The 61,040-nt window shown below is 39.6% G+C and overlaps 2 long non-coding RNA genes across 3 annotated transcripts; both read right to left on the reverse strand.

The window, feature by feature from the left end:
* Positions 1-13,641: 13,641 nt before the first annotated feature.
* LOC130085134 (uncharacterized) lies at positions 13,642-32,858 on the reverse strand. 2 transcript variants are annotated; one of them, XR_008807114.1, is made up of 6 exons: positions 31,950-32,858; positions 30,874-30,928; positions 25,048-25,210; positions 21,795-21,917; positions 19,756-20,009; positions 13,642-13,762 (listed from the first exon to the last, which is right to left on the reverse strand). It is a non-coding gene; the product is annotated as an uncharacterized LOC130085134 (long non-coding RNA). The 2 variants fall into 2 exon arrangements; XR_008807113.1 differs by lacking the exon at positions 13,642-13,762 and having other exon boundaries at positions 19,330-20,009.
* Positions 32,859-35,736: 2,878 nt separating this feature from the next.
* Positions 35,737-43,671, reverse strand: LOC130085108 (uncharacterized). The gene is made up of 3 exons (XR_008807107.1): positions 43,603-43,671; positions 41,095-41,241; positions 35,737-36,554 (listed from the first exon to the last, which is right to left on the reverse strand). It is a non-coding gene; the product is annotated as an uncharacterized LOC130085108 (long non-coding RNA).
* Between the last annotated feature and the right edge of the window lie 17,369 nt (positions 43,672-61,040).

The raw sequence follows: 61,040 nt of genomic DNA on the forward strand, positions 1-61,040 counted from the left end.
GTAGCATAAGACATTTGGCATTTTCGGGACCCACAAATATTCCCCCATTGCATTATTATACATTATTCAACATTATATATAGTAGCTTAATGTAGTACTGACACTACTCTGAAAACGTGATTTTTTTTCTCACAGTAATTTTTATTTTGGGTGAATTATACACAATACATATTGTCACTATCCACCATACATACAGTAGTGTTGCATTTTTGTATTGAGATATATTGTGACACGATATATTGTTACACTCCTAGTATGAATACATTGCAGGAACTAACAACTCCAACTAATGCTCAAATCCAAAAACGTCATTCGATTTAACTTTTTACTAGAAGTAGGCTAAGAATAAATCACTATAAATATATGAAAAGATAAAGTTATATTTCCTGTCCTTTTTTTGTTTGTTTGTCGTTCTATGGTACAACTTTACTCAGAAAGGGAACGACACTCTGCAAGGCTACAGGCTGGGTTTTATCGAACTGAAGCTCTGGCGCTATTTTGTTGGTCAGTGAATCAGTCTAAACTATTTTAGTTCTGATCTGTGGTGCCTCATAATGAGGCAGATACCTTTTTTCCGGTTGTATTTGTCTCTTTTAGTTTGGGGCCAATAGGATGACATTGACTTGGAAACGGCCTCTGAAATGCCAGACATGGAGCCATTTTGGGTTCGGATCAATGGAGTAATCTGGTGCCTTGGAGACTGTGAACTTCCTCTTGCCTGTATGGGCCAAAGGGGAAGACAAACAGGCAAGCATTACATTTTACAACCTACATTTATTTACCCTCTATACATATTACATACACTTATGAGAGAGAACTTTCGTTGTGTGTAGACATCATAATTTCCAATTAAACTCAGTTCAAATTGAATGTCATTGTGGCAATGAGGAAGGAAAAGTATTTTATTTTATTTTATGTATTGGCTACTAGAAATGTTTTATGTGTTATGGTGAGAACTGGTTGCGTTGTTTTAAAGGTAGGTCTACAAGCAGGGCCGGTTATCGACATTTGGAGGCCCTAGGCAATATTCATGTTGGAGGCCCCCCACCCCCAATAAAAAACTCTTGAAACAAATATGATTCCTAACCTTTTAATTGATACAACATTTAATTTTAAATGTTTTTACTTACACGGTACATAAGTTTGGACACATTACTATTTTTAATGTTTTTGAAAGAAGTCTCTTATGCTCATCAAGCCTGGATTTATTTGATCAAAAATACAGAAAAATAATATATAGTGAAATATTATTCAAATTTAAAATAATGGGTTTCTTATTTTACTACTTTAAAATATATTTCTGTGATGCAAAGCTGAATTTAGTGTCATGTGATCCTTCAGAAAACTTTACAATATTCTGATTTATTATCAAATGTAAGAAATGGTGCTTAATATTTATTTTATAACCTGTGATACTTTTTTTCAGGATTCTTTTTTATTATTAAAAAGTTGTTTAAAAAAAGTCTTCACTATCACTTTTTATATATTTAACACATCCTTGCTGAATATTCCTGTTTTTTGTTGTTGTATTTTTTATCAAATAAATGCAGGCTTGTAGAGCATAATAAAAAACCTCTTTCAAAAACATTAAAAATAGTAATTGGTCCAGACTTTTTACCAGTAGGCTACTGTATGTACATATTAATCAAACTTCATCTAAGGTAATCTCTTTTTTGTTTAATGAAGATGTTATTGTTATTTTGCTGTTTTATTCAATTTATTCACAGTTCTAGAATACCACTTCAGTGATATATGCTTGTATCATTTTTTTCATAGCTGGTATGGGCAGGATTTTCCCCTCCCATTTAATCAATATTGACTGCAGATATTGTCATATTATTAATATAAGTAATATGATATTATGCATTGCATTGCTAGCTTAAATATGCTATACACAAATCAAGTGGAAGAGAAAGACACGATCGCTACTGATTAGAAAAAAATTTCTAAACTGATATTATTGGCGTAAGTAGGCTGATGTCAGGGTATAATCTAATCAGAATTTAGAAGATAGACCCGAGAACCTTTATTTGAAACATTTAAAAATGTTGTAGTGTGTTGGCTTTTTAACTTTGAATTCAAAAGTCTTGTCTTTTACTTTTGTAGCGTTTTTAGTCAGCTCCCGACGCGATGTTATTCATTGTGCGTGCAAATTCAAAGCGTCGCGTCTGGGCACGTTAATGACGCTCGCGCTCTTTTAAACTCGTAATAAAGCGGTGAATGATTTTTCCAGAAAGGACGCTGATCTACAGTACAAGTTTATATTTAGAATACATTGCAATCACTCCAAAATAGATGACGACAACGCACACACCTGCATTACGAGCTGTGCTTCTTTGTGTGCCTATTTAGGCTTTTGCTTCGCAGCACCTGATGGGCTGGCGTTAATGTGACGTAATGTAACAGTCTATGGTTAAGATAAACATCGTCACTATTTTTAGTTAATTAATAAATATTGAAATAAATTGTAGATAGGACATTTGTACATTTTTTTTTTTTGGTCCCTCTGTCTGGGCCCCATCCCGCCAATCGGGCCCTAGGCACGTGCCTAGTTTGCCTTTGCGTTAATCCGGCTCTGTCTACAAGACCTGATACTGGATAGATGTATTGGTATTTCTTCTCATAATGTGTTATAAAAGCAATAAGCAATAAAAGGTCATATTATATATTACACTTAACCATGGTAAAAAATAATTAATAATACTAACTTTATTGTTATACTTTATTAACTTTATTTAACTTTATTATATATTATTTATTCCACCCATATAGTGCTTTAGACAAACAATGTAGTTTTGGTAGCAACTTTATGCAAATAAAGGACTTGCTGTAAAAAGGGGGGGGGGATGATTCACAACTGAATTCTTTCAATAATAATTGATAAATTGGCAGAACAAAAAAAAAAATGTTTCTCTATCTTACACTTATACATGTAGTTGTATGACACTTATAGGCCTACATTACTTTGAGGCAAAGCTACACAAGGACTACATTGTTCAATATGAGAAATGTGTTTGTTCAGAAAAAATGTGTTTGACTATTTGGGACAACATTTGTTACAACAACATGCATTGTTAGTCTAGCATGCATTTTTTTTGTTGCTGTTGAAGATTTATAAGTAATTTACTATTTGTTTTTGTGTCTGTGACTGAAATGTTAGTCAGCTTGCATCTGCTAAATAAAGTTGTTCTTAACAGTGTAGTAGAAGACTATCAGTTTTATAATAATGTTTTATTTATAAAGATGTCATTTATTATATTATTAATTATTCGGATTATCATTTAACAGATGCTTTTTGACCAAAGGATCTTACTAACTGTGCACATGTTAAGCAACAGTCACCTCACGTATTTGTTTTAGAAGAAATACATCTGTAGAAACGGTCTTTAATTAAAATATTGTGTATTTAATCATGTTACATGAAATGCTGATGATCATCTATTGCTCAGCTGTGTTTATAGAAACATTCTGTGGGTGGAGACTAAAAGGGCTTTGAGTTTTAGCTTCACCTCTTTTTCTCTCAGGGCTTTAATTGGGATGTGTGCAGGCTGACACTCAAATGGTGCGTGGGTGATTTGAGGCAAAGAGTATGATATCACCTTCCCACAAACACACACTAAGACACGGAGCAAGAGAGTGTGTAGAAGGCTGCAGGCGCTCCAATGGACAGTGAGTCTCATAAATCCAGCTGTGTGTGATTTGTGCTAAAGCATTGTTATGAAACTCGGTTCGTGGAAATAGAGGACAGTGTAGAGAAAAAAGCGAGGGGAAAACCGACACAGAAATCAAAGATATCCATCAAATTAACACATCAATGGCTTGATTGTAATCTCCCCGGCACTGCACCGCAAACACTTGCTCTGCCACCGACGGGCACAGAGCTGTGATTTATCAATGCAAAGCTAATAGCATCAATATGAATCTAACTAAAAATCAATATTTCATTACTAAATTGTTGGAGGGAATGAAGAGGGATGAGAGGGGTGGGATGGTTCTCCTGGGTGAGAGCATCTGGAGTTCACTGTGACACGATGAGTGATGCCTGAATCTAAGGGCGCTGGGAGAGGACACACGGAGGACAGCAGGCCGGAGACGTACCACAGCCATGGTTCTACGTCTCAGACTCTTATCCTGTGCTAATATATCCGTCATGTCTTTTTGTCATCTATGCCTCTTTTCCCATGTATTTTTAAAACAGCCGTAAAAGCACACAATTCTTTTTTCCTGCATTGACCCACATGTAAAATAATGAAGTCATAATTTCTCATATATATATATACAGGTCCTTCTCAAAAAATTAGCATATTGTGATAAAGTTAATTATTTTCCATAATGTAATGATAAAAATTAAACTTTCATATATTTTAGATTCATTGCACACCGACTGAAATATTTCAGGTCTTTTATTGTTTTAATACTGATGATTTCGGCATACAGCTCATGAAAACCCAAAATTCCTGTCTCAAAAAATTAGCATATTTCATCCGACCAATAAAAGAAGTGTTTCTAATAATAAAAAAAAAAAGTCAACCTTCAAATAATTATGTTCAGTTGTGCACACAATAGTCAATACTTGGTCGGGAATCCTTTTGCAGAAATGACTGCTTCAATGCAGCGTGGCATGGAGGCAATCAGCCTGTGGCACTGCTGAGGTGTTATGGAGGCCCAGGATGCTTCGATAGCAGCCTTAAGCTCATCCAGAGTGTTGGGTCTTGCGTCTCTCAACTTTCTCTTCACAATATCCCACAGATTCTCTATGGGGTTCAGGTCAGGAGAGTTGGCAGGTCAATTGAGCACAGTAATACCATGGTCAGTAAACCATTTACCAGTGGTTTTGGCACTGTGAGCAGGTGCCAGGTCGTGCTGAAAAATGAAATCTTCATCTCCATAAATCTTTTCAGCAGATGGAAGCATGAAGTGCTCCAAAATCTCCTGATAGCTAGCTGCATTGACCCTGCCCTTGATAAAACACAGTGCACCAACACCAGCAGCTGACATGGCACCCCAGACCATCACTGACTGTGGGTACTTGACACTGGACTTCAGGCATTTTGGCATTTCCTTCTCCCCAGTCTTCCTCCAGACTCTGGCACCTTGATTTCCGAATGACATGCAAAACTGAGCAACAGTCCAGTGCTGCTTCTCTGTAGCCCAGGTCAGGCGCTTCTGCCGCTGTTTCTGGTTCAAAAGTGGCTTGACCTGGGGAATGCGGCACCTGTAGCCCATTTCCTGCACACGCCTGTGCACGGTGGCTCTGGATGTTTCTACTCCAGACTCAGTCCACTGCTTCCGCAGGTCCCCCAAGGTCTGGAATCGGTCCTTCTCCACAATCTTCCTCAGGGTCCGGTCACCTCTTCTCGTTGTGCAGCGTTTTTTGCCACACTTTTTCCTTCCCACAGACTTCCCACTGAGGTGCCTTGATACAGCACTCTGGGAACAGCCTATTTGTTCAGAAATTTCTTTCTGTCTTACCCTCTTGCTTGAGGGCGTCAATGATGGCCTTCTGAACAGCAGGTCGGCAGTCTTACCCATGATTTCGGTTTTGAGTAATGAAACAGGCTGGGAGTTTTTAAAAGCCTCAGGAATCTTTTGCAGGTGTTTAGAGTTAATTAGTTGATTCAGATGATTAGGTTAATAGCTCGTTTAGAGGCCCTTTTCATGATATGCTAATTTTTTGAGACAGGAATTTTGGGTTTTCATGAGCTGTATGCCAAAATCATCAGTATTAAAACAATAAAAGACCTGAAATATTTCAGTTGGTGTGCAATGAATCTAAAATATATGAAAGTTTAATTTTTATCTTTACATTATGGAAAGTAATGAACTTTATCACAATATGCTAATTTTTTGAGAAGGACCTGTATATCCATCGCCCATACCATCACTCATTTGTGCGTGTCTCGTCATAACCGGCTACTTTGATGTGTGTATGATATGGGAGTGGCATAAGATATTTGTTGTCACGACGAGCGAGAAAGTTTGACATGGAGCCTCTAAATCTCCAAACTCCGGAGAACAACCCATTTTTTATTTTAAAAAATAAAAAACGGCAAACAGAGGAGAGTCTGCTGGCAAAAAAGAGGATGTGACAGAGGTCGTAATAAAACGAGAATAAACATTGGCTTGGCTTTTCGGAGATGATGAGAACCGAGGGAGATAAAAATGTTGTAAAAGCGATGCGGAGATGGCCTTTTTATCACTCAACAATGATTTTATTGAACAGATGCCATATGTATCTCTCTAGCATTGTAATGCATTATCATTGTAATGCATTATATTGTGAAGGTTCATAGAGCATCAATATGAGCACAGAGCCGAAGCATTACCAAAACAATGTACTTCCTCTAAATGATTGCAGTTTTTTTTTTACCATTAGAGGGCCAAAAGTTACATAGCGTACCCTTTAACCATATTTGGGGACAAATTTGTACCCGGAATTTGCTAAACCTGACAAAAACTCCCAAAATATAAAAATTATATTTATTTTTTTATGCAGAAAGCTTTCTGTTAGGGTGTGGGTTATTAATAATTATATCTAGCTGCGTGTGTGTGTGCGTGTGTGTGTGTGTGTGTGTGTGTGTGTGTGTGTGTGTGTGTGTGTGTGTGTGTGTGTGTGTGTGTGTGTGTGTGTGTGTGTGTGTGTGTGTGTGTGTGTGTATGTGTGTAGTTCTGGTATACCCTACGTTATGAGGACAAAAGATCGCAATATCCAAAATCCTTGTCGGGACATTTTTTTTCCTCATGAGGAAAACAGCTTATAAATCATACAGAATGATGCTTTTTGAAAATGTAAAAATGCAGAAAGTTTTCTGTGATGGGTAGGTTTAGGGGTAGGGGATAGAATATACAGTTTGTACAGTACAATAATCATTTTGTCTATGGAATGTCCCCATACAACATGAAAACACAACGTGTGTGTGTGTATACTGCACAACTTAATTTTGCACTTGTTTACAGAAGTGTTGAGTTGTAAAAATACATTATAAATCAATATTTTTTTCCATTTTGCTTGTTTATAGAAGTTGTAAAAAGTTTCATAAATAAACAAAATAAATAAATATATATTATTTATTAATATTTTTCCTATGAATAAATTATATGCATTTATCAGTTAGATAAACATCACATTTATATGATGCTTATGTAAAACCTTTTTTTTGGGGGGTAAAATATAAAACCTCACTGGTATGAAACATCTGGTTCTAGCAAATGTGGATTTTTATATGTTTGGGTAGACACTGCCACACATCAACATATTCAGCATGATTTAAATTTTAAACCATTTTACTAACACTCTCATAAGAAAACATTCCTATTTTGACTTTTATCATGCAACAAAAACATCACTTTGGTGGATTCCACTTTAACCAAGGCTAAATGTTAAATTTGTTATTTTAATTGGAATAAAAAAAAAAAAAAATCTGCCTTTATCTGACAAAGTTTATTCATGATTTACCAATATGATTGGTCAAGTTGTACATACATTAAGGGTTAATATTTAAGATTCTGTCAATACTTTGAAATTCTTCATTTCAGTGTACAACAAACATCCTACATGATTTCACACATCCTTTTTCTTCTCTTTTTCGTTGTTGCTCAACAGCATGTTCTACACTCACTGATTGCACCTCAGGATTCTTTTTATTTCGATATTACAGCATTTGCAGCCAGAAAAGAAACACTGTTGACTCTTCTCTTTACTGTGTTTTGCTGCGTGCATTTTCTTGTCTGTACCTCTATAATGTGTCAATACAGAAAGATCTGAGACTGGAAGCCCGGCCTTAGAACTCCCCTTTCAATTCAACGCTAATGATCAGACGCTCCTATACACGCACGATTAGCCATAGCATATGAAACGGTAGGCAGAAGCCTCTTTGCCCCTCGTCTATGAACCATAGCAGCATCTATTTTGGCATTCCTCCACTCTTCAAACGCCAAACATTTAGACTATTTACCATTTAAATGATCGCCGTTTTTTATCTAGCAGCCTGTGAGAGTGCTTTCGACATGCACAGATTGACATGCCTATGTTTTTAATGCCTCGGGGCAAACCCTCTGGAGTTTAAAACTAACAGACTTTCTGCTAGTGCTGAGAAAACAGCATTTGATCTCTGAAGGAGCAGCAGCCACACTAATGATGATATGCAAGCGCTAGCTAACTTTTCGCAGGGAGGAAGAAGAGAGAGAGGGTGGAAGAAGAAGAAGAAAAAAAAAAAAGCAAAGTATGACAACTCCCAAAGGTGAGATCTGTGCCAATGATTTGTTTGCTCTTCCTTGAGGGCTTCAAGAATTCGTTTATTTTTCCTGATATATTTCCATCCTATTAATTCATCTCTTTTTAAGGTCAAGTTTGCACTAATATCTCCAAAATAAATGTCCCAAAAGAGGCGATGAATATTGCATTTAGAGAGTGCCGAGTTTTAAGAGACAGCAGTAGGAAGAGGCAGGGACATGATGTTGAGTTATCCCAGTCGAGATGTTAGCTAGCTAGAGCTGTGATCGGTATTGTATCACACGGGCTACACCAGAGACGAGCCAAACCCCATGCCGACTGCCGTAATTATTAGCTGCAAACGGACTCAGCTTGAGCACTATTAGAGCGGATTAACAAACGTTCCAGCCATAATTATCAAAGGTGCAAAAGCAGGTGTTTAGGAACTGAATTAACGGAGGAGGAACCGCGGCACTGCTGAGAGCACATCAGGAGAGAGCGGGACGCATCAAGATGGAGAAGAAGAAAAAAAAAAAACTTCATTAAAAAAAAAAACTGTAAATTTGTTCTCTGACTTTTTGTCTAATTTTCAGATTGCCGGGACTTGCTCTATTGTCGCCAGTTTTAACACGTGATTAAACAGCACATGGGATGAGGGGATCTGTTGGAAACAAATCATCAGGGGAACGCTTCCGTGTTTCACGGCAGATGTTTGTTCATAGGCGGACTGGAGAAGTGTGGCCGTTTCCCCAAGGACAGGCAGGAAGTGGTGAGGTTTTGGGTGTTAGAAAAAATAGAAAGAAAGCTGCTCTTACTGGTGTTCTGTAAACGGATTCATAATTTGCATTTATTATTCTCGTTCCCTCTCTATCTTTCCATTTCGTCCCTGAGGAAATAAGCAGAAAAACAGTTCTAATGACTACAATATGCAGGCTATTACACTTTCTTTTGTAAATTTACAAATCAAATTCCCATCATTGTCAGCAGCGAGGGTGGGGTAACAGACAGTGTTTGAAGTGCAAAAAATTAGGTGTTGTTGCCCCTTGTTTGCATATATTCACATAAGCACACTACCGTTCAAAAATTCAGGGTTGGTAATATTTTTGGATGACAGAAGCTGCATTTATTGGATCAAAAACATGATAACAACTTTAATATTGTGAAATATTATAACAATTTAAAATAACCATTTTCCATTTGAATATATTTTAAAATGTAATTTATTCCTGTGATGGCAAAGCTGAATTTTCAGCATCATTACTCCAGTCTTCAGTGTCACATGATCCTTCAGAAATCATTCTAATGTGCTGATTTGATGCTCAAGAAACATTTCTTATTATTATCAATGTGTATTATCAATGTTAATTTTTTTTTTTTTTTTTTTTTTGGAAACCATGATATATTTTAGAAATTTCAAAATAACATTTACACTCACCTAAAGGATTATTAGGAACACCTGTTCAATTTCTCATTAATGCAATTATCTAATCAACCAATCACATGGCAGTTGCTTCAATGCATTTAGGGGTGTGGTTCTGGTCAAGACAATCTCCTGAACTCCAAACAGAATGTCAGAATGGGAAAGAAAGGTGATTTAAGCAATTTTGAGCGTGGCATGGTTGTTGGTGCCAGACGGGCTGGTCTGAGTATTTCACAATCTGCTCAGTTACTGGGATTTTCACGCACAACCATTTCTAGAGTTTACAAAGAATGGTGTGAAAAGGGAAAAACATCCAGTATGCGGCAGTCCTGTGGGCGAAAATGCCTTGATGCTAGAGGTCAGAGGAGAATGGGCCGACTGATTCAAGCTGATAGAAGAGCAACTTTGACTGAAATAACCACTTGTTACAACCAAGGTATGCAGCAAAGCATTTGCGAAGCCACAACACGCACAACCTTGAGGCGGATGGGCTACAACAGCAGAAGACCCCACCGGGTACCACTCATCTCCACTACAAATAGGAAAAAGAGGCTACAATTTGCAAGAGCTCACTAAAATTGGACAGTTGAAGATCTCGATTTCTGTTGAGACATTCAGATGGTTGAGTCAGAATTTGGCGTAAACAGAATGAGAACATGGATCCATCATGCCTTGTTACCACTGTGCAGGCTGGTGGTGGTGGTGTAATGGTGTGGGGGATGTTTTCTTGGCACACTTTAGGCCCCTTAGTGCCAATTGGGCATCGTTTAAATGCCACGGCCTACCTGAGCATTGTTTCTGACCATGTCCATCCCTTTATGGCCACCATGTACCCATCCTCTGATGGCTACTTCCAGCAGGATAATGCACCATGTCACAAAGCTCGAATCATTTCAAATTGGTTTCTTGAACATGACAATGAGTTCACTGTACTACAATGGCCCCCACAGTCACCAGATCTCAACCCAATAGAGCATCTTTGGGATGTGGTGGAACGGGAGCTTCGTGCCCTGGATGTGCATCCCACAAATCTCCATCAACTGCAAGATGCTATCCTATCAATATGGGCCAACATTTCTAAAGAATGCTTTCAGCTCTTGTTGAATCAATGCCACGTAGAATTAAGGCAGTTCTGAAGGCGAAAGGGGGTCAAACACAGTATTAGTATGCTGTTCCTAATAATCCTTTAGGTGAGTGTATATGAAATATAATTAATTAATTATAAATGTCTGTCACTTTTGATCAATTTAAAGCATCCTTGCTGACTAAAAGTATTAATGTCTTTAAAATAAGTAGTATGTACAAAAACACATGTTGGGTTTTCATGTTTTATGGGGACTTTATACTGTACAAACTGTACATCCTATCCCCCTACACTAACCCTAACCCCTAAACCTACCCATCACAGAAAACCTTCTGCATTTTTACATTTTTTAAAAACATAATTTGGTCTGATTTATAAGCGGTTTTCCTCATGGGGACCAAAAAATGTCCGGTTGTCCGATTTTGGATATTGTCATCATTGTGGGGACATTTTGTCCTCATAGCGTAAGGTTTACCTGGACCACACACACACACACACAAATATTGTTGGCTATACGACAGTACCTATCCTGATACATACAAGATCCTCCTAGATAGTCAACACTGTGTGCCCCAAAATGAGCAAAATATTATTATACTGTTAATATCTCACATTTTGATAACTAATTGACAGAAAGATCAAAACTTATTAAGGCCCCAATAGCTCGATCTTAACATTTTTCACAACCCCCACCCACCAAATTTAGGGCCAAATTCTGAAAATATTTATACTCTGAAGAGACTCAAATTTGACTTTCAATATAAGATGTTTTATTTTTTGGGGCTTGGAAATAATGAATGAAAAATATTAAAATGTTAGACTCTGAAAAAAAGAGTCAGTCCAGCAGCATACTTCTTTAACTCTTACTCAGTGCCGATGCTTCACTGAAACCTCTTAACTTCGAGCGAAGACAGAGGAGAGACCGACAATTAATTAAGGCTGCCGGTGCACAAGACTCATTCCCGACTAGTATCAGTGCAATCAAATGCTAAAAATGACAATAGGCTGTGTAAATAATATAAAACAAATATGAAAACATACCTATAGTACTTTTAGAGAGCTAAACGAGGGACCTTGACCCCAGGGGCCATCAGGAACACCAGGTCAAAAGAGGCCTTCTGTGCTTAAAGTCCCCTCTCTGCCCTCCTTTGGCAGGTGAACAGACAAGGGCCTCACCCACAGACTGTAGGCTCTTTTACATTCACGCTAAGGGAACGGATGCCCTGATGGATGCCAGTTCACGCACCCTGCAATCATGGGCACACCTGCCTGGGCGTAAACACCAAAACGAGGGTCACCGCAGCGAGTCTGATGGGGGTAGGACCCTTGGCTTTACCAAGGCCACAGATCCCAATCTGGCGTATGTATGGACGGCTCTGTCAACAAATGGATCCCCTGTCTTAGCGCAAAAGGAGATGTCGGCTGCTGTCCTCTGCGACTTTAACTGACATGTAAGGAGCTAAAGGGCATTAAACACAGTAGACTGGTGCGGCACCCGCACAAGTATGTCCAAACGCCATAACACGCTGTTTCCAAACGGGTCCTGACCTCTAGCTCTGGGGCAAACAGGCTGGGTTGAAGTTATTCATGTCGAGTCTGTGTCTCCTCCACCATCTTCACTTACACATAAGGAGCGGTGGCTTGTTTACCGCTGCCCTGGCCTCGCCTGCCAGGGACCGTTCTAATCGCATTACCAATTTTACATTAGCAATTTTACCTCGTACGTCTCACATAATGGCTGACACGTATCGTAGATCTTGATTTCTGCAGGAAGCGTTTAGAGTGAAGCTTAGTCTCCTGAGATCTAACCATTTGTACCTGATCCTTTTGCAGGGCAACATGATGTATTTTTGTATGTTAAACAGCGGTTTTTGAAAGTCACATGTCGACATGCCTTGACTGACCCCTAGGGGCTGCCGTGAGCTGACGTTATATGTGCATTTGTACAGATTTAATGGCTTTATAAGCAATGACCAACTGCGAAAACAAACTTTTCAGATGAAGCTACAGATTTGGACCGCTCCCAACGAGAGGACAAACCGATCATTTTTCCTCTTCAGTGCCTTCCAACATCTCGTTCTTATTTTGGCATCGCACGTCCTCCTCTGTGCGGAGTAGAGGAAAGGAAAGGAGAGGAGAGGAGGTGAGAGAACGAACACAGGAGAGAAACCGACAGAGAGAGGGAGCGTCTCGAAGCACAATCGATCTTTGTTGAACAAACTCCTAGCAGATGGCGCTGTGTGTTGGTGACACATTGCCACCCACACTGCTGACTGACTCACTGTTTGCCACGTTTGTGATAAATCACTAAGCTCGAACGATACTGTACCGTAAACATCATTCGGCTCGACACAAACAAGCTCCGATCTGAACCTTCATTCAATCCGTTTGATGCCTAAGTAAATACATATCAATCAAAATCATCTTTCCATACCTGAAAATCTTGTAGGTAGGCCTACATGTATTTGTCTCACAGATAGGGCCATCGCTTGAATTCATGGGCCAAAAATTACAATTGTATGAGTGTAGTGGGTCGCTCTCGTCCTTTAAGAAATAAAAATAGAAACAAATGATTCAATTGTTGACATGCAGTAAATGTATAGAGCCATACACATTTTTATAAATGGCATAGCGCAGATCTTTCGTTCTGAATTTAACGAGAAATGTTTGAGTTCATATTGAAATTACTCACCTTTTAGTGAGAAGTCTTCACTAAGGCTTTTCTTTTACCAAATTACATTACAGAGATCTGTTCTGAATCTGAATTCTGAGAAGCAGAAAGGCACAATTTTCTCATTCTTGTATAGTATAAAGAGTTTAGATATTAAAGATATGGGCAGACACAAATATGATCAAGTTTATATATTATGTGAAAAACAAATGCACACAGATCACAGAGAAAACAAAAACTTTACTTACCATGTCATGTTCTTGCAGTTACAACAGTTCTGAAACTGATATGCAAGATTAATGGGGTCTTTTTCTTTGATGTAAACCATGAGAAGCAGAAAATCTCAATTTGGTCTCCATCTGATTTCATTCTTATCTAGGAGGGAAAAAAAGTGGCATTAAAGACACTTCATTTGTGATTTTATTTCTTATGAGCAGTCACAAAGACCATAACGTTCATGTTGTATGTCAATATCACAAAAAATATCACAAAAAATAATAATAACCTGGGTTACAGCGTTAGCTGTAAACTATACTAACCATGGCATGTTCCTTCAGTCCCAACTTTAATTGTCCTTTTGTGTAAAACTTGATTAAAAAAATGTTGTCACGACTATATGAAATACAGTACATGTTTAGGGAGGAGAATTTGGGCTGGAGCTGAATGAACAGACTATTCCACAGAGACAGGAAATCTTCAGCGGCTCTATCTCTGATGAGTATCAGCTATTAGCTGCTTTTGGCTGGATATTCTCCTGGGCTCTGCTTCTGCTGAGCGCTGGGCTGCACTGCTCTCTCCTTATCATGCCTGTCCACCTGTCACACTTGGCCCTTCTGTCCACTCCCTGCTGCGTTAACTGTTAAACACACACTCACACACACATTACTCACTCATCTAATCAATCACTTAAGAACGCAAGCCTTTTGCATGTATGAAAAAACGCACATGGTGGCACACACACATTCTACCCACCTAACTGTGCCATGTGCCCCCTTGAATTAGTGAGCAAAGTGGATCTTGACTTATGACTTATGTCTAATAAATGATATAAGTACTAATATATATACACTCACCGGCCACTTTATTAGGTACCCCATGCTAGTAACGGGTTGGACCCCCTTTTGCCTTCAGAACTGCTTCAATTCTTCGTGGCATAGATTCAACAAGGTGCTGGAAGCATTCCTCAGGGAGTTTGGTCCATATTGACATGATGGCATCACACAGTTGCCGCAGATTTGTCGGCTGCACATCCATGATGCGAATCTCCCGTTCCACCACATCCCAAAGATGCTCTATTGGGTTGAGATCTGGTGTCTGTGGAGGCCATTTTAGTACAGTGAACTCATTGTCATGTTCAAGAAACCAATTTGAAATGATTAGAGCTTTGTGACATGGTGGAAGTAGCCATCAGAGGATGGGTACATGGTGGCCATAAAGGGATGGACATGGTCAGAAACAATGCTCAGGTAGGCCGTGGCATTTAAACGATGCTCAATTGGCACTAAGGGGCCTAAAGTGTGCCAGGAAAACATCCCCCACACCATTACACCACCACCACCAGCCTGCACAGTGGTAACAAGGCATGATGGTTCCATGTTCTCATTCTGTTTACGCCAAATTCTGACTCTAACATCTGAATGTCTCAACATAAATCGAGACTCATCAGACCAAGCAACATTTTTCCAGTCTTCAACTGTTCAATTTTGGTGAGCTCTTGCAAATTGTAGCCTCTTTTTCCTATTTGTAGTGGAGATGAGTGGTACCCGGTGGAGTCTTCTGCTGTTGTAGCCCATCCGCCTCAAGGTTGTGCGTGTTGTGGCTTCACAAATGCTTTGCTGCATACCTCGGTTGTAACGAGTGGTTATTTCAGTCACTGTTGCCCTTCTATCAGCTCGAACCAGTCTGGCCATTCTCCTCTGACCTCTGGCATCAACAAGGCATTTCCGCCCACAGAACTGCCGCTCACTGGATGTTTTTTCTTTTTCGGACCATTCTCTGTAAACCCTAGAGATGGTTGTGCGTGAAAATCCCAGTAGATTAGCAGTTTCTGAAATACTCAGACCAGCCCTTCTGGCACCAACAATCATGCCACGTTCAAAGTCACTCAAATCAACTTTCTTCCCCATACTGATGCTCGGTTTGAACTGCAGGAGATTGTCTTGACCATGTCTACATGCCTAAATGCACTGAGTTGCCGCCATGTGATTGGCTGCTTAGAAATTAAGTGTTAACGAGCAGTTGGACAGGTGTACCTAATAAAGTGGCCGGTGAGTGTATATATATATAAATAATATTGAAATTCTATATAGTGTACATGAAATAAAAATAATAATATAATAGTCCTGTCACCTTACATAGATAATGCGGTTTGGAGAAGAGATGTATAATATAATATATTATAATATAATATTGTTTTAATTATTAAACATTATTAAATAATGTTCACATGACTTCATGGTGGAAATCTTTGTTTTAACCCTTGTTCACCGGTAAACTTAATTTTAAAACATTAACTTTTCAATTTTCAATAAATAAATAAATAAATGAATTAATTAACGTTAAAAAAAATAGGGTACCACAAGAATTTCTATTACAATTCAGTGAACCAAGACTGTCACTGGTGCTCCCTCAAAAAAAAGGTGCATGACGCCCAGCATAAAGGTCTTTGGCATCCTCAAGGAAGCAGAAAGAAAAAAAATAACAGTCAAAGACTTGTGCACATGCACTAATATGAATAATCACTCAAATGAATGCGTATAACACTTAAAAACTCAGTCCGACATTCACCAGCCAAAGGTCATCTCACAAAGGCCCAGTGGACACAGATTGTGTGCCAAGCTGACACGTTTATTCTTGCATTTCAAATGCTCTATCAAAAGGCAGAGCGAAGCAGCAAACCTCTAGACTCCTGCCTTGACAGAGTTAAAACTGCAGGTCGCCCTCATGCGATCGCAGAGACTAGAACTGCTGTGACAGGTTTTCTCCTCGCACTCTTTCTCTGTACTGTTCCATAAAAGCTCACGCGCTTTGACGCTAATGTTTTTCCGAAACCCTCCCTTAACGACGCTGAAATAAAGTCCTTCCCCTGAGGAGACACTGGCATTAGAGTCAAGCCAAGTCGCGATAGTGCCACCACCGCGGCACCGGTTTATTCGCGAGCGCTCGCTGCCGCTATTGACTCGGCGGATTAGCGCGCAGCACATGAGCCCCCCTCGGCCCCCACCGCCAGGATCCGCGAGAACAGAATGGGGTCAGAGGCGCGTTAGGACAGAACACACTTAGATGCACCAGATTAGATTATTTGAAGCCCTTTGCCGAGCTCTCGTCCTGACAACAAATATCCCCGGGCCCCTCGGAGATGGTCACTGGGCGACTGCTCGCGACGTGGCAAAAACAATGTGTTGATTTTGATCTAGCGTGGAGCCGCTCCCTCTGTCCATAGCGGTTATGTAAATAAACGTGTCATTCGGGAGGTTAAAGCTAATTTCAGACCCTCCGTTTTAGATTATGTCAAAGAAAGAGGAGCAGAAAAACACGTTCGTGACCTTTCAGCTAAGGCTGTCTGTGTGGCTAATTTACAAGTGCTGTGTTAAAGTCCGGGGTCAGGCGTTTTAAATGGCTGGGCATTCTTTCCATTGCCGGTTTCATTAAAAAAGCATTGTGGGCTTCAGGACTTGCAACTCTCCAGATCTGACCTCTACATCACGGAGGCATGCTCTGTTAAATTAGTCTGATGTGTTGCCCTGAGCGCATGTAGCATTTAGTCTATTGTCCACTTTCACCTCACAGCTCTCGCCTTTAACCCTTTGCATTTAATAACGTGTTCCTAATGGAAATCTACATCTCGGGAATGACGGACTGGGTTGCTGCGAGAGAGAGCAGCGTTTCGAATCCAGCGCCGGCCAAATGTGGGGTTTTGTCTTCCCTTTAATCTCCTCATCCATCCTTTCACTCCTTTTTCCCCCCTTCTTTGTTGTTCTCATCAGAAAGCGAGATTTGCATTGCTCTTCGGTGTCCTATCCTATCTCTTTTGTTCTCGCTCTCTCTCCTGATTTGACTGGATTGTGGAAGAGAGATGATTGTGTAGCCCCAGGTAAGATTTTGTAGCTTTACATATCAAAGTCACTAAATATCTTTTTCTCTCACACACGGGCGTAAAGGGAGGGGGCTTGTCGAGGGGGGAAAGTTCCAAGCCAAGTTTTTTTTTACGGGGGATTGTTTGCTTTAGCGTATGAGAAGAACAAATCCAGCGAAACAAAAGGGATTACGGAGCAGTGTCGCTGTTGTGTTATTTATCTATTCCGCTTCTTTTCTTTTTTCCAGGGCGATGCGTCAATGTCAGGAGAATCAACGTGCAGGCGTTCGGTAAACACGGGAAACTAAACAAGGTGTTTGCAAATGGCAGAAAATGGGGCTGATCTCTCAACTCTTCCTCTTTTGTGCGCTAACATCGCTGTCTTTCCTTCTAACTCCCGAGGAAAATACATAGCCGGCGTGATTTATCATCTATACATAATGTAATACTGCATGAGCTCCAACGGCTCAATCACTTACGTTATTTCAAGATTAAACTATTAAACACTCACATCTAATAAAATATCTATACGATTTGGGATTAATATTCCATATTGAGAATCAATCAACAAACAATGTTCTTTGAATGAATTTTTCAAGAGCCTTAGAGCTCAAGTGAAGAGTGAAAAGCGAGATGGATGTACAAATTTAAAAGATCGGATATAAAAGAGTAACGTTTTAGATTTTAGTACAGAACACAAATGGTTTCTGTATCTATCTTCCACAAAGAAATACACGCAACACTTCAAATGCTAAAAGCATTTCCTTTAAACAATTTTAGGCTGCTTTAATCCCAACTGCAGCTGTTTATTTTCAGACCCTGGGGACTTGTTTGTGATGTAAAGATTGTGAGGGCTACAAGACATAATGCTATTGATTTGCTTGCGAATCGTGTGGACAGCGACCATGCCGCAATCTGGGGCAACGTCACAGCATGTGTGCGTACCACATCAGAGCTCTGCAGAGAGGACATGACAACGTTTTGATACGGTCATCATGTTCTCATGCCTGATGAGATGCCCTGTAATTCCTCTCTGACAGAGCCGAGACATAATAGGATCCATATGGGGCTGCTGGAGACCGCTAGATCAGTACAGATAGACGAGACCAGGAAAGGTCCATCAGCACGACTCCATCAAACTAGTATCAGCGTCATGCCCGGGGCCCACCCCCCAGTCTATTCACTGACCGCCTGATGCATATTTCACACAAAAAAGCAAGCACTTTCTCAAACTGACAAGCTTTAATGTGATGGGCTGGAGTCAGCGTGCAAAAGTCTTCCGGAAAACAAAGTTCTGCTTACAAAGTACGGGGCTGCTAAGGTGAAAAAAAACCGTAAGTGTTAAATTTGTATAATAGTAGTAATAAATAAATGATAATCTATTCTAAATATTTTAACGTATACTAAAAATATTATATTATTCTTCTTGCAAATAAATGTCTATATATATATATATATTGCAATATAGTCATAATATAGTAAATACATAATAGTTTATGAAATTAAAGAGTATGAATAGTCAAAAGCCCATACACTGTTTTATATGTCACTTCGGATTGTGAAAATAGAACAGTTTAGAAGTATAATATTGAAATATGCCAGAAATAGTGATATAGTTAGTGAATTAATCACTATGGAGTTTGTCTTTGTACCTTTACAAATAATAACATAACATAACATAACATAAAACATAACATAACATAACATAACATAACATAAAACATAACATAACATAACATAACATAACATAATTACAGAGAACAAGCGGTTTGAAGAATATATGGCTGGATTATATGATACTATATTGTGTCCTGATTATTTTACTGCTTCCAATCGGAGTCAAATATGTTTGATATTTACAATTTGGGATCGGGGAGGCTCCGACAATTTTGTTTGGACAATAGACGGAAAATCATAAATAGTACCAGATAATCCAGACATATATACTTCAAACCGCTTGTTCTCGGTAATATAATCTTATTATATTTATTATGTTATATATTATATTATACTATACTATATTAATTACATTTTATTATTATTTTTAAAGGTACAAAGACAAACTATATAGTTCCAGAGATCGTAGTGTGTCCCAGGCCTTAGACATACCCCTATATCATATTTTTACTTTTAAGTTCATGTGCTTTTGAAAACTATTAATACTATCTAATTTCATAATCTCTGTCTATATTTAAGTGCCAAAAACTCCAACTGCAAATGCATCTGTATCTGTGGCCCATAAAAAGTCACTTGGATGTGCCTCTCAGCCCTAACAAATTAGCCTGAGACTTACGATGGAGAAAAGCATGGTAAGAAAAAGAAGAAAGAGGGAACGTCTGGTTGCTGTCTTGTTCATGTCACTCCGAGAATGTCAGTGCTCGGCATGCCGGGATGTGTAGTCCCCTGGGCCCGCGCGGGGCGCGTGTAGCTTCTAATTGGACCTGTTAGGGTCAGCAATTAGTGTACAGCCATCAAGAACTGCACGACAGCTTCTCCTTTCATGCTACTTCCAGTCCCTCAGTGAAGACTGAGACATATCCAGAAGGCCTAAAGAGAGAAAGAGTATATGAATCCAGAACAACACATGGAGTTTGGAAGAGTAGGACAGCTGCAGGGTTTTTGTGTGTGTGTGCGTGTGTGTTTGTGATAGAGGGACAGAACTTAATGGGACGTGTTTGTTGCCCAAGGCTCAAAGAGTTGAATCCATCTGTTATTTTTTTGGATGCTTGAACCGACTGCAGCTCCTCTAACAAAGGCCACTTTGTAGAACTGTCTTGTTGTTGAACTACAGCCGCTGCTGCAACAATGTGCTCCCTTTGTTAAACACACAATGATTAATCTAGTAAACGAAGGTGTTTGGCCCAGCCATCAGGTGGCAGTCAGGAGCAGTTAGAGGCATTCCTGGGCCCCGGTTGCCATGGTAACCCTCAGACAGACGCTAGCAGTGCTGAGGAAGCAACGGCCTCGAGTCACCACATTATGGACTTAAAATCAGCTGTACTGAGCTGTGCTACTGTTGCCATTACTGTGAGCTAGAAGTGTTTTCTTTAAGCTTCTAGCTGCTATTTCAGTCAAGAAAAGCTCTAACAACATTATTTATATATATATATATATATGTAGTTTGCTGAGGCCCCCTGGTTGAGGACCACTGTTTTAGATGTTACTGGTCAACACGAAAAGACATTTGCAACCCATTTTACATTCCGTTATGTGACATATTTAGGATGTGCAACACATAAAAGACCTGAATCCAAGCTTGCAGTGGATTGTGTCCATTCATACCCATTTTTAAAAAAGGTTTTTGATTGGGGACATAAAGGCTGGAGGTCAAGTTCACTATCGAGAGCATCTTATAGGTTCTGAAATTTTTCTATTTTAAGTGCATAACCTGAAAAAGTAGGGGGGGAGGGGGGCAGTTACATTACATTACTTATTAGTTACCTAATAGGCCTGCATGGCCTAAGTAAAATCATCTAAAAGGACATTTTGATGAAAGATTATAAGGACAAACGTTTTTAGTTTTTTATATAAATTTCACTATTTTTTAATTCCATGTTGACTGTTATTCACATTTTTAATTCAAATTTGTGCCCCTAAATGTGCACTTTAATTTTCATGTGGTGAGACAAACATTCCATGTAATTACATGGAATGTAATAGTTAATATAAGGTCATAAAAGCAACACTGTAAAAAAAAAAAGTATGATCCATAAGTTATGACAACATATGTTTAAGCAATTTTCAACTTTTTATAAACTATAAAACATTCAACATATTTTTTTTAAGTCAGTTTAATGTAATTTAAGTTAAAAGGATTTAAACATCCAAGTTGATTGTACTTAAAAATTTAAGACGGCAACTTTTTTTTTTTTACAGTGTACAAGCATCATTTTTTTCTGATCTGATGTTTTCGCTAAGGCCGCATATGCAAGATGAAAGGCGTTTTATAAATGTAATTATTTTCAAATAAAAGTACAGCGTCCTTGCATTTTAAGATGTGACACTGCTTTGGGCAAGGCTGAGCAAAATCAACCTGTTCCCCACAAGATGTCCCAACCCCCATCCAAACCTGACCTGAGAGCCAAAGAAATTTTGGGAAAAAATTGTTGTCATGGTAATGGAAACAATTCAATTTTTTTCCCTTTTTCTGTCCCATTTTTTACCACCCACAATCAATGCTTTGAATGCGCTGACTGATTTAGCTGTGCTCCACAGACAAATCAATATTTAGGGAGATGTGAACAGCGGGATCAGGCGAGGTTTCGATAATTAAAAGCAAAGCTGACGACGCCATATGAACCTCATGTGAACGAAATGGAAGTCATATATCACCGTGATAGTCCTTTTGTGATGGATTATTGCAAAGACTTCATGAAGGACTTGAAGGAAGAGTAGCCGGTTCAAACTGACTGCACTTGGACAAGAATCACTCTTTCATCACGTATTTTCTTCATCCTGGTGAAAAGACGACAGAAAAAGAACTTTCAGTTAGGAGCCTCAACTTGACGACAGTCCTCAGCTACTCCTGCGCGACTCATTTTGGACATTTCGCAAAACTGTTGCACATGGTTTTAAACAAAAGCTGAAATAACTTGTCACACACCCCCTCACTCCTACACTCCCAGCATGCAATGCAAAGGACTACCTGACCTCCTGCCGTTGCCTGGGAGCCGAGTCACCCACACAGCTGGTGTGTATGTGTGCGCGTTTGCGTGCACAAAATACTGGCAATGGCCCAGGATAAAGTTATCTGATACTGTACTGCCCCCACATCCATGAACAACAGTGAAGAACAAGAGAGAAGAGAGATGTGGCAGGCCTCCTCCGCAAGGGAAAGAGAGAAAAAGAGACTTGAGAGAGACACAGATGGAGACAGAGTGAGCTCTGTCATGAGTTTGAGTGCTGAGACTGTGGAAATGCTATAAATGTGTGAAGAGGATACAAAAGTTTTTGATTTGAAACGCATATGCATTGTTATGCTTGACTCCTGATGTACTGGCTCTCAAATAGTAATGGCAAACAAGTACTGTACACACTTAGACCACCCACACATACTTCAGGGGGAAAAAAATAATCAAAATAGTTTAAGTTTTACTGCTTGTGTCCACAGTTTTAAAAGAATAGCTTACACAAAAAAAAGAAAAGAAAATACTGCCATTATTTACACAACTTCATGCCATTCCAAACATGTATGAAGTGCGAGGAACAGACTGGAATAAAAGGTGTAAACGTCTCTCTAAACTCATTTGCACTTCTGAATATTTAAATGTAACTTTTTTTACACTCGCTCACAATATATATATATAACTTTTTGAGATATATTTATACATCTACACTATTGTTCAAAATCTTGGGGTCAGTTATGTTTTTGAAAGCTTTACTTTACTTTTCTTTACTTATTGCGCTTGTTACAATACATATTGTTTCAAAGTAGCTTTACAGTGATAACAGGAAATTAATGCCACAAAGATTGTTTTGGTTGTACAGCAGCTCTATAAGAAAATTGTCCAGTTTAAGTAAGTTCAGTGTTGATTCATTTCCATTGTAAAAAATCATTAGATATTAATTTAGTTCATATAGCAGCTCTGGAGAAAACAGTGATGTCATTGTCCAGCTCAGTTCAGTTCTCATATAATTGTGTCAAAGCAGGCAGATCAATAATATTGTTGAATATTAAGTGTCCCCAACTAGCAAGCCAGAATGTCTCTTATGCTCACAAAGGCAGCATTTATTTATCAGAAATAAGAGTAATAAATGTAATGTATTCCTGTGATGGCAAAGCTGAATTTTCAGCAGTCATTACACCAGTTTTTAGTGTCACATGATCCTTCAAAAATTATTCTAATATGCTGTAATAAATTATTCTAATATGATGAAGAATGGTGCTCAAGAAACATTTCTTATTATTATCAATGTTGAAAACCGTTATACTGCATAATACCTTTGTGGAAACCGTGATACAACATTTTTGAGGATTATTTGATTGATTGAAAGTACAAAAAAAAATGTTTTTTTATTCTTTCGTAACATTTTAATTGTCCTTACTGTCACTTTTAATCAATTTAATGCAACCTTGCTGAATAAAAGTATTAATTTCTTCCAATAAAACAATCTTACTGACATTAGTATGTATATATATATATATACATTTATGTGGATGTAAAAATATTATTTAAATGAGATGCAGCAATTTAAAAAAAAAAATTGTTTCCCACACAATGCTATCGATTACCAAGTCATATGGACTTCTTTTATGATATTTGTTTTTATCTTTTTGGAGCTTGAAAGACTGTAGTCACCATTCGCTGGCATTGTATACAAAAGAGCAGCACAAACTTTCCGCTAAACATCTTCTTTTGTGTTCTATTAAAGAAAGAAAGTCATTTTAATAATGCAAAGTAGTGTAGGCCACTTGGTACAATCCAAGACCTTTAAAACGAACTTCAACAAACCGTTGCATGTTTTCGTCAAGCTAATATGATCAGCTGAACTGCACGTATCCTGCTGAGAGATGACACAGAGATTTTTCTTTTCAGCAAACTCACAGGTGTAAGCCACTTTTCTGAGGTAGCGTTCTGTCTCTTTTTCCGTCTGTAAGGCGGCAAGTGTTTTTAAGTAGAGTAAGCAGACTTTGGCAGAATTTGGCTGAATAGTGTTATTGTTCTCAAACTCAGGTGAAGTTGTGTAGTTCACTTCAAATGCTGGCTCTATAACTGCAGAGTTTATTACTCTTATTATTTAACACTACTGAAATTCCAACAGTAGAGCATGGCGCTAGCAACACCAAAGCCATAGACAGTATTGTAATTTTTTAATAAAACAAAATTTAATAATAAAACAAAAACTGTTTTCGCAAATTGAAATATAGGGAAATAAAATATAAATATGTGAAAACTTAAAAAACTTAAGCTGAAATAAAGTTTTAGTTGAAGTAACTAAATTACTGAAAACTGGAAAGAAATAAAGCTAAAGAAAATATATAAAAATGACAAAAGCATGTAACAAAATTAATAAAATTTAAACTAAAATAATAATTTATTTAAAGATAATTTAAAATATTAATAACTACTATTATAGCACATAAATAATAAAATACTAATATAGCACTGTTACCAGAGCATGTATAAGCCTTAAAAACAATATAAGTAGTTATAAATATAAATATAAACATCTGCAGAATGCATATTTTGCCTACGAGCATCTATACAACATCCTTATTGTTGTCATATGCTTTCACTGAAGTATATTTTATAGACCTAGTTTTAGTCAACACATCATGACACATCAGGCAAACTTCGCTGTGGCCACCCACTGTAAACAGTCTAGAACCGCGGCTGATCGCGCCTGGTTAGGACACTGTGTTACAGAAGAGTTGCAGTAGTCAGTACATATAATCACCTGGAGAAATAGACGAGAAGACAAGAGGAAGAAGTCTGAGACAACTGCATCCACAGCCAACTTTGTGTATATGTGTTTGTGAGAGTGTGTGGAAGAGACAGAGAGTTTAATTGTCCCCTGCTTGTCCTAATTTGACACACGCTGGCATGTGTGGGTGAGTCGTGTGTGTGTGTGCGAAACAAGTTACCGTTCACTCCTCACTTCCCCGCAGTCCTCCCATAAGCCCCTGTGTACGAGCGCTGACTGACACACCTTACAGGCCTAATGGAGGGCTGGCAGAAGAAGATGGCAGCTCTCAGAGACTGCCAGGGGGATCTGCCGCAGGCAAACACAGCTTCATACACCACCCTCTGAGGAAGCGAGAGATATAGAAATAAAAATATCAGCTCTACCGCTCCACGTAAACAGTCAAACAGGCAGGCACACACTTTCCCGGTTTCCTTCGCACACACTCAAACGCTCACGGTAGTGCTGGTGAAGTCTAGCATCTAAAAACAATATGCAGAGAGTTTTTTACACTTCCACTAAAGAAAAGGCAGTAAAAAATGTCATGACACAAGCGTCGATGTTATTGATGCGTCACCATTATTGATTTTAGCTACGGTATGTATACACATTAATTGATCAACGGTTTGATTGGAGAAATAGAGATAAATGCAGACACATGAAAACACGGACGCAAACAGCTAGGCTATGAATCCAACTCAACTCAGATTGTTTAATCACTAAAGCACACTATCCCTAATCAGGGAGGAATTGTCTGCATTTATACGGTGATATAAGATATGTCTGATTGCAAATCAATCGTAAAGAAACGTTGGCATGTTCATTTTTTACGGTCGGTGCGCATTATGCCCTGCAAGGGTTCGGTTTAATTGCAGCAGAGTCAGGTATATTAAAGAATAATAGGATGAAAGAGGGATCGGTGTGTTTAAGATTTGCCGACACCTCAAGACAATCATGCACTAACTACACATCTCCTTTCTCTCCTGTTCCCTCAAAGTATTGATCGGCCTGTCTGTTCTTAATGGTCCTGTTAAACACAGTCACCAGCCACTTTAGTGTGGCTAGGTCCACTTAGCAATAAAGCTCTCGGAGCTCTCTTTAAAACCGCCGCTGAGACAGGAGGGAGGCTCAGGGTCACTTGGATGAAGAAGCTCGGAGTTTATCCCACACCTGGTTTGAATGGAAACAGGGACAGGTGTGGAAAGCGTTTGTCGAGACTTTTCCGTCTAAGGGGCTTGTAAGATTTCTCTGCATAGTCGGTTTTGTGTTAGGTGGATTATGCGGTTTTTGAGTTATGAATTGAGGTTCTGAGAAATTATGCCTGGTTTTTGTGTTCTTGAATGCATTCCCTCACATTTTAGCGCGCACACACACACACACACACACACACACACACACACACACACACACACACACAATCAATCAAAGCTGCTTCTGACTGACATATTGATCGGGTTGCATCTAAACTCTCCCTCTTTCTCCTATGATCTCTTGCTTTCTCTCTCTCTCTCTGTGTCCTTAAGTAAATTCCCTTGAATTCTGAGGACAGAGGTGTTGGTTCAAGCAATTCAATGCCGAATCGGTGAGACCGAACAGATCAACAAAATCACACTCTTTCTCTCACAATCTCTCAATAGTTTCTCATAAAATGTGGTGCAATCTCATAGACTCCAAACATATGGAAAGAAAAAACCTGCAAATGATATCCATAGAAAAGATAACATAGAAATAGAGGTTTTTTTAGAGGCATAAGTGCAAAGTGCCAATTAATAACAGCACAAATGATGCCATTTACAGCTCAGAGTAAATTTACCTCAACCGTGTGTGGGCTTTTATTCATGTCATACCAATATATACACTACCATTTAGGATTGGTAAGATTTTTTTTAATGGTTTTGAAAGAAGTATCTTATGCTCACCAAGACAGTAAAACATCATTACAATTTTAAACACCCATTTTCTATTTGAATATACAGTATTCATGTGATGGTAAAGCTGAATTTTCAGCATCATTACGCAAGTCTTGAGTGTCACACGATCCTTCTGAAATCATGCTGATTTGGTGGTCAAGAAACATTTCTGTTATCAATGTTGAAAACAGTTTAAAGAACAGCAATTATTTGAAATATAAATCCTTTCTAACATTATAAATGTCTTTATGTCACTTTTGATCAATTTAATGCATCCTTGCTGAATAAAAGTATACATTTCTTCCCCCCCAAAAAATCACCCCAAGACATTTGAATATAGTGAACATATATTAAAAATGCACTTGAGAGGAGAAACATCTGAAACAAAGTAAAAGGTTAAAGGAAACATAACTGAGAACGCCATTACATCTCCTCAGCCATGAAAGAGCAAAACAATTTTCCTCTGGGAATGACTGAATATTGTTTAACGTCTTTCCGAAAGGTTTCACATCGGTTTGTTGCTTTGCAAATAATCAGACAAGTCGTATGAATGTAGTCTGTAGGGCAAACGACATCATAGCCCATTTCAGAAAGCGGATCTTGACCATGCCCTGGAGGACTGAAAGACCGGCCAATCAAGAACGGCACAAAACTCACATAACAGTTGTACATACAAAAGGACAAGATAATTCCACTGCAAAAGCGAGCATGTTTCTAAAGATCTCTTTCTCCAGAGCCAAATCTCCTCATCTGGCAGGATGGTAGCTCAGTACTCTTCAATTACACTTTATCTCAGTACTGCACTTTAAAGAGGGAGAAAATCAGAGAGCGAGACAGAGAAAGAGAGCGTGACTGCAAATTGCGCAAAGAAGGGGAAATCGGGAGAAAGAAAAAGAGAGAACATGTTCTGAAGCAAACAACTGTGTTTGCAGTACATTTAGAACAATGCTCTATTGGGACACCGAGTCGTTAGTAAACGGAGTTGCCTTTTATTAGTTGAATGATATAAAACATGACAAAACAGCTACTCAGAGAGGATCTGCGATTCATACACTCCCACTGGGATTTCTATATAGGCCATGAGCTCTCCTCTCTCCCATTTAGAGGAGAGAGAAAGAGAACGAGAGAGAGATCCAAGAACAAACGGAGTGCAAGAAAAGAGGATAGAGGGAGCATGAACGAGAGAGCACAAATGAACAAGAGCACAAATGCAACAAAGAAAAACACATGATACAGAGAGAGAAGAGAGAGTACACACTAAAAATTGGTAACTGTTGTAATCTACAGTAAAAATATTGTCAGGCATTGGTATACAATTAATATACTAAACTATCTGCACTGATACTCCTATAAAATATGCAGGTGATACAATAAAAGGCAGCATTATGAATTAAAGCTGGCCTTTCCTAATAAACATTTGGATAGCATCGTTTAAAAATCCATCAACTAAATGTAAAATGAAACATACTACCATTCGGAAGTTTAAGATAAGATTATTTTTTAAGACATTAATACTTTTTATTCAGCAAAGGTCTTTAAATTGATCAAAAGTGACAGTAAAGACTTTTACAGTGTTACAAAATATTTATATTTCGAATAAATACTGTTTCTTGCTATTCATCAAAGTTTCCACGGTTTCCACAACAATATGAAGCAGTACAATATTGATAATAATAAATGCTTCTTGAGCACCAAATCAGTATATTAGAATGATTTCTGAAGGATCATGTGACACTGAAGACTAAAGTAATGATGCTGAAAATTCAGCTTTGCCATCACAGGAATAAAACATTAAAATAGAAGACAGTTCTTTTTTTTTCTTTTTTTTTTACACAATATGGCCCTTTTTACAGTATTTTTAAAATAAATAAATACTACTTTGGTAAGCATGAGATACTTTTTTCAAAAACATAAAAAAATCGTACTGTACATGTATCCCAATGTACATTTCTGATAGCTAAAGTAAGAAACATAACCAAGAAAAGTCTTATGCAACACATTTAATTTGGTGCCTACCAATTAACAAGTTCACATCTGTATTCACTTATGTATTCTCTCATTAAGTATAAAATAGATTTACCGTTTACCAACAAACAGGTTTTAAAATTAAGCACATTTACATTATCTTTCCAATAAATTACTAAAAATGTGTTACAGTGATAACAAATGAAGCCGAGTACATAATATAGTAAAATAAATTCATAGTAGCAAGAGAGAGAAAACCGAGAGATACTAGTCTATGTGGAATAGATAAAACGAGACAGAGACAGAGAGAGAAAGTAAATGAATGTTATAGTAAAACTCTCCGGTGTGTATTAATAGTAAGACCGGAGTCCCATGAGCACAGGTTTCAAGCGAGAACGCTGAGGCAATATAGGACTCAGGGCAGACTGTAAAGTAATGCAATCCCATAATAAGTCCAGTGAGGCGCTATCCTGCATGGTGACGAGTGCATGTGTGCCTCCTTTACGTGATGAAAACAAACAGCGGCTCATCTTATGGGAAACATTGAGCTACAGTCCTAACCAATAGATTAACGTCAAAATGTTATAATTATGTAAACTATTTAATGTTTTAATTTTGTACAAATGATTATATAAAATATAATTAAATGTAATCCCCCTGAGCTACAGATAACATATCACATGCAACACACCTTTCCAAACCAGACACAAAGACATCACTTTTTTACTTGGGGAGTCTTAGGGTAGCAACAGTATATTGACTTTTAACACTTTTTTTTTCTATTCAATGCCTTAACTCATCTGCCACAATAATGTAACATCTCAGCGAATATTGACATATGAGTATTGCATGGCTCTGATCGCCCTGTCTGGGTGCATTTTGTAATAATAACCGACTGACTGTACATTATGCCTTACATAAACTGAACTTTCATTATATTAAATTACTATTGAAGCTTCAAATGACAACACGGCAAAACAAAAATCTATGAAACGGCTTTGTCCAAATGATGCTTCCTGATAAAGGCTTTCAATGCATGAAACTTGAATATATAGTCACCACAGGGCAGTGATTTGATGGTCACACAACAGTGCAGACAATCAGACTATCCCTGATATTGACAGATCTCGCAATATCTGACTAAGTCACGGCAGAATACATATGATATTGTGTCCTAGTTCGACTGTCTGTAATGATTGTGTTTAAAGCTGACGACAATAAAAACATGAGCAAGATGTTTACTGACAATTTCTGAAATGAACAGTGTCACTTTAATTATTAATTAAAGCAAGGCAGTGACTGTGTGTGTGTGTGTGTGTGCGTGCGTGCGCGTGTGTGTGTGTGTGTGTGTGTGTGTGTGTGTGTGTGTGTGTGTGTGTGTGTGTGTGTGTGTGTGTGTGTGTGTGTGTGTGTGTGTGTGTGTGTGTGCCATTGTTCCCAGCAGTATGACGGGATCAATAAGCTCTGGATAATGATGTTGTCAGTAAATGATCAGACCGTCTCCAGGGCACACACAGCAAACACCATTAGTGACAATGACTGCAAACTACATATTCTTTTATGTATGTGCACGTGTGTGATATATTGAACACACAACATCATTACACTGGTGTGAATTATATAAGGTAGCAGAGTATTCTAGCAGAATACTTTAGTAAAATTTGTGTTCTTAATATTTTTAAATTCTAGTAAAAGTTTTATAAAAGCAATACGACACCCGGCTGTGCTATATTGTAAATATATATTTAATGGCTGAATGGGTTGCAGGCCATTTGCACAGCCTCTCGAATCTTATTGCTTAATAGGTGTAGCAGCAAGCACACAAGTACAGCTTTAGATAAGAAAACATCTTCTTAATGACAGCTAACCAGCTATCTGAAGATTATATTTAGGAATTCAATAAATCCACTGGCACTACAAATATCCCAATAAATAAACAAACACATGTTTTACAACACAATGTACTACAAGTATGTGTATATGTATGTGTCGCCTCCATCCTTCTCTTCTGGACCGTGCAGTAATGTAGATATATACGTACTGTATGTCCCCGGTGCAGTGATGTATGCGTGTCTGCTGACAGTAGATTTCTGTGGTAGTAATAAAGGTAGCCTGATTCGCAGAATAATTACCGTATGCAAATGCAGCTGATTTCAGTGCCAGTCTTTTATAGATGGCTGAGTTGAGCTGTTCATCAGAGAGAGAGAGAGAGAGAGAGAGAGAGAGAGAGAGAGAGAGAGAGAGAGAGAGAGAGAGAGAGAGAGAGAGAGAGAGAGAGAGAGAGAGAGAGAGAGAGAGAGAGAGAGAGAGAGAGAGAGAGGTGGCATGTCAAGGGAGCTGGCATTATTTACTTTTTAAACCATTTAGGATGACTAGACACAGAACAGCATTAACAGTGTAATACAATGTGAATTACTATTACTTCAAGAAAGATTTAGAGCAAACATGCTTAATCAGTCAGGTATAAGACATTTTAAAGTTAATTTTACATTTTTATCTTTCCTTTATAACAATAACAAAATAATAATAATAATATACCAATAAAACTACAACTATAGTCATTTTTAATATTTATTAATATTAATATCATTATTTCGGGTTACACTTTTGTAGTTTTAGTTGTTTATACTATGACTATTATACATAATAATAACAACAAATAAAACTATTAGTCTACAACTAGTCATATTATTATTATTATTTATTCATTATTAATCTACTTAATATTACTTATTAATGTATTAATTATTTACTAACTTGCATTAGTTGTAGTTTTTAGTTATTTATAGTTTGATTTTATGAATAACAACAAAATAAACTACAACTAGGTTTATTATTAATAATATATAATATATATATATATATATATATATATATATAGTTACTTTTTTATGATTACACTATAGTTGTAGATTTAGTTGTTAATACCGATTATGAATAATAATATGGTTACACTATATTTGTATTTTAGTTGTTTTTATACAAATTTTGAATCATAATATTTATCGTTATCATTTCTTATTAATGGTTACATTGTAGTTGTAGTTTTAGTTGTTTATACTGATTAATAATAATACTGAGTAATAATAATCATAATAATAATAATATATTATTTATATAACAGACCTTGACAATGTCTTATGATTATATCCAATATGTTCAGTTACATAATGGTACTTTCTGAATGCTCTAATACTCTCAGACTTACCAATCCCCCCCACTCTGCGGTGCAGTTTGGTTTGATCCGGTCCCGTAGAGTGGTAAACGGCATGAGGGCTGTTTCAATCCTCATCACTGAGCTGTTAATTAAAACTCCCTGATATACTGACCAGCGCTCCATGCCTCCCTCCTGATGGGAGCCCTCCTCCCCCTCTCCATGAATTTGGAAGATCATTTTGATTCTTTTGTCCTATTCAAGAACACAAAGTGCCAAATGTGAATACCATAGAATTGCTCATGCAAAAACAAGGAAATCTCTTTTTACTCTTATGTTTATTAATTTTCAAACTTCAGGCCTTTACGCGTGGATTTATCCAGACAGGACAGGCTGCTGTGAACACTGCAGCCCTTGAGCTCGAGCACTACGACTGGAACACACCTCTGAAATCTCTCTCATTTTCAAAGTCTCTTTTTGTCTCATACTCTCTGGAACTCTCCGTTATTGCAAGCGTTGCCAAAGGTTGCGTGACAGATGCCAATGTCGCCCACCGTGACAAACATGTCACACTCTGAATGCTTTTTCCTGTCCCCTGATAGAGCAGCTCTCACCTCTCAGAGAGGCAAAATGCACAAACTCAATCACGCATCACGTTCTTCCCCTTCCCTCATCAGTCTCTCCTCCTTTCTGTCTATATCTCCTCATCTTTTTATTTGTTACCTCTTCTATTTCTCTTCTTTAACTGCCCTCTAGACATGCTCCTGCTCAGATGAGGAAGATTTCTCATGAGGGACCTTATTAAAAAAGGCCTAGGTCTCTTCTGCTGAGAGGTTCAAGCGCAGCTAGCCAAGCATGCAAAGCCAATAGAGAAAAACACAAATGCCAAACAACACTTTGCAAATGATAGTCGGCAGTAATACAGTGGAGAGCACAAAGAAAATAGAGAGATGTCAGGAGAGATTTTTTCATTTCTGTTCCATGTCTGTTTGTAATTAATATATATTTGAATCTGTTCATATTGCAATATAACATTTTTTCCTATAATTTAAAGTCGGCATGAAATCAAATTTGACAAATCTTATTTTTATATGTAATATTGTAGTGTTTATTATAAATGATTTATCTGTGCACTTCATTATTTTTTAAAAATTCATGTACCCTTATAATCTTTAATCAAATACATTACCCTTCCCTCCCCCCTCGAAACGACCTCTCTTCTCTTTCGGTCACGTGCAATGGCGAAAGGGTGCGGCCAGAGCCGATGAGGGTGCGGCTATCGGTGCACCGCCTCTCAGAGAAGATACATTCAAATCTGCCTCCATTTTGTTTGCAACGCCCAACCATAGACAGTATAAGAAGTGGACAGAGCCATCTCATTGGAACTCAGTTGAGACAGTTGAAGCCCATTTTTAGCGATTTTTGAGCACTTCCGTTCCTGACGCGCAGACTCAAACCGACTCAAACTAAGCTTGATGACGTGAGCAACCTGTCTGACAGACGTTAATCTTCTAGTAGCTGTGCGTGAAAATTGCCAACGTTAATCTTGCAGAGACGGGGAACTTGAGCAAAGAGTTCTTTGGCGTGAGTGAGCAGGAGTAAGTATTCTGATTAATTAATAATTTGTATAGTATTTATTTTAAAATGTGCTTCTCCCTTGACGGGACGTCCCCCCGATTGCCTGCGAGCTTCTCCTGCTGTCTGTACGGTAATTTCTGTACAGCGCGACAGAGAGTCGAGTGGTTATGACGCAATCGTTAGCCTATTTTTACAAAATCTGTTTCTACAGGGCCATAATGTAACATAGAAGGTAATGGAGCCCTTTATACATTGTCGTGTTTCTTTAGAAATAAATAATGGACAAATGGAGCCTTTAAACCCCTCATATGTAAAGTTATTCGCTGTCAAAGTGACGCCAAAATGAATGGGAGTCAATGGAAATGCTAACGCAAGTGAAGTTCTGCTTCAACATGGCGGCACCCGGCCGGCTTTAACTTCCGGTCGATGGATTACCCCCTTGCGCCCAACCTCCAACGATCCAATCAATTCCCGAAGGATGAAATCAAGCCCCGCCCTAGATTTTTTTCTAATTTCAAAAGCCGTTTCATTCGGATATACGTCACAACAAGGAAAAAATGACAATCTCAACTTCCGTGTCATGCCGACTTTAAAGGGAAAGACCAAACATTTAAAATTGTCATAATTTACTCATAATTGTTCCAAAACACAAAAGGGGATATCCTGAAGACTCAGCTGTATCAAATGTAGCTTCATGCACATTCACATTTTTAACATTCAATTTTAAATGGCTTCAAAAAAATCACTAAAAATGAAGTAGCATGATTATAGCAGGTAAAAGCTATTTGTCTAAAACAGTATGGCAGAAATCACCTTTTAGATCCCTTGTGCCCTAATGAGCAAGAAAGTGAATTGTTTTTGGTGAGTCCTAGGTTTTCCATAGGTCATCAAACATGAGTCTTACCTACTGTCCAACAGTATAGGGGTGAAAAAAGAGAAGAACAGTGAGAAAAAGAAAGATAGAGATAGAGGAACAGCGACACAGATAGAGAAAGAGACAACGATGGAGGAGTAGCGGAAGTTTGCTCTTGTGTCTGCTCTTGAAGAGGATGTGTCGCATTTGACAGCCTGCCGCAAAGAGCTTGAGCTCATCTCTCCTGACAGCCCGGCGTTCCCGTCCTCTTCCTCAGGTGCTACAGATGGAAAGCCTGAAAGAACGGAGACGACTTACAAGACAGTTTGGAAGGGAGCATCAATATTTCATCACAACTGCGTTTACACTCGCAAACAAACAAAAAAGATTGCATGTGGAACTTTCCTGCGGCGCTCCCTCCTCTCCGTCTTTGTGAGCTTCTCTTTCTTGTCTGAACATTTGCTTTTAGACAGGTATGGGATTTTGAATAACAACTGATAACAGGTCATGTTGTTTTTCCTTTTGTTTTGTGTGAAGTTTGAGCAAGCAGTAGTAAAAGTATGTCTTGGAAAAAAAATAAAAAATATATATACCTATAAAAATAGAGTGATTTATGGTGCTTTCACAGTCTAGTCTGCAAGAGAATGCACGTCGTAATAAAAAGGGAATCGTTGTAAATCTTGCTAACTTTGATAACATCATTATAAATTCATTTCTCATTCACAAAAAGTGTGATCTTAAATTTAGCCTCAAACAAACCCTTTACCATGGTTAAGAAAATCTACCATGGTTTTTTCTTAATCTACATTCCTGGCCTTGTTGTGTATGATTTATTGGCACACTTTCTGTAAATAAAAAAGTTGCTGCCTTAAATTTTTAAGTACTATCAACTTGGATGTTTAAGTCACTTCAACTTTAATTGCATTAAACTGACTTAAAAAATAAGTAAAAAACGTTGAACTTGAAAAAAAGTTTAAAATTTCTTTGCAATGAAAAAACATGTTGTCATAACTTACTGATCATATAGTTTTTTTTTTTTACAGTGTACAGTGTTTTTTAAAATTGCACGTTTCAAAGGCAAACAATTTGATCAAAATGTAACAATTTGATGAAATGCCTTTCCTTCTAAGCTTACGTCACAAATTCCAGATAGATTAAATATCCTGCCTCCATTTGTTCTCAGTGAATATGATTTTTACTCATAAATAGGCTGTCATACAACAAAAGTAAAATGAACAACGTTTCAACAACAAACTATTTAAACCAGCCTGGTCTGTTGGCTAGTTTAAGAGAAGGCCAGTTTAAACTAGTTAAGACCAGCTTTTATTTTTCTTCAGCTTGTTGAAGGAGATCCGTATTAATTTATTATGAATTTAGTTTTTATTTTAGTATGAACCAGTTTATAATGGTAAAAGCCTTAATCTGTTGTGTCATATAGTCTACACTACTTTATGCTGCGGTAATGTTCATTTGAATAAGTATGCCATCTAATAGCATAAGTTATTCATCCGCATTTGCCTTTTCATTCATTGATATTCATTACAGGACAAAAGGCAAGCATGAAGTAAATACATGTGATCAGTCAGCGCTTTACTTATTCACTTCTCATGGGATCATAACCTGCGCACACAGGCCCAGAGCCTTGAGGCTGTTCTATTAGAAGAGACACGCCATCACGTCTCCAACTGCGAGTCTGATAAATATCCCCGCTGACTTCTGAAGACATCATCTCTCTTTTTTTAATGATAATCAAGCAAATGCACTTCCCTGCTCAGGATGAACAGCCAGGGTCTATCTGAGCGAGCACCGACTGAACAAACTCCCCGGCGACACGTTGTCAGGAACGCACGCTTTCCTTAAGTTGCCACGAAAATCTTTCTTTGAATCCGTGTTTGTTTGGCTTTGAATTTGCTCCGGCGTTTATCACAGAGATAGCGGAGGAGCGGGGAGGGGAGACGGCGGAGTCTTAAAACCGCAACGTTGAAGCCGTGATCCCCAACAGTCTGTTGCTGAAGAAAGACATTGAGGCCCGTCGGAGAGGAATTAGGAGAATGTATAAACGAGTTGTTTGTTGCCTGTGTTTTGGAGCGCTCCGCTCTGCTTTCGTCGTAAGGCTTTGAAGGTGGAGAACATCTTTTTGAAGAGTGAAATCGAGTGTGTTTGTTTTACATTCGGTTGAGGTGTCTGTGTCGCGTGGGCTTCAGATCCCTCCTGGTGCGTGTGTGAACCTGTAAGGAAATGTGCACAATCACACATTATTCCACGTAAAAACCACACAAACAACATCTATACTACTTTCTCGTAGACTTTCTAACTCTTACAAAACATCATGTTAAATCTTCAGAAACCTTAAAGGGATAGTTCACTCAAAAAATTTAAATAATATTATCATTGTTAAACCTTGCGAGTCTTTTCTTCTCTATTGTGACGTATGTGTTCAGTGTTGACGGTAAAGCATTTCAAGTAACGCAAGTTTTGTAATCAGATTACTTTAAGTAATAGTAAAGTAAAATTACTTTTAAATTTAAAACTAATTATCTACTTTTTCCTGTTGTCCCACACACCTCTCCTGTCCCCCATGTTGAGAGAAATCGGGAGTAAATGCAGACGCGTTATGTGAGCTGTATAAACATTATGCTTATTATAGTTCTAGACTAAATGTTAGCAGGCATTTACTCATCTCACTTGCACAAAAACAGATTCAGTATTCCTCAAAATACATAAAACCAGTTAAATGAAATCTCATGATAATTATTATATAAATGTGTTAAATAACACAAATTTACTTATGTATTTAATCTCACTTTATTAAGCAAAGTCTTTGCTGCTGACCTTCCATGATCCAATTCAACCGTACTAATAAACAAAAATGACTTTAGTTAAACATCACATTTGTTTTTGTTTTTTAATTGCTAAATTAAAAGTGTTCTTTCTTATGGCCGCATTGCTAAAAAGTTTGTTTGTGTTTGCATTTGAATTTGCATTTCCTTCAGTCTAATTTCACTTTTGGGGTTACATTTGGCAAAAATAGACCTTTTGTTTTGTTTTGTCATTAAAAAAAAAAAACAAGCAAGCCGAGCCCAGAAGAGAAAAAGTAACACAAAAGTATATAACAACACTTTATCTAAGCAGGGCTCCAGACTAACTTTTTGCCTTGGTTGCACTGGTGCGCCTAACTTTTTTATTTAGGTGCACCAGCACAAAATTTAGGTGCACCCAAATGTTTCCTCGGCTCGCGTCGCCTTTAACGCCACAATTTCAAGCTCAGCTTTTTATCATGCTCCATATACATGCATATATATTATGTAAATGATTTTAAACAAGAATAAGGTGTAGGTAAATACTTTTTTTAATTTGAAGCACAATTATATTGTATACAAAAAAAAAATTTTGTGCTTCACTGAGCTGCCAAACTAACTATTTTGAGTCTCTAGCTCAGGCTCGGTAGGCTCACCGAGGAAGGACCAGGGCTTGGCATCTTACAGGGACTGGGGAGACGGGTGACTGAAGTAGCTCCATGTCTGGGCTGTGGTCGGAGCATTGACCGGGGAGTAGGGATGGGTATCCATAAGGTTTTAACGGTATTACTACTCTTACCGATACTCCTTAGCGATCCGGTACTTTAACAGTATTCTTATCGGTTCTTTTTGTTTTATAAACAAAGATAAACAATTAAACAAAGATGCACATTATATAGGCCTACACAGTGCTTTAATTTCAGGAAGGTCTACTAACATTAGCTACTGTTCAAGTATGGTCTAAAAAGAAATCTAATAAAGTAATCAAATGTAAAATAACACTGCATATTTTATCATAGATAGATAATGCTTATTAAAGCTGAAGTTATTAATTCAAGAGCTGTGAATACAAGCCGGTCATTTTGACATATTTTTGTGTACATTTGATAGTTTAGACACGCACATGAAACCCAAAGTATAATTTGCTTGTCTCGTTACGTTCTGTTTTTAGAGCGCGCGTCGCCTTGGGAACAGCATCTCTTGTGCAGACTTTTGTGCTTTTAATAGCTCTTTTTATTATTAAACGCGTCCCGCAATTTAGCAACAGTAGCTGGACTGCATTTTACAACAATCACGAGCTGATTCTGTCGTTAAGTTTGAGTTTTAGGGAGAAGTGACTGCGCACTGCTGCGAATGGAAGGAAGCTGAGCCAGACCGAATGTGTCTTTAGTTTTTAATGGTTTTACCTCAATATATTTTTTTATAATCTTTGGAAGCCGAAATCTAAAACAAAATAAGACTAATATCACAGACCTAAAGTGTAACCAGGCTACGTTTGAATGTTTAGTTCTGCGTCGTCACTCATTAAGCAGAGCTGTCGTGTTTTGCGCGCTGTGGCTCCGCGTGAGAGATCTCACTCTCTCTCTCTCTCTCTCTCTCTCTCTCTCTCTCTCTCTCTCTCTCTCTCTCTCTCTCTCTCTCTCTCTCTCTCTCTTGGACTGCGAATAGCAAAAATGGTGTAATATTATTATACACAGAAAAGGCTCGCAAGATTAATTCTTTTTTTAAATAACGTCTTTATAGTAATAATAAATAGTATGTGTATTTTCTTAATTTCTCCAGTAAGTTACCGACATCAGAACCGATCACGTCCGAGCTGATCGATACAGCGGTCTTTCAGAAGTTGAATACCGGGTTTCGGTACCCATCCGTACCGGGCAGAGTGTTGGGGGAAACAGGCCTACTTTTCTAAAAGAAAAAACTCTATGGGTCTATTTCTTTTCATTGTTCGTCGTCTGTTTTCTTGCGTTTCTTTTGCTGATGCTGATTGCCGTAACTATCCCGCCCTATCTCTGTCTCTGATTGGTTTAGACCACGATATGATCCAACCATGAGTGTGCTGTGAGTTCCGACAAAGGAGAACAAGCGCTTCGCTCGTGGAAACTTGGCAGCGGACGCGAGGACGTTAGGTGCACCGGTGCGACCTTGGAAAAAATTTAGTCGCACCCTTACAAATTTTAGTCGCATATGCGACCAAATTGGTCGCACTCTAGAGCCCTGCTAAGTATCAATTAGTAACCTTTTTTAATACAATATTGTAAGTAACGCATTACTTTTAAAAGTAACTTTCCCCAACACTACATATTCCCAAGCCATTTGATACTTGAGTAAATATCTGGGTAAATGTGGTTCATTTTAGGGTGAAATAAAATAGCCTGGTCCCACCAGACTCTCGTACATTTAATTTGTACAGAGAGTCTGGCCTCGCTCCATTGACAAGCGTTAACTTCCTTGTAGGCGGGTACTCTGTTGAAGTTTAAAACTATTGGATCTGCCCAGAGTCACTCTGGATCTGCCATAACCAATCGCTGACGTTTGGTCGTGACGTATGACGACTCAAAAACCCCTCTATGCTCAAACCACTCAAACTAGCGCACAACATCAACGTCATCGTTCTCAGCCACTCCCTCTGTTCGCTGATTCGACCAGTAAAAAATTGACCGGAGAAAACCAAAAAATACACCACAACAGGGATGGAAATTATCTTTTTTGTCCACCGGCCACTGTGGCTGGTGGATTTCAAAATCTACCAGCCACTCAATGTTTTTACCAGCCACTTTCTTGTTTTTAACCGACAATGTGTAACTTAAGCAGTTTATTTAATCTCAAGTCTAAAGGAAATACTGACATTTTCTCTTTCTCTCACCCTCGGCCTCATCCACCTAATATTTTTGTTTTGATGATAAATTGAGCCAGCCTCCAAAAGTTATTAACCTGTCCTGTGATTTTTTTTCTCCCTCTCACACAACACTATCCAGACACGAACTTATGCACTATAGTATGTTGGTTGCCTTTACATTAGAATAATATTTCATATAATCTAGATATGAAATGGAATAAATAGCATTCAATACAAAATGAATATGTCTCATATATTGAAATTAAGTTTTATGTGACAAAATATTTGCTTTGTTGTGCATTAGAACCAGACGCTCGAACTTGACGCGCCGCAGGATTTTTTTATGCGCGTAACGCGTCTTTGTATTGACTTAACATTGAAATCACTCGCGCCAGACGCTCTATTCGCGTCTGGTGTGAACGCACCATGATGTTTTCTCTGCAGACCTCTACGCCTGCGATGTAACGCCACTTTTTTTTTGAAGGTGTGCCTCCTCTAAAAGTGTCCGCCGTCTGGGTGAAACGGTATGCTATTTTTATTTACCCGCCACGGTGGCCGGTAGGTGAAGCGAGTTTACCCGCCACAACCCAAAATCACCCGCATTTGGCTGGTGGCGGGTGCTAATTTCCATCCCTGCACCACAATCCCAGACGTAGTACTGAAGGAAAATGAAAATTGAGCGGAAGTACGTAGGAGGGCGGAGCCAGGCTAGAAATAAATAACTCCTTAATATCAAATACAACCAACCACACATCAGGCATTGTAAGACACACGCATACACACACCTACTCTGTCTGAGTGGTAAAGATCATTTTTGCTGAGGTCGCAGATGCAAATGCGGAAACTGTCAAGTGCCACAAAACTCACATGTACATCAACATCATCTCTCAATCAATCTTTAATTATCTCTCTTTTTCACACCCGCTCATTTTATGCACAGTACTTCTCATCATTATATTGTGTCAGCCAGAGAAAATGAATGCTTCATTTAAACACTTGACCATATGTCTTTAGTTTTCCCCTTGTAAATGGATAGTATACACTCACAAAAATGAGCATACTAATCTCATGTCATTATACTTAAAGAATCTAGACACAAGCAACTTTCTACTTTACAAAATGAGAGCATACTTGTTTAGTCCAACACAAGGGTGAGCAAATCATGTCAGGATGTACATTTTTGGATGAACTAATCCTTCAAATCTGGGCCCCAGAGATGGACGTCTTAAACATAAGCTGTATCTTTGTTTCCCCTGGCCACACCTGACTTCTTGCTTCCTGTGGAGTGAAATCAAGACAGGAAGTCAGATGGGAATGTCCTGCTCTGATCTCTCAACACTGAGCTGGCCTTTTTCCAAAATTCGAAATGATCCTTCCCTCCTCTTTAGATTCTTTAGATTTTTTAACACGCTGAGGATTGAGGAACGATAGTGATGGAGCTGAAGCCATCTTGGTTTTATTTATTCAGATCTTGCAAAGATCTGATTCTGAACTAATGATGGAAAGGAGACAGGGAGAAGGAGATAATTTTAAGAGCTGGGACAAGAGCCAAATAGCTACATCAAGCCGTTTAACAGCCATTCAAACTAACGCCAAAGTCACGCGAGTCTTAAAAACTCTATCAAGAGCATTAATCTGCAGACTGAAGGAGAAACGGACGTACAATGCGTGCCGAAGAGGGGCACGCTATATATTTGTCATATATCTACTCTGCCCCTTTCATCTTGTGGCCATTGAAACAGCCATCTCTGAGCTTTTCTCTGTGTTAATCCTCTTCACGCTGCCCGTATGCCCGCTGCCCCTCGCCTAACCCCCGTTCACAGCACTTTGATGGTTCTCCAACTCAGTCTCCCATCCACAGAGTTCTACAGCCTGGATCTGACTCATCATCCCTCTGTACAATCTGTCTGCTCCTGCCATCCCTCCATCCCTCTTCCGGCCCACGATTTTTTTTATACGGCTTTTATCTGCTTTCTTTCTTTCAGCCACATTATTTCCCCATTTAGTGCGGCTGCATGCTGGCCATCATCAGGGACACTGTGTGTGTGTGTGTGTGTGTGTGTGTGTGTGTGTGTGTGTGTGTGTGTGTGTGTGTGTGTGTGTGTGTGTGTGTGTGTGTGTATGTGTGTATGTGTGTGTTGGCCAGGCAGCTGCAAAAGGCGTCAGCTCAGAGAGCTGACAAGATGTGACAGCTCTGGATATCTCTCACTGGCACTGACAGTTGACAGATGGATACCACTCACACACTGTAAGGAATAAAAGAGAGAGAGAGAGACAGAGAGAGAGACAGACAGAAGCCCTGAGGTTGATTCTCTAGCATTACTCTCTGTTCATAGGGCCAATGTTTGATTGAGTGCTGCAGAGAATAATAAACCTTCTCTAGCTAATACTGTGCCCGAGCTTCTTTCTTATTCTCTCTCTCTTTTTTATATTGCTATAGAATGACACATTCTAGTACAGAATTTAATAAACATTGCATTGTACATCAAAGTAAAATAAAAAAATAAAATGAAGGAACATACTGTATGATTGCAGTTGCTCATTCAATTTATTATTTAAAAGTCTTGAAAATGAAGGGGAAAAAACTCCACAAGGAAAATGTGGAATTTTGGGGGTTAAAGGAGTCGTTCACCCCAAAATGACAATGCTGTTATAATTGACTCTTCTGTATTATTTATGCTCATTTTGTTCTTAACCTGCTTACCGTTATTATTCTGTGCAAGGCAAAACTAAAAATCTTTTGAAGAATCTTGCTAACACTTTACTGTAAGTTTAATTCAAAATTAACGGACACTTTTATAACATATATATATTTAGGGGTGTAACGATACCCTCATGTCACGATTCGATACCACGATACTGAACGCACGATACGATATTATTGCCATACTCCAAGACATTTGGTAAAAGGTAAAAAAAAAAAGACTGTTGATTAAAATGAAAATAATTTTGGTATTACATTGTGGGTGTAAATGAATAGGCTTGGACTTAGTGCTGGTAACCCAATGCACAGGACAATAGAGACACCAGAATAAAAATATTCATGATTCTGAAGTTGAAAATACAGAATTATTTTAGACGAATATGCTTGCACTCTGTCAATGCCAAAATGTAGGCCACTTTTTACTGGTAACATATGACATTTGGCATTATCAGGAGCCATAAATATTCCCCCATTGCATAATTATACATTATATTCAACATTATGTAGTTCTGACACTAAAAAAATTCTCACACAGTAATTTTTATTTTGGGTGAACCATTCACTATACATATTATTGCATTTTTGTATTGCGAATTTGCGATATATTGTGACACGATATAATTGTTACACCCCTAATATATAGCCGAGGTTAATCACTTATTCTATATAGGCCTACCGTTATATTTTTAACATTTCTAGTTGTTTAAATTAATGAAATTATATACATACATGAATTAACAGTTAATTGTTTTGGCTTTGCTCTAGATGTCATGATGGGACAATGAAGGAACACTATAAAAAAAAATTCAACATAGTTTGAAACGTAAAGTGTCAAGATACTTTTTCAAATGTAAACTGTAAAAATGTAAAGTAGAGCCAGACAGAGATAGGCTACTGTCAAACTCCAGCAACTTTGTTTGAGAAATGAAGTTCACCTGAGTAGGTTCCTGCTATTTCTGCTCATCACAGCTTCCGACCCGTTGTTGTGATATTTCCAACTCACTCACTGGCTCCTCTCGTTTTCGTTTGGACTTGATTCGCTCGCGCGTGGCTCCGCGCGCCAAAACAAAACGTCATTGCACACCTGACGCATTGCTTGGCGAAGTGTCGCTAAACAATCCCATTTGAACGAACGTTAAGAAAGGTCGACTGAGCAGGTGAGTCTACTTGAAACAGACAACAAATTATATTAAAGCAGCAAGATTTGACCTACGCTGTGACATTTGTGACCATAGACATGTATTTATTATGTCTATGTTTTTGTGACTCTGACAATTTACTGCGGTTATTGCTGTTTCAGCCGATATTGTCTCTGTCTGCACTGCCATCTATAGTTTCGGAGAAAAGTGCAATGTGTACCATGTCAAGTAAAAACGTTTATTGAAATCATTGAGCTGCACACACAGTGGCTAACAAAAGTATACAGTAAAATATAAGGTAGGCTACTCACAGACTTGTCTTAAAACATAAAGTACACAAAGACTTGCCGCAAACGTGAATTTTAAAACTGTTGAGCTTTTGCTAACAAGTTTCTACATAAAGACTACAACAACTACCACAATGATGCAGGTTTACATGAGTGACAAATCAGAAAACCAGTGTAGTTCTTTGCAGTTTACATGGAAAATCCTAAAACCGAGAAGCCTTTTCACTCGGATATACATCACAAATAGAGAAGAAAAGACTATTGCAACTTCCTTTTTATGCCGACATAAACCAATTTTACCAATAAAAACATGATACATAATAGTTTATAAAAAATGGCCTCTTCGCTCTCTTTAGTTTTCCATCCCTTTTGTTTTTTCTGATGGTCTGTGTGACTGACAGTTTTAAAATACAGTCAAATCTGTGATCTTATGCTGGGGAAAGGCAAGATTCTGATTGGTTAATGCCCTTAAAACAACATATTTCATTGGCACACAACAGATGTCCGTATGGCAACATGATTGTATTCTCACATATGACATGAGTGACAAATTTTGGCTATGTGTGTGGTAGGTTTGGCTCATCTGCTTGCTCACAGACTCTTACAAAAATCTCTCTCTCTCACACACACTCTCCTTCTGATTTAAATGAGGCACTGTTTCAATGTTAGCTCGGAGCCATTGAGCCAAAGACATATTGCCATCAAACGCTGCCATCACTGGCCTGTCACCCCCTGTCTGTCAACTGTTACTTAGCAACAGCAGAACACGAGAGAGAGGCTAATTTGAGCCATCCTGAATCCATCTGCTTCTGATTTTAGCTGCAAAAAAAAAAAAACATTACTTCCACCCCAGTCAGTGGTCATAGCCATCGTAGAGATGTGCTGAGGAGCGTTAACATGCCCATGAACAGAGATGAGTTTTTTAAAGGCTGTGGTAAAGGTTTAAACAATTTAACAGAGAGCTAAACGAGAAAGAGACACATTTGAGACAGGAAGGATCAGATAACGAGAATAAATGCACAGTAGAGAGGGGATGTTAAGCGAGATAAAAGGAGAAAGCAAAAAGGTAGGGATGATAATTAGAGAAAATTGATTTTGGAAATTCCTCCAATGAGGGAGATCTATCGGTCCTATTACTATGCAAAGAGAAGAACAGGAAAATAATTGCACATGCATTTGCGAAAAAGGAGATAGCAGCAAAAAAATAAATAAAAAGGGGGGTTTCTGTTTTACCAAAGAGCTCCATTTTCTTTCCTCCAGCAGGCTCACAGTGTGGATGAATGCCAGAGAATCTGCCCCATGGGCCCGGCAGTCTGTCGCTCTGCTCCAGATAGTGGGAGAAGGGAGCCGTGCTAAACTACACTGATCTACACTGCCCTACGCTGCTCTAAACAACTCCACGCCGCTCCTCACTGCTTTACATCTTTCTGTGCCACGGAACACCAATCAAAAATGGTCTGTATATCACTCTATACCGCTCCTCTAAACCTATATTTCTGTCTGCAGCTCTATGCACTACTGCTCTAAATCAATCCATACAGCTCTGTGCTACTCTCTGTACAACTGTACATGTGGCTCGTCTGGCTGGAGAGGCCTGGATTATTGAGATGTCGTGTCCAGGGAAATTAGACACTTTTTGGGGCCTAATCCCCTTTTAAGATGTTGGTCATGCTGTTCATGCAATCTATGAACATTTCAAGAACATGTTAAAGGGATAGATCACCAAAATAATGAAAATGCTGTCATCATTTAATCATGCTCATGGCACTTCAAATCTGGTTTTTGGGAGTACAAAATTAATTATTTTGTGAATTATATGACTTGTGTACTATATTTCAAGTCTTCTTTTCAAACTTTTTCGACCCCAAATATGAGCAGCTATATATTTTCATGTCTAAAAAAACTTTTTCTTTTTTATTATTTCTAACCACCATGTTGAAAACCCAGAGGTATAAATAAAACTATACATGTCCATTGAATAAAAGAAATGTGATTAATCTCATGATTTCCAAACAGTATCTAGTAGTGTTGGGTCCAAGTCCATCTTGTCAAGTCGAGCCCAAGTACTTATTCAATTTCAGTGGGAGACGTTTAATATCTTATATGCCATAATATGCCATCTTTATTTTATGTTGTTACTTTTTGAGTCCATGTCCACCCGAGTGCGTCCAAGTACCCCAACTCTAGTATGTAGAATAAAATGGTGGTATTCATATTTGGTTATTTTTTTCATAATTTTCTATTTATTTTCATTTTCATTATTATTATTATTTATTTTATTTGTATTTTATTTTTTTTAAATAATGTAAAGAAATATATATTATTAGTATATGATTTTAGAATGTTCTTTTTTTATTATTATGAACCATTATTTATTATTAATAATAATAACGATACAAATTTGCAAGCCAATTTTATTCTTGCAACCCTCTGAAAAACCCTGTTCTAAACACACACAAGAACCAATTAGGTTTGTGTTCAGTTTCTTTTCCTTCTACTTGTGAACTCACCTCAATGATGAGGATTTTTCATTTTTTTTGTTGAACCATTCTTTTAAAAAGATGTCCGTTGTTCCATCAACAGACCATGTTAATTCTATTAAGCTTCCTTAAACTTGAAAATGCATAGTTTTATCATCTCACTATCCATGCACTGGTGGTTCTTCTAACACACGTTAATGTGTATGCATGGTGGAATATATAGGTAGGCTGTTACTAAGCGATCAGAGTTTTGACGGGTGGGGTCCTTAGGAGGTGGCAGCGTTGTTTGATAACTTCAGTCATTCCACTCAGCCTCAGGGCGACAAACCGCCAGAGATATGAATCTCTGTGCGCAGGGTTAATATCATGTCTGCTTCGGATTATGAAGACATCCAGAGGCACAGAGGAAGAGATCCGCTGTGAAGGAAATTAGAGATTGACACATGACAATGACCTTACAGGCCATGTTACGATATCATTGCATCTTCAGTGGGTATGGTAGGACATGGATTATGATTATGCTTGACGGAGTCTTTGATTTACTCTCTCTCTAAATATATTCCCGTCTCTCTTGCTCTCTACTAATCACACAGGTGACACTCTGATAAAATTCAGCTCACAGTGCTGGAGGCAACATAGCAACACATGCTCTCATACAAACACATACGTCTGAGATTTTGTTTGTTCCTGGGGTAGATCTCACTGCTAAATACATCTCTTTGTTACCTCATAAGTCAACTCCCTTATGACTTGCTGTAAGTTAATTAACATGAATGAATACGTCAAGTACAAGTATTCACAGACTCAATTATGCAGCTAATACCTCTCCAAAAAAACTTCAATCCACAAGGAATCTAGAGAGTTACTTTATAACTCATACTTTATAACACATTTTTCCTTATATAGAAACGTTTTGGCATTTTAAAATTGAGTCAAGATCCCTATGGGTTCTATATAAAACCCTATTGAGTGTAGCTTTATAAATGTACATATGTCTATTGTCTACACATTATGTTTATTTATTTTTTTATCAATTATTAGTCATTTAAATTGAAGGAATAGTTCACCCAAAAGTAAAAATTAATTTTCACATTCCTGAGAGAAGTGGTGAATGAATCGTTGTTTTGAGTCTGAACTAGTCTGAATAATTTGTTCAAGAATCTCCCCGGTTCAGTTCTTACATTCAAATCACTGACTCAGAAGACTTGACTCACTGACTCAATATGATTTGGAAGTCATATGAACCACTTTTGTTTATACTTGTATGGTGCTTGTTTGTCTGTTTTGAAGCTCCCCATTCCATTGCATGGAGAGAGAAAAAAAAGAGCGACAAGTGCATTATTCAAAATGTCTGCTTTTGTGTTCTACAGAAGGAAGCCATTCAGGTTTTGGAATGACATGAGGGTGAGAAAAATTACAGAATTTTCATTTTTGGGTGAACTATTCCTTTACGCCACACTCTTTTATGACTGAACGGAAAGTAAAAAGGACAGGAGTGTTCAATCAAACAAGGAATGAGAGAATGACTAGCTGTCCAGTGCCACATTTTTGGTTCTCCAGTATTGTGCTGGTTTCAGATTGCTGCGTTTAATCATGTCTGCGGATCCATTTGATATCAAAGCTGCACCCTCAGGCTTCCCGGAGCGCCATGGAGTCCAAATGTTTTCCTTTTATCCCACCCCATATCCTGTCACCTGAAATGGCTTCTTTCATGTGTGAAAACAGAACGAGAGAGCAGGGTCTCCCGGGAGACCAGCCATAGTGACATCACTGTCTCCAGCTATTGGCAGCTGATGTGGCATCCATGTACACCTGTCAATCAAAGAAAGCGGGTGCAGATGTGCCGCACTAATGCAGAAACTCCATTCGCATTAAAAATGAGAGAGAGAGAGTAACTGTGTGTGACTACACTGTGAAAAAGATGGTTAAATCCAGTAAATCATGCCGAAAGGATTTACTTGACTAGTTATTTTGAAGTTCTAACAACTTGCAATAAAATAATTATGTAAAGGAATTTACCAAAAAAAGCCATCAAACTGATATCTTTGTATTTGTACTCTAACCCTGTAAAGCCTGATATATGAATAGTCAGAACAATCTATTTGTTTTAATTGAACAGTATATTAAAGCTTTAGACAAATAAAGAAAAATAGTTTGCATATATATATAGGGTTTTTTGTTAAGTATCATATTTGATACATCAGGTTTTTGTGGCTCAAATAGTATGATGATATAGGAGAAAATGGAGCTCATACTCAAGAAGAAAAAAGCTATAAAAAAAACTCTATGCAAATATGGTGCAGTTGCGTATATGGTCAAAAAGTAAGATGCAATTCTTATGTAAATGTAATGTAAATCAGTGAGCTTTTTAAAACACTATCAGACCACTTACATAAAATGCATATAAATATCAGTAGTCACTCTATATCCAATAATATCTCTTGGTAAGATGACGTTTAAATGCTTAGCTTTATGATCAAAGCTCTGTATTTTTTATTGTGGGGGACAAAACATATAATGCAATGCAATAGTTGATTGAGAGATGTACAAAACCTTTTATTTTAAAAATATTTTTTTAATGATGTATTGATATAACTGAAAGTTTTCACAGCAAAAAGACACGTGTACCTGAAGGAGGATGTTTTTAGAATTATACTAAAAGGCCTTATGAACTATCAATCAGACAACAGAAGGCATGTAGTAGATTGAGTACATCAGGTAAAGGTTTTATTATTTAGAAGATAAAGGTTTGATGACAAAGGTTTGATAATGTAGAGGCCTTATAAGATATGATTCGGTAGGCTTTATAGCAGGGGTTCTCAACTCTGGCTCTTGATGTCCACTTTCTTGCATAGTTTTGCTCCAACCCAAATAAAACACACCTGAACAAGCTAATCAAGGTCTTCAGGATTACTAGAAAGTTACAGGCAGGAGTGTTTGATCAAGGTTGCAGCTAAACTCTGCAGGAAAGTGGACATCAAGGGCCAGAGTTGAGAATCCCTGCTTTATATGGTTAAAGTGTGCAAAGTGTATATGTTTGTTTTGTGTATATACTAAAAAAAAAAAAGAATTAAAAAAAAAGGCATTCCAGAAATGGACAAGATAGTAATCTTAAACTTTACTTTAAAAAAAGAAAATAGCCAAAGGGAAATTAAAGGGGCAAGGCATGTTTATAGCAGACAGTGATGTTTCATTGACCCGATTAGCAAGGACGAACATAATTTAATCAAGACAAAAATAATGTATCCAACGTTTTAAGCGAGCAGAAGTAGACATTGGCGATTTACCCTCTTGTCAGAACAGGGCAAATATACTCACACATTGTCAGCTCCGCGTCTCATTTACTCAGCACAAATGACTGGAAAAGACATTCAGGCGTCCCCAGGGGGATGCCAACACTAAGTGGCATCTCTGGACGGCCACACCTTACTGAAAAACTTCGATGTGCTGTCTGATTGGAGTTAAGGTGAAGCGTCACTGGGCCTGAGCGCACCTGGGGGCATGGAGGCAGTTACGGAGTGCGGAAAGAGCACCACTCATTATGCAGTGGCAAACATGCTGTCACTCATCTCCCTTTCCCCACACACTCAGCTGTTGCGTGTTACTTCTCCTTCACTTCTTCTCCCTCGTTACTTGACCTTTTGAGTGCACATGAGGGAGAGAGAGAGAGAAGCCCGCTGCGTAGACGGCCGTGCAGCTGTGGAGAGCACGACAAAACTCAACTGGATTCAGAGAGAGAGAGAGAGAGGAAAAGAGAAAATAAAACATTTATGAAGGTTAAAGAGAGATTCCTTCACCTGTGTAAACAGTGTTTATTTATACATCAAAGTAATGAAAGTAATGTACTGCAAGTGATATTGCTGCTGCTCCAACAAAACAAAAACAATCATAATAAAATAATTATTATTATTATCATTAATAGTATCAAGGCTAATATATATATATACACTCACCGGCCACTTTATTAGGTACACCTGTCCAACTGCTCGTTAACACTTAATTTCTAAGCAGCCAATCACATGGCGGCAACTCAGTGCATTTAGGCATGTAGACATGGTCAAGACAATCTCCTGCAGTTCAAACCGAGCATCAGTATGGGGAAGAAAGTTGATTTGAGTGACTTTGAACGTGGCATGATTGTTGGTGCCAGAAGGGCTGGTCTGAGTATTTCAGAAACTGCTAATCTACTGGGATTTTCACGCACAACCATCTCTAGGGTTTACAGAGAATGGTCCGAAAAAGAAAAAACATCCAGTGAGCGGCAGTTCTGTGGGCGGAAATGCCTTGTTGATGCCAGAGGTCAGAGGAGAATGGCCAGACTGGTTCGAGCTGATAGAAGGGCAACAGTGACTGAAATAACCACTCGTTACAACCGAGGTATGCAGCAAAGCATTTGTGAAGCCACAACACGCACAACCTTGAGGCGGATGGGCTACAACAGCAGAAGACTCCACCGGGTACCACTCATCTCCACTACAAATAGGAAAAAGAGGCTACAATTTGCAAGAGCTCACCAAAATTGAACAGTTGAAGACTGGAAAAATGTTGCCTGGTCTGATGAGTCTCGATTTCTGTTGAGACATTCAGATTTTAGAGTCAGAATTTGGCGTAAACAGAATGAGAACATGGAACCATCATGCCTTGTTACCACTGTGCAGGCTGGTGGTGGTGGTGTAATGGTGTGGGGGATGTTTTCCTGGCACACTTTAGGCCCCTTAGTGCCAATTGGGCATCGTTTAAATGCCACGGCCTACCTGAGCATTGTTTCTGACCATGTCCATCCCTTTATGGCCACCATGTACCCATCCTCTGATGGCTACTTCCACCATGTCACAAAGCTCTAATCATTTCAAATTGGTTTCTTGAACATGACAATGAGTTCACTGTACTAAAATGGCCTCCACAGTCACCAGATCTCAACCCAATAGAGCATCTTTGGGATGTGGTGGAACGGGAGATTCGCATCATGGATGTGCAGCCGACAAATCTGCGGCAACTGTGTGATGCCATCATGTCAATATGGACCAAACTCCCTGAGGAATGCTTCCAGCACCTTGTTGAATCTATGCCACGAAGAATTGAGGCAGTTCTGAAGGCAAAAGGGGGTCCAACCCGTTACTAGCATGGGGTACCTAATAAAGTGGCCGGTGAGTGTATATATACACACTGAACAAAATTATAAATGCAACACTTTTGTTTTTGCCCCCATTTTTCATGAGCTGAACTCAAAGATCTAAGACTTTTTTATGTACACAAAAGGCCTATTTCTCTCAAATATTGTTCACAAATCTGTCTAAATCTGTGTTAGTGAGCACTTCTCCTTTGCCGAGATAATCCATCCACCTCACAGGTGTGGCATATCAAGATGCTGATTAGATAGCATGATTATTGCACTGGTGTGCCTTAAGCCTGGTTCACACAGCAGGATAATTAGGCCGATTTTAGCCCCGATTTACCCCTTCCGACAATCTTAAGGATGCTCCGATTATCGGAAAATAATCTGATCAGATATTCCTGCCGTGTGTGGTGTGTTAAGAGTGCTCTCGTCTGCTCGGAAGGACGTCGGGACCGCTCCGATCTCAAATCGGGGATATCCAACATGTTGGATTATTTTGGCCCGATTTCTCCTCGTGTGTGGTGTCCCCCGGGGACAAACGAGCACGCAGCCTATGGACTGTGGCGTCTAGCCAATCAGAAAGCGAGGTGATGAGGCGCAGAGGAAGCACCGGGAAACAAAATCAAAACAGCCGGCGGCATGGTGCTCCAGGAAGTCCGGTGGACGTCGGAGATGGATTCGGTTAAAAACAAACTACAAACTATCGCCACTGCATCCCATAGACAGTAAGCTGCATCCTCTTCGTCCGCCATGATTGTTTACTCTGAAGAAGTCACGTTTGATCTCGAGGGATTTTGCGAGATTTTCCGTGTGACCTGGGAATGCTCGGGAGTCAAATCGGTTCGTGTGTGATGTGTTGATTTTGCCGTGTGGCTGCGCACCACATACGGTACGACCAAAACTGTTAGACCCGTGATTTTTTATCGCCGTGTGTGGGGTCTCTCAGGTTTGGAAAATCGGCCGACAATTTTAAAATCGTCCCGTGTGAACCAGGCTTTAGGCTGGCCACAATAAAAGGCCACTCTTAAATGTGCAGTTTTACTGTATTGGGGGGGGGGGGGGGGGGTCGGGGGGGTCGGGGGGGGGGGCTTTCATTGCTTTCATTGCTTTCTTTCCAATGAAAGAGAAACAGACTATAGAGAACTATCCTCTCTTATATCCAATTATCCCTAATTCACCCAACTAAATTATAATAAAATAAATGCATATTTAAAAAACATTGATATAAACAAAATTATACACAGACAAAACCTCAAAAATTAATTTTAAAGCAGTTACGTGTGTTGTCATGTACTAAATAAGAACGTCGTCGATATGACACTTTGGGGAACCGCCCCTTAGCGTAACGCGTCTGAAGTATGAATGAAACTAGTCCAATCCTATTTGTTTTGGTTGTGACGGCACACCCGGAAGCTACAAAGGGACGCCGTCACAAAACAGCGTTTGCTTCGCGATGAAGCAAGTAGCTCCCAGGCAGGAGGAGGCTTAGCGGAGGGATGCAGTTCTCGTTCCCTTTCTCAGGGAACAAGGGTTACAGTCGTAACCCGAGACGTTCCCTTTCGAGGGAACTCGAACTGCGTCGATATGCCACTTTGGGGAATGAGTATCCACTATGCCACAACGACACCTGCCTATCCCAGTGTGAAGCTGTCTCAGGCACAACTAGGACAAGAGCACTCGTGCACCAGGTGTCGATGGAAGGTCCAGACTATAAAATATTGTGAATGTGTGCGGAGTAGCCCAGCCAGCCGCATCACATAGCTCATGAATTGGTACCCCTGAAAGGACGCCATGCCTCTGGTAGAGTGAGCCCTCACAGCCAAAGGTGAAGGCAAACTGCGCACCTGATAGGCCAGGGAAATAGCCTGAACAATCCAGTTACTGATGGTCTGCTTGGATGCGGAAAGCCCTTTCCTGGGCGACCCGAAACACACCAGCAACTGGTCCGCCTTTCTCCACTGAGAAGATCTCTGAACATATATGTCAAGTGCTCTAACAGGGCAGAGTAGATGAAGACTACTCTCCTCTGCCGTCACATGAGGTGGGGGATGAAATGCCTGTAGAACCGTCGACCTCGCCAAATTAGACGGCACCTCCGGGACGTAGCCCGGTCTAGGGTGCTAGATGGCCTTAACTCTCCCAGGAGCAAACTCCAGGCACTGAGGAGATATGGAGAGCGCCTGGAGATCTCCTACTCTCTTGAGAGAAGTAATGGCAAGGAGAAAGACCAACTTAAGCGACAGGATCTTAGCCTCAGCCAACTCCAGTGGTTCGAAGGGGGCCTCAACCAACCCTTCGAGAACCACTGCAAGGTCCCATGTGGGAACTCTGGTCCGAGTTGCAGGTCTTATCCTCCGAGCCCCACGGAGGAAACGTACAACCAGCTGATGTCTTCCCAGAGGCCCATTACTCAGACGAGTGTGGAAAGCCGCAATGGCAGCCACATACACCTTGAGTGTGGATGGGGTAAGACCAGCAGAGAAGCGATCTTGGAGGAACTCCAGCACTGAAGCCACCAGGCAGTTAACTGGGTCCACCTCACGCTCTCTACACCAAACGGTGAAAACATTCCATTTTAGGCCGTACAACTTCCTCATGGAGGGAGCTCTAGAGCTGAGTATGGTCTCTACTACTCCGGCCGACAGGCCAGTCTCTAGTTACTGTGCCCAATTAGGGGCCAGACCCAAAACTTCCACAGCTCTGGGCATGGGTGGAATATTGAGCCCTCTGCCAGTGTCAGCAGGTCCCTCCTGATGGGAATCTCCCATGGAGGGCCGTCCAGGAGCGATATTATATCTGAGAACCATGCATGGGCCGGCCACAACGGGGCTACTCACAGTAGGCTGGCCCCGTCGCGACGGACCCTCTCTAGAACTCCCGGGGGCAGAGCGATCGGGGGAAATGCGTACAGACGCAGACTCGGCCACATCTGCACCATGGAATCCAACCCCAGGGATGTGTCAGGGAAAACCACAGTGGACAGTGTGTCGTCTCTCGAGACGCAAACAGATCTACTTCCAGTGGGCCGAACCTCTCGCATATAAACTCCACCACGTCGGGGTGAAGTCTCCATTCCCCGGGCCTCAGCCCCTGCCTCGACAGGATGTCTGCTCTTATTATGCGGAACGGATTTGCCCTTGGAGAAAACCCCTTGGTTTTCAACCACCACTGTAGGGCCCCTCATGTGCAGCAGCCCGAATGGAATGACATTGGACGCTGCTGCCATGAGCCCTAACTTTCTCTGAAAATGTTTCACAGTGATGGCTTGGCCTAGCTTTATCCTGGTCATCGTAGCCAGGATGGACTCGATCCGTGCAGGAGACAACCAGGAACATGGTTCTCTGGGCACGCTCTTTTTCGTGTTGAGTCTCAACCCCAAGCTCTGAATATGGCCAAGGACGACATCTCAATGCCGAACTCCCAGATCTTGAGACTGGGCCAGAATGACCCAGTCATCGATGTAGTTTAGCACACGTATGCCCTGAAGGCTCAGCGGGGCCAGAGCTGCATCCATGCACTTGGTGAATGTGTGAGGGGAGAGTGCTAGGCTAAATGTAAGAACCCAATACTGGTATGCTTTGCCCCCAAAAGCGAACCTCAGGAACTTCCTGAGAGAGGGAAGGATGGAGACGTGGAAGTATGCGTCCTTCAGATCTATCGTGACAAACCAGTCCTCGGACCTGATTTGGTTCACGATAATGGGAATGGTGAGTATCTTGAACCTCCTCAGAGACCGATTCAGATGCCTTAGATCTAGAATAGGACGCAACCCTCCATCCTTCTTTGGAACTATGAAGTACCGGCTGTCTGGTGGAGGAAAATACTCTATGGCCTACATTGCCAGCAGCGAGTGAACTTCCCGTTCTAACACTTGACCCTGCTCTGGGTCCACTGCAGTCTAAACCACTCCGTTAAACTTCGGTGGGTGAACATGGAACTGCAGTCTGTACCCCTTCTCTACAGTGCGCAGGACCCATGGCGATATATTGTAGAGGCTTTGCCATGCCTTGGCAAAATTCACCAAGGGAACCAGCCCTCGGGGCTGGTGTCGAGTGTTTTGTGAGAGCCCTTGACGATACCCTGAAGCGGAGGACCGGCAGACAATAATCGAAAACGACTCGTTGTCTGTGGGGTGGACAGTGCATTCGCTGGAAACTGATATGTCCCGAAGCGCCATTGGCGGCGTGATATTGACACCAGTTTCCTGAGGGCCCGACAAGAGAGGGGACCTCGATCGCTCTCTCTTGTGGGGGGCGGCCCTCAGAGGTCCCATAGCAATTCCCTTCACCTTCCTGGCCTGAAGGACGGTTCTCAAATCCGCCTTCTCAGGAGGATGTGGGTGGGAGCACCGTCTACAGTCCCAAGCTCTTTGAGGGGGAGCTCTAGAGGCGACACTCTCCTTTTGGTCCTGCCGGTTTGAGGAGCTTGATGAGGCTACCCACTGCCTGAAAGCTGCGCTCTGTTTCTTTGCTTCCTAGAACCTGTCGACGACCGTATTAACCGCGTCGCCGAACAGGCCAGTCGTAGAAACAGGGGTGTCAAGAAGGAAGGCCCTATCTTTCTCTTTAATCCCAGAAAGATTGAGCCATAGATGCCTCTCCGTGGTAACCAGAGCTGCCATGGAGTGGCCAATGGCACGGGATAACCCAGAGAGACAGATCTGTGGCTCTGCGCAGTTCGGCAATATCATCTGGGGTTGGACCCTCGCCTTCATCGAGGTCCTTTGACAGGTCGGCCTGGTACGCCTGCAAAATAGCCATAGTGTGCAGGCTCGCACCAGCCCGACCCGCCGCCATATATGCTCTGCCCACTAAGCCAGATGTCATGCGACAGGGCTTAGAAGGCAGCGCCGGGGCTTTGAGAGATGATGCCGCATCAGGGGCTAAATAGCTGGCCAAAGGTTCTTCGACACGCGGCATCATCCCATAGCCGTTCTCCTTAACCCCCACAATGTTACTGTAATCTAACACCGGGGGATTAGACAGGCGCGCTGAAAATGGCCTGTTCCATGACTTACACAACTCATTGTGTAAGTCTGGAAAGACTGGTAAAGCCCGGCATGGAGGCTGTGATGTGTGCTGCAGAAAGCGCTCATCAAGCTTACTTGCAGCCTGCGCTTCTTGTCTCTCTTGTGGCCAACTAATTATCAACTTGGCCACAGCACGTGTCACAAGCTCCTTATATTTAACAGGTGCAGATTGAGATGGCGCAATATGTGGTAACTGTTCATTAAAATCCCCTTCTACGATGCTGAGAATCAGAGAGCTGTTGCACGGGATCATCGACCCGAGCGGAAGAAGCTGCGGGCCGAGCTTCCGCTCGGGGAAGGAGGGGATCCGAGCTATCAGACCAGAATCGAGAAAGTGCCGAAGCAGTCTCGATCGCCTCCGCTAGCTCTCTCTGGGAGCCCCACGTTCTGAGCCGCTGTGCCACCTCGGTGGACGCGGGACCCGAACCGCGGGGAGCACGAGCCTGGCCGGCTTCATCAAATATAGCCAGGCGGGAGCACAGCACTCGGATGGATAGTGCTTCAAAGTGGCCGCAAGCAGCCCCCTCGAGGGCCCGGGGGTGCTGTGCTCCCAAACAGTAAACACACATCTCGTGTGTGTCCCCACCCGTAATATAACGAGGGCAGGGGTGCACACACTGATGAAACTGCTCGCTTGCCATCTCTTTGTAATATATATATATTAGACAAACAACACCAAATAGATGTTTCACACAACAGAGAGCGCTTGCTGAAGAGCGAAAGCTAGCGCTGTTTTGTGACGGCGTCCCTTTGTAGCTTCCGGGTGTGCCATCACACTCTACGTCATCACGCAACACCAATAGGATTGGACTAGTTTCATTCATACTTCAGACACGTTACGCTAAGGGGCGGTTCCCCAAAGTGTCATATCAACGCAGTTCGAGTTCCCTCGAAAGGGAACTACAGCTACCGGGGGTTTTGTCTTTGTTGTTTTCTTTAACATCGTTTGAGTTAACATCTGAGAATGTCACCACTGATGTTTTCTCAGTAGCACAGCCTTTGTTGTCCACCAGTATACAGCTGTGGGTGGAGCTGATGGTAAACCTCTCTAAATGGCCACTGCAAGCACTGGTTTTAAGGGGAGAAACAGAAGAGACGCCCCTCCTTTCTCTTCCCCCAAACTTTAAAATCCTTTTTCCTCTCCTCTGCTCTCCACCTCCCACGTGGAGGAGGGCAGACCTGCTGTAACTCTCCCAGTCTCCTGCCTGTCTCTGCCATCTGCTGCAGTCTGTCCCAGCTCACTCTGACAGCCATGTTTGAGACAGAGACTTCACCAGAACGTCCATCCATCAGGATCTGACCACACACACAGGTACAAACACACACACACATAAACGGCCACATCCGCTCACACTAGAGCACAGGCACACACTTTCCGTCTCACACACCCGCACGATGGCAGGCAGAGGAAGAAATCTGCCATGAAACTTAATCAGCGAGGGTCATGTCGGGGAGTGAGGAACAGATTAAATTAGCATAGTATTAGATATGGAAAATGATTTCTGTCAAAACCATCCTTACCACAATTATAATATGTTAATTACGTATTTCATTAAGAGGGTTGATTATGGCCCTGAGATGAAATCATGCGAGTAGTGGCACCTGGAGGACATTGAATCTCTCTCTTTTTCTGTTCATCCTACACTCCTTCTTCTCCAATCAGTCCTTCCCAATCCGTCCCTCTTTACACCTTTTAACACACCGTCACATTTTCATTTCATCTCCTGATTGTCATTTATTTATTCTCTAATTATTTTAACGGGCCTCAATAACTGCACAGGGCAAAATGTTCGTGGTGAGACACAAAAGGCCTCAAACACAAATGGCCAATCACATCAAGCAATTTGAACGCCAGTGTTGGCGATGGTACTAACACAACTACATTTTTCATTAGAGTGACAATCACACAACAGTGTAGCTTTTCATTAATGCAGTTTGTTTGGATGGTCATTTCATATCTTCCCTGTCCAGTTATTTATATAATTTATACAGTTATATAATATAAGTAAAATATTAAAGAAAATTATAAATACATAATTATAATAAAATTATATACAGAACATAAAATATTAAATGATTTAATAACGTGCAATATTTATAAAAAAAAATCATTTAATGTATTTTAATGTTTATTATTATATTATAGAATATAATATTTTATTAAATACAATTATAATTTATAAAATGTAAAAAAAATATATAAAAAATTTCATGTGAAAACTCTTTAAATATAACATAAAATATGTTATGAAATATAAATATGCCTAACAATAATTTAAACAAATGTAATAGCCTATACATACATATAAAAACAGACATAAATGAAAAATACTACAATAAACATTTAACTACATATTAAAAGTAAAATAAACTAGACTGTTTCTTGCTTTATTAGTTTAGAATTTTCCATTTCACTTTCCAATAAACATATTTTTATTGGACTGTCCTGCTTTTAATACAAGTTTTATGTAAGCTCAATTAAGGACTTAGTTTTGTTTGGTAAAATTTGACCAGTAAATGTAAATCATATTGTACAATCTTAACTGCTGTATTTTTCTTTTCTTTTTGTTTGGTTTTTCTTTTTCTTTTCTTTTTATTCTAGTACATTTTTAACCTCAATTCTTGCCATGAAAATAGCCTCAGCTGCTGACATGGCATTAAAAGCTATACTCTGATACTTGTATTTTTAAAACAATTGTATCGCTTTGTAGCAAGCTACTTTTTCTTAGTAACATAGTATAGCTAACTACTATTTTAAATTTCAAAGTTTCAAAGTAGCTTCCCCAACAGAAAAGACAGTAAAATGGCAAACACACCGACAGACAAACACACACACACACACACACACACACACACACACACACACAGGCGTTGGCTCCAGGTTAACCTGAATTGAGTGTAAGACTCTAGTGTTCTGAGCCCCTGGTCTCTCCAAATCACACATCAAAGGCTGCATTTGTACAGCAACCCGCTTGGGAGGCTTGAGCCTGGGCTGTTTGGACTCGGTGTTACCCAGCATCTGTGTGTCTCCGGGGAGGCATTACCCTCTACATTATCCTAGCCTTGTTCCAGTACAGAATTACAGAACGGTCCCAGAGACGCACACATACAAACACACACGCGCACGCACACACATACACACACAGAAAGCGAGAGTGAGAAAGAGAGATAGACTGACAGATGGAGAGAGAAAAGGGAAGTCCGAATGTTTGTGTCTAGCATCAGGGCATTTGAGGTGGCGAGAACAACCCGAGATCCAAATACCGTGTTAAACAGAACACGTGCTACCGAATTGATGACCTGTAAATATCCCGTTTTTTAAAACAAGATGTCCTCTTGAAAGCGCTCGGGTACAGGCTGTGAGCTGAGTGAGATGGTGTAACATGGCGAGAATGCTTCTGAGGACATCCAACAGTAGAAATACTTTAAATAAAATGTGATTTACTCCCCTATGTTGCAAACTACCATTGAGATGTTTGAAGTGTATTTACAAATAACAGGCGTGCATATCAAGCTAGTTTAGAGATTCATGTCCTGAATCCCAATAACAGAGGCAGATTCTCACATCCACACATATTCCACTGAGCAAAGCAGATCTGAGCCCTTCACAGCACTTTGATGTGCACTCACAGATATGCTCCGCTGAATGGGTGCACTTTATACATTTCAAAGCTCGAGTCCTTCATGGCAAATATTTTGAGGAGGGAGAGAGATCACACCGCAAGCCGTCTTAAGTTATCAGAAAGCGTTTGAATTAGCTCTGAATATTCCATTAGGGCTTTTAAACAAACTGCTTAGCCAACTAAGGAGTCTTTTAGTTGTTGGCCCTCATCAGAAAGGGTGAACATACAAGGAAACCTATCAGGGGGGATGAACTTGATTCTTGGAAAAAATACAGTCAGTTACTTACAACTGATTGACACGAAAATACATGATTACATTAATAAATAATATCATTTTCTATGAATTTAGTATGTAATACATTTTAAAAGTATTCATATCATAATACCTTATAACAGAATGCAAGCGGCCTCTTGATAATTTTGAAATAATATATAATAATATTATTGACATAAATATGTATATTTCCTAGAAAATGTTATTATTTATTGTTTTAATAATTTATTTCCAAGGATTTGTAACTAATTTGACTATACTGCGTGTAATTAAAAATATTGAAATAATATAATATTGACAAAAAAAAATGTATTATATATTTATATAATGTATTATACACACAGATTCATAGAAAATGTTATTATTTATTGTTTTAATCTTTTATTTTCAAGGATTTGTAACTGATTGACTACTGCGTTTAGTTC

This window comes from Rhinichthys klamathensis, unplaced genomic scaffold (genome assembly GCF_029890125.1).
Source record: "Rhinichthys klamathensis goyatoka isolate OS25496 unplaced genomic scaffold, OSU_Roscu_1.1 h1tg000073l_1, whole genome shotgun sequence".
Classification (NCBI taxonomy): Eukaryota; Metazoa; Chordata; class Actinopteri; order Cypriniformes; family Leuciscidae; genus Rhinichthys; species Rhinichthys klamathensis.